Raw genomic sequence first — 72,089 nt, forward strand, 5'->3', positions numbered from 1 at the left:
AACGAATCACAGATCTGATTACACGCGCGGCGGCATTTTAAATTACGGGTGACATTATAAACAAGCACTACAAAGCACACGTCGACAACAGTGATCTGAAAATAGCGTAAATGTCTTTTCTGTGATCGTAGCGCTGCCGCGTATAGAAACAGAAAGGGAACTTACTTTGTGGACGACCGTCATATTTCGTGTTACATTTGGGGAACGTGCTACATGCATGTTGGGACAGTGGCAGACTTTGGTGCTTCTTTCAGTTTTGTGTCTGGCGTTCCCCAAGATAGTGTTATAGGCCCTTTGATGTTCCTTATCTATATAAACGATTTGGAAGACAATCTGAGCAGCCGTCTTAGGTTGTTTCCAGATGACGCTGTCGTGTATCGACTAATAAAGTCATCAGAAGATCAAAACAAATTGCAAAACAATTTAGAAAAGATATCTGAGTGGTGCGAAAATTAGCAGTTGACGCTAAATAACGAAAAGTGTGAGGTAATCCACATGAGTGATAAAAGGAGTTCGTTAAACTTCGGTTACACGATAAATCAGTCTAATCTAAAAGCCGTAAATTCAACTGAATACCTAGGTATTACAATTATGAACAACTTAGAACACATAGAAAATGTTGTGGGGAAGGCTTACCAAAGACTGCGTTTTATTGGCAGGACACTTAGAAAATGTAACAGATCTACTAAGGAGACTGACTACTCTATGCTTGTCCGTCCCCTTTTAGAATACTGGTGCGCGGTGTGGGATCCTTACCAGATAGGACTGACGGAGTACATGGAAAAAGTTCAAAGAAGGGCAGCACGTTTTGTATTATCGCGAAATGTCGGAGAGAGTCACAGAAATGATACAGGATTTGGGCTGGACATCATTAAAAGAAAGGCGTTTTTCGTTGCGACGGAATCTTCTCACGAAATTCCAATCACCAACTTTGTCCTCCGAATGCGAAAATATTTTGTTGACAGCGACCTACATAGGGAAAAACGATCACGACTATAAAATAAGGGAAATCAGAGCTCGTACGGAAAGATATAGGTGTTCGTTCTTTCCCCGCGCTATACGAGATTGGAATAATAGAGAATTGTGAAGGTGGTTCGATGAACCCTCTGCCAGACACTTAAATGTGATTTGAAGAGTATCCATGTAGAGGTAGGCAATATGGTCAGTTATGAAGCAGTGCCTGTACCTTGCCATGCAAGATCACTATGTTGAATCCTTGTCACTTTTGAGTCGATCCCGGTAAGAGAAAATCAGTTGATACGGTTTGAAACGAGACAGCCAGTTGTATAATTTCGTCGAGATTTGCGAGGTGATCTTGGTTGTTTGAAAAGAATTCGTAACTCAGTGCAGAGGGAATATAATACTGCATCCACATGTGAAGACGACAAGTGTAACACGGTAAATGCTGACATGTTACGTGCTTACGTACTCGTAGTACCACATTTCTTGTTAACATAGGCCGCGGGTGAAATTTTAGGGCAGTTATATTGGGGCTTCGTTGAAAAGTGTGTGTGTGTGATTAGTGGTTCAAAAATGGCTCTGAGCACTATGGGACTCAACTGTTGTGGTTATCAGTCCCCTAGAACTTAGAACTACTTAAACCTAACTAACCTAAGGACATCACACACATCCATGCCCGAGGCAGGATTCGAACCTGCGACCGTAGCAGTCGCACGGTTTCGGACTGCGCGCCTAGAACCGCGAGACCACCGCGGCCGGCTGTGATTAGTGTTTTTATGAACAGTGCAGTGACCTCTTTCTTATCTATCTCATTCCCTAATGAGTAGTTTAAGGAGGGCTGTTGTAAATCTTATTTTTTTCAGCCCAATACCCCAGTAGTATGATGGTGAGCTGGGGATTACAGTTCTGGTTCAAATGGTTCAAATGGCTCTGAGCACTATGGGACTTAACATCTGAGGTCATCAGTCCCCTAGAACTTAGAACTACTTAAACCTAACTAACCTAAGGACATCACACACATCCATGCCCGAGGCAGGATTCGAACCTGCGACCGTAGCGGTCACGCGGTTCCAGACTATAGCGCCTAGAACCGCTCGGCCACTGCGGTTGGCTACAGTTCTGGCATTCTTTTGTTAACCAATGCAAAGCTCACGAAAATCTTGGTCGGAAATGGTAGAATGGAAGTATTTTTATTTTGTGCGACTGATTTTAGGAGAGAACGATGCTCATATTGTCGTGTAGTTAGCTCACGGTAGCCACCCATTCTGTTAAAGCCTTATCGAAACTAACTGTGGGCGCCTGAAATTACTAACAAGTTTCAGAGACGATATCTAAGTAATCTGTGTGATTTTCTGCGATTAAATGGCTGATGACTGATGCCAGTTACAGCCGCAATGTTTTCCAGTACATTTCAGGGATATTAGTGGCAGTTATGAAGCAGCTTGATACCCAGCTACGTGTCGCAGTGCTTAAGGACTAGATTTCGCTGTTTACTTTGTGCAGCTTCAGCTGCCGAGAGTTTAAGCGTAGTCCTTCGTAGCAGCAATCGCTAGCCACTGAATCACGAACGCGATCGGGAAAGACTCCCGTGGTCCTGTGCCCTCGGGCTGTGTTGCGGCTCACCCGCTCGCAAGCCGAGTAAGCCAGGGCGGAGCGCGCCTGATTAAGCGGCCGCATGAATATTCAAGCGGCTCTGATCAACGCCGACCCTTCCTGGCTTTTTTAATTTGTGGAACACCACGCGTAGCTCTTTATCTCAAGCACCGCCCGTGTATTACACGCAACACTCCTGCCGTGTCTTCTCGCTCGTCACCTCACAATGCGCTCCAGACCTCTTAATGCTGCTCTGGGTCGTTTCTTCCAGTGCTTCCAGTAGCACACGTCTGATCTACCACATTAGGTCAATGATAAAACATTACTTTCTCGCATTTGGGGACCCTGTTGAAATGTATACAATTAATCCATGTTCCAGTTGCCGCTAGAATACTGGTAAAACCTTATGAGTATAATGTGAAAATGTGGTCTATTTTGAAACGATATAAAATCACAGGTTTCGATCATCAACGGCTTTCTTCGCATGTCGAAGCTGATGAAACTGCTCATTGACCAGTTTCGATGTCCGGAAGAAGGCTGTTGATAGTCGGTCCACAACGGCAATTTAGTTATTTTTTCATTGCTTCATGTGATATGTTACACCCAGATGGAATCCAGTAAACTCAGTTAAAATGGGACCTGAAAAGTCACGAAGAATACCAGCACTCCGAAGCGAATGGTGTCTCAAGATTATGGAAGGAAGGAAGGAAGCAAGGAAGCAAAGAAAGAAATAAGGAAAATTAGGGTTTTGCGTCTCCTTGACGACCAGATAATTGGTGACGAAGCACATGCTCGGATTTGGACAGGGTGGGGAAGGAAATCCGCCGTGTTCTGTCAATGGAACCATCCAGGCATTCGCCTTAGCCTGTTTCGGGAACTCACGAGAAACCTAAATGTGGATGATCGGTCGGCAATTTTAACCGCCGTCCTACCGAAGGCGAGTTCAGTGCTCCACCTCGCTCGGCAATAGTAGGGAAGAAGACTCATTGTAACGGGAAAGTATGAGGAAGAATTGGAAAATAGGTCTTTGTGAAATTAGCTGGCTAAGGCAGAGGTTGATTCACTCTTTCAACACCATTTGCATTTGAATGCGTGTCTTCTTCAGACTTTCGTTTGCTTCCAGCTCGACCTCTTTCTCCACATGTCTTCTGCTCTCCTCTACATACTCAGTACATCCAGTATCAGTTTACAGTTATATACTTTTACCAGCCTCCGCAATTTTTACCCGTATGCTGTTCGTCCGCCGCGCGAGGTAGCCGCGCGGTCTGAGGCGTCTCGTCACGGTCCGGGTGGCTCCTCCCGTCGGAGGTTCGAGTCCTGCCTCGGGCATGGGTGAGTGTGCGGTCCTTAGCGTAAGTTAAAGTTAGATTAAGTAGTGTGTAAGCTTAGGGATTGATGACCTCACTAGTTTGGTCCTATAAGACCTTACCACAAATTTCCAAAATTTGCTGATCGTTCTAGGGGCAAATTATGTATTTCTGCGTTCTGTAACTGATATTCGACTAACCTTTCCCTTCTTCTTATCAAGGTTTTCAGTAAATCTGGCCCTGCCCTTGGGTACCCATGTGTTCACTGTAGTGACAGTGCGTAGTAGCTGTTGTGAAGATATGAGTGTTCGAATTGGTCACCATCGCACCGTTGTTGTCACCAGGAACTCTTCTGTCTCTTTCACATGAATGTATTATATAAGGGAAAAATTCAAGATTCTTACATAAAGGTTCTCGAATGGTTGAAATGGCTCTAAGCACTATGGGACTTACCATCTGAGGTCATCAGTCCCCTACACTTTTAACTAATTAAACCTAACTGAACGAAGGACAGCACACACATCCATGCCCGGGGCAGGATTCGAACCTGCGACCGTAGCAGCAGCGCGGTTCCGGACTGAAGCGTCGAGAACCGCTCCGCCACAGCGGGTGGCAAGGTTATCGAGCTTCTACGAATATTTTCGAATGTTAAACGGATGTTTCGCAGTGTTCTAGAATATTCACGATCGTTAACGGATGTTTTGCAACATTCTAGAATATTCTCGAACGTTCTAGAACGCAGCTTAGAAGATGCTCATGTCACATTGTATTGCACTACGCCAAAATCGTATGCTCAGAGGAGCTGAGCAACGCAGTAAAAATAAAACAACAACTCATCGACAAAGTTTATCCGCTTATAGAGCAACTACGTAAACAAGAAATGGTTTTGTCAGCGAAAAAATTTACAAACAAAATTACGTAACTCAGCAAACAAATCGCCGCAAACAGAGTATAATTTCAGGGGGAGAAAAAATATTTAAATCCATGGTTACCATGCTCACCCAAAACAAAAGCGTAAACTTCCCAACAGAATTCTTAAATCTGCTCAGTGTTCTCGGTATGCTCTCGCAAGTAAGCTTCTGTGCAACATCACAAAAGAGAAAATATTAACCGGAAAAGAGGAAAGCCAGTATTAATAAAACGAATTCCATAATTACAACTAACTTACCATTCTTCTTTAAAGGGCTCTGATTTATGACAAGATCAGGGTACAATATGACTGCCAATAAAGCACGTGGGCAAACATTCCAGTGTTGCGCAATGAATGTAAAATGACTCGTGTTTCATGCAAGGTCAACTATACGTAGCGTGTTCGCTTACTGAAAAACAAACCTTATTCGTCTTTGCACCCGAAAGCAAACCAGCAAATGTTTTTAACAACTGGGAGCTGCAAGGGACGGATAAAACTATCGAATCATCGGAAACACGAAATATTGGTAATAGTCAATACAGTGTAGGAAAACCGTTGGCATTCAAAACAGCTTCCAGTCGCCTTGGACCATTCCAAGACGAGAGGTCTTGTAGGGTTTTCAGGGCAACCTTACACCATTCTTCCTCCAGGTAACGATGATGGATGGTAGCGATCACGTACCATTCTCTCCAAAAAGTAGACAACAAATGCTTAATAATATTCAGATCTATGATATTGCAGTGCCTGTGTTATTCCGAATTACGGTGCAAGGGAATATACATAATGGATTTACGAGTACAGGTAGTAGACACATGGTTGACGACATATGCAAATTAAGGCCTCGACGTGAGTCGTGGTTGGATAGCCAAATGGTAAGACGACCGCTCACAATAAGCGGGATACCCGGGTTCGAGTCGGTGCGCCACAAATTTTCGTTGCCGCCATTCCATTATATACAGATGATGGTCGTCCATATTCGCAACTGCGAATACATTTAAAACATTGAGATCTGCAGATTGCTGGACGGGAGATATGCGTCAGTTCGTTGTTGTGGTCGCAACACCAACCCTGGACGGCGCGAGCCGAGTGAACAGAAGCTGCGTCGTCTCGGAACGCAGCATCACCGTTCAGAGTTAACATTGCACCGTGGGATGATCTGATCAGCCAGAATAGACACTTGATCCTTGGTAGTAACGTGGCCTTGCAGAGTGACCAAAGCGCCCATGGAATATCACGACATGGCTGCCCAAATCATCGCCGAAACCATGCCATGTTTCGCTCTTGGGACGTATATCTGCCACAAGTTGGAAAAACTGAAAAATAAGACTCATTCCACCAAACGACTTTCTTCCGTCGCTTCAGAGTCCAGGTTTGATGGATTCAGCATCAAGTTTTGCTATTACGGGCGTTGGTATCATTGATGAGCTGTTTTGGAATTCCACCTCGCCCTGCGTTCCTTGGTTATGCAGCTCTCTTTGTGTTGTGGTTCTGACAGGGTCCGCGAGTGCCGCATTCATTTCTAAAGTGACTTTTTCAGCTGTCATCCTCTCGTTACTCGTCAGAATCCTCTTCCATGACAGTCTGTCACGATCATTCAACATACACTACCATCCACTTGTGACTTAGGAGACTTTTTTCCCTGCTTTCCCTGTATGTGGTATAAATCTTCGATATGGTGTTAAAACGCCAATCACTTCGGCTACCTTGGTTACGGATGTGTTCACCAAACGAGCACCAACAATTTGCCCACGTTCGAAGTCACTTAGCTCCAACATGACACACCCACAGACTACACATAACACTGTTCTGACCATGACTGACTTACAATTTATTAAGGACGTTGCACAGGTGTCATTCGTGATCAGATACAACAGTTCAACGAGCAGGCTCGACTAGCATCTGCATTTATGTTGACGGATGCATTTCTCGCGATGTTCGCATGTTTTTGTCCAACCCCTGTAGCTACTACACGTTAGACTTCAACCTCAGTGTATAGGAGTTACGACTCCGGTACTAAAGTCGCGAAAATATTCGTCGTCTTGTACAAAATGCTCACCCATGGGGGAACAACAACGCGATCTGTCTACTGCCAAAAAAATATTACGCAGCATAGCGCAACGCAATGTATGATGGGATCTTTAACATGTGTTAAAGTAACTCAGAATTTTAAGGAAGACGTCCAACCATTGTAACACAAGCATAAGAGCGCATTCCTTTGTAGAGAATACGCATGCAATGCAGATGTTAACAGCACTTCGTGAAGCGTAACACCTAACAGCAGGAAGCATGAATCACAAAAGAACCAACCTTCTATGTATTCACGACTGCAAAATGTTTCGAAGTTCTCTGCAGCTCAGATGTACCGTATATTGGGTGAAAATTGCATCCAAAGAAGAAGAAATGGTTTCTGCTCCCAGTAGTCCATAATATTATGAATTCTACTGCAGGCAGCCTCTTTTCAATAAGCAGTGTTCGTATCGGTTATTGGAACAAATAAAGGATAACGTGCATTTACAGATACAAGCTGTAAAACTCAGAAATGATTCCAGGAGGGAAATAATTAAGGAAAAACTTGAGACTGATTCCAATTGCTATTCACTGAATAAGCATGATGGTTCACATACAGCAGATAAATATGTCCTCAAAGACATCACGTGAAAGTACAATTCCACATATTCTCAATAACATAATATTTACGCCATACGCCTTCATATCAAATGGCTCTGAGCACTATGGGACTCAACATCTGAGATCATCAGTCCCTAGAACTTAGAACTACTTAAACCTAACTAACCTAAGGACATCACATACATCCATGCCCGAGGCAGGATTCGACCGTAGCGGTCGCGCGGTTCCAGACTGCAGCGCCTAGAACCGCTCGGCCACTCCGGCCGGCGCCTTCATATCCCCGTAATACTATGTAGTGAGTGGCAAATAAAAATGGAAATCGAATAATATCTGCTGAAGGCTCGAACATAAATAGATACTAATCCTCGGTAAATAGGACAAAGGCGCGTTCCGGACAAACGTCTAACCTCAGTCACAGTGACAACAAAGCTGCAAAGCTGGAAAGTCGTGTACGTAAGATAAAATGGTGTCAATGCAACGTCAGCAAACAATGTTCTCAGCATGATTGCTGAATATTGAACCTTAGGAAGGGCCATCTCAGCAATACACAAGTCAACAACGTGTGGAGTAGAACCATGCTGGCTGCAAAAGGCGGCGACCACGGGCGACGAGCAAGTGCTTGCCACATGACTGCCGGCCGCTGTGGCCGAGCGGTTCTAGGCGCTTCAGTATGGAACCGCGCTGCTGCTGCAGTCGCAGGTTCCAATCCTGCTTCGGGCGTGGATGTTTGTGATGTCCTTAGGTTAGTTAGGTTTAAGTAGTTCTAAGTTCTAGGGGACTGATGACCTCAGATGTTAAGTCCCATAGTGCTTAGAGCCATTTGAGCCAGCCACATAACCCTATTAGAACTGAAAACTAACCGCCGAGCCCCCAGATTGGTTGTGCGCGCGGAGTACAACTTGCAGGTAATCATTATCATGCAACCAAAGATGTTATTTCTCTAGCAGACGAGAGCTTTAAGTAGATAGTCTTTGACCCAGGCGACAGAGTCTTTGAACCACGCGACTGATTCGGAAATAGGATACTACTACATAATAAAAAGGTGCTTCTAACTGACAACTTCCACAATACATTATGAGTAAGTTTCATACTACACAGAAGAGCTAAAAAAAAACTGGTATACATGCCTAATATGGTGTAGAGCCTCCGCGAGCACGCAGAAGTGCCGCAACACGACGTGACACGGACTCGACTAGTGTCTGAAGTAGTGCTGGAGGGAATTGACTCCAAGAATCCTGCAGGGCTGTTCATAAATCCGTAAGAATACGAAGGGGTGGAGATCTTTTCTGAATATCGTGTTGCAAGGCATTCCAGATATTCTCGGTGTTCATGCCTGGGGAGCTTGGTGGCTAGCGGAAGTGTTTTAACTCAAAAGAGTGTTCCTGGAGCCACTCTCTAGCAATTCTTTAGTTGTGGGGTTTCGCATTGTCCTGCTGGAATTGCCCAAGTCCTTTGGAATGCACAGTGGACATGAATGGATGCAGGTGATGAGACAGGATGCTTATGTGCATGTCACCTGTCAGAGTCGTATCTAGTCGTATCATGGCCTCCATATCACTCCAGCTGCACTCGCGGCACGCCATTACAGTGCCGCTCGATACAATTTCAAACGAGACTCGACCGACAAGGCAACATGTTTCCAGTCATCAACAGTCCAGTGTCGGTGTTGACGATTCAAGACGAGGTGAAAAGCTTCGTGTCGTGTACTGGTCAAGTGTGTACGAGTCGGCCTTCGGCTCCGAAAGCCCATATCGATGATGTTTCGTTGAATGGTTCGCACGCTGACACTTATTGATGGCCCAGCATTGAAATCCGCAGCAATTGCGAAAGGGTTGCATTTGTGTCACGTTGAACGGTTTCTTCAGTCGTTGTTGGTCCCGTTCTTGCAGGATCTTTCTCCGGCCGCAGCGATGTCGGAGATTTGATGTTTTACCGGATTCCTGATGTGCACGGTACAGTCGTGAAACGGTCGTACGGGAAAATCCCACTTCATCACTACCTCGGAGATGCCGTGTCCCATCGCTCGTGCTCCGACTAGAACACCGTGTTCAGACTCACTTACATCATGATAACCTGCCACTGTAGCAGCAGCAACCGATCTAACAACTGCGCTAGATACTTGTCTTATATAGGCGTTGCCGACCGCAGCGCCGGATCCTGCCTGCTTACATGTCTCTGTACTTGAATCCGCATGCCTACACCAGTTTCTCTGGTGCTTCAGTGTGTATACCTGAGATGATTAATCAAATGAAAAAAAAAAGAAAGAAGGCCAAGCTAAACAGCTGTTCTTCAGATGGTATGAGCCTAACAGTTTATCTTGTCATTTCTTTGTGTTCATTATTATGCCTTTTCTCTGGGTGATTGCAGGATGTCTTAATTCCTTACTCGTCCAATACACCAATGTTCAGCCATCTCCTGTGATGACACACTGCAATTGCTACTAAAGTTTTCTTTTTTTTCTTCCCCTTTGTTTACGTTTCGCAACAATACACCAAACATGGCTCTCCAGTTATCATTGGCTTGTCTCCAGTGTCTTTGGATGTTTGTGGGGAATCTTTTTGCACTGTTCAAACGGTGATACTATGTCTTTGTTGCCTTTTATTTATCTGTTTTACTTTACTTACAGCATAATTCGTCCACCTCTTAAATACGGGGTCTTATACAAGTTTAAACTTCTACATCTACATTTATACTCCGCAAGCCACCCAACGGTGTGTGGCGGAGGGCACTTTACGTGCCACTGTCATTTCCTCCCTTTTATGTTCCAGTCGCGTATGGTTCGCGGGAAGAACGACTGTCTGAAAGCCTCCGTGCGCGCTCGAATCTCTCTAATTTTACATTCGTGATCTCCTCGGGAGGTATAAGTAGGGGGAAGCAATATATTCGATACCTCATCCAGAAACGCACCCACTCGAAACCTGGCGAGCAAGCTACACCGCGATGCAGAGCGCCTCTCTTGCAGAGTCTGCCACCTGAGTTTGCTAAACATCTCCGTAACGCTATCACGGTTACCAAATAACCCTGTGACGAAACGCGCCGCTCTTCTTTGGATCTTCTCTATCTCTTCCGTCAACCCGATCTGGTACGGATCCCACACTGATGAGCAATACTCAAGTATAGGTCGAACGGGTGTTTTGTAAGCCACCTCCTTTGTTGATGGACTACATTTTCTAAGGACTCTCCCAATGGATCTCAACCTGGTACCCGCCTTACCAACAATTAATTTTATATGATCATTCCACTTCAAATCGTTCCGCACGCATACTCCCAGATATTTTACAGAAGTAACTGCTACCAGTGTTTGTTCCGCTATCATGTAATCATACAATAAAGGATCCTTCTTTCTATGTATTCGCAATACATTACATTTGTCTATGTTAAGGGTCAGTTGCCACTCCCTGCACCAAGTGCCTATCCGCTGCAGATCTTCCTGCATTTCGCTACAATTTTCTAATGCTGCAACTTCTCTGTATACTACAGCATCATCCGCGAAAAGCCGCATGGAACTTCCGACACTATCTACTAGGTCATTTATATATATTGTGAAAAGCAATGGTCCCATAACACTCCCCTGTGGCACGCCAGAGGTTACTTTAACGTCTGTAGACGTCTCTCCATTGATGACAACATGCTGTGTTCTGTTTGCTAAAAATTCTTCAATCCAGCCACACAGCTGGTCTGATATTCCGTAGGCTCTTACTTTGTTTATCAGGCGACAGTGCGGAACTGTATCGAACGCCTTCCGGAAGTCAAGGAAAATAGTATCTACCTGGGAGCCTGTATCTAATATTTTCTGGGTCTCATGAACAAATAAAGCGAGTTGGATTTCACACAATTGCTGTTTCCGGAATCCATGTTGATTCCTACAGAGTAGATTCTGGGTTTCCAAAAACATGATACCCGAGCAAAAAACATGTTCTAAAATTCTACAACAGATCGATGTCAGATATATAGGTCTATAGTTTTGCGCATCTGCTCGACGACCCTTCTTGAAGACTGGGACTACCTGTGCTCTTTTCCAATCATTTGGAACCTTCCGCTCCTCTAGAGACTTGCGGTACACGGCTGTTAGAAGGGGGGCAAGTTCTTTCGCGTACTCTGTGTAGAATCGAATTGGTATCCCGTCAGGTCCAGTGGACTTTCCTCTGTTGAGTGATTCCAGTTGCTTTTCTATTCCTTGGACACTTATTTCGATGTCAGCCATTTTTTCGTTTGTGCGAGGATTTAGAGAAGGAACTGCAGTGCGGTCTTCCTCTGTGAAACAGGTTTGGAAAAAAGTGTTTAGTATTTCAGCTTTACGCGTGTCATCCTCTGTTTCAATGCCATCATCATCCCGGAGTGTCTGGATATGCTGTTTCGAGCCACTTACTGATTTAACGTAAGACCAGAACTTCCTAGGATTTTCTGTCAAGTCGGTACATAGAATTTTGCTTTCGAATTCACTGAACGCTTCACGCATAGCCCTCCTTACGCTAACTTTGACATCGTTTAACTTCTGTTTGTCTGAGAGGTTTTGGCTGCGTTTAAACTTGCAGTGAAGCTCTCTTCGCTTTCGCAGTAGTTTCCTAAATTTGTTGTTGAACCCGGGGGGTTTTTCCCGTCCCTCACAGTTTTACTCGGCACGTACCTGTCTAAAACTCATTTTAGCCTTGAACTTTTCCCATAAACACTCAACATTGTCAGTGTCGGAACAGAAATTTTCGTTTTGATCTGTTAGGTAGTCTGAAATCTGCCTTCTATTACTCTTGCTGAGCAGATGAACCTTCCTCCCTTTTTTTATATTCCTATTAATTTCCATATTCAGAGATGCTGCAACGGCCTTATGATCACTGATTCCCTGTTCTGCACTTAAAGAGTCGAAAAGTTCGGGTCTGTTTGTTATCAGTAGCTCCAAGATGTTATCTCCACGAGTCGGTTCTCTGTTTAATTGCTCGAGGTAATTTTCGGATAGTGCACTCAGTATAATGACACTCGATACTCTGTCCCTACCACCCGTCCTAAACATCTGAGTGTCCCAGTCTGTATCTGGTAAATTGAAATCTGCACCTAAGACTATAACATGCTGAGAAAATTTATGTGAAATGTATTCCAAATTTTATCTCAGTTGTTCTGCCACTAATGCTGCTGAGTCGGGAGGTCGGTAAAAGGAGCCATCGAGCACGTCAAAATAGTGCGCACCCTACACCTCAGATTTGACATTATGTCTATTTTCAACCACCAGCTAGCTCTTGTTCCGTTTAATGGGGTATCCTATTCGATTCCTATTAACTTTCAGCGATACTGCTCGTACGTAAGCATCCTGTCTGATCACCTCCATCCATTCATGTCCATTGTGCATTCCGACGGACGTGGGTAATTCCAGCAGGACAATGCTACACCCTACAAGTAGAGAATTGCTGCAGAGCGGTTCCAGGAACACTCTTTTGTGTTTAAACATTTCCGCTGGCCACCAAACTCCCCAGACATGAACATTATTGAGCATATCTGGGATGCCTTGCAACGTGCTGTTCAGAAAATATCTCCACCCCCTCGTACTCTTTCGAATTTATGGACAGTCGCAGGATTCATGATGTCAGTTCCCTCCAGCACAACTTCAGACATTAGTCGAGTCCATGTCACGTCGTGTTGCGGCACTTCTGCGTGCTCGCGGAGGTCCTACACGATATTATGCAAGTGAACCAGTTTGTTTGGCTCTTTAGTGTAGGTACTCACCAACAACGCAGCCTTCGTCCTTCACTGGAGCATGAACGTAGACAAAAATGAAGGCGAAATGTTGGTACTCAACAAGAAATTACATTTCGATACTGTGGAACAACTTACTAGCCTTACATATCTAGGCACCATAATAACTGAATATAAAATTGAAACAAATGAGTCCTCGGTCAAAACTTTCTTAGTCTTATTGATTAGGTTCCAATACTTCTAAGAGTGCCTCCATCAGAATTAAAACAATTAAAATGGCCTACAACATAGTTACAAATGTATAGGGAAAGACATTTTTTGTATAAAAAGTGTAAGTACCTACTAACAATAAAAGACAGAGGCAGTACTTACATTTCACATATAAAATAATTTATATGTGACATTAAGTACTGCCTCTGTCTTTTATTGTTAGTCAGTACTTATACTTTTTATACAAAAAATGTCTTTTTCTACAAATTTGTAACTTCGTTATAGGCCATTTTAATTGTTTTGATTCTGGGCCGGCCGAAGTGGCCGTGCGGTTAAAGGCGCTGCAGTCTGGAACCGCAAGACCGCTACGGTCGCAGGTTCGAATCCTGCCTCGGGCATGGATGTTTGTGATGTCCTTAGGTTAGCTAGGTTTAACTAGTTCTAAGTTCTAGAGGACTAATGACCTCAGCAGTTGAGTCCCATAGTGCTCAGAGCCATTTGAACCATTTTTTTTGATTCTGGTGAAGGTACTCCTAGAGGTGTTGAAACCTGGTCAGTAAGGCTAAAAGTAATTGTGACCAAGGGCTCATTTGTTTCAATTTTAATTTAGAAACGGTCACTGAACCAAGCAGCATGTATAAAACATTGTGACAACTGAATATGTTGGCAGAATTGTACCATTTAAGACAACATTAAGTAAAAACTTGATGAATTTACTGGCCTTGAAAAATTTAACCAAAACTTTAGACGAACGGTGTGCAAACCCTCGGTCTTTGTCCGTAATGGCTAAAATTGAAGGAAGGTATGACACCCAGAAAGGAATGCATTGCAGACATTCCCGACATAGTCTGGCGAGAAGAACGCTTAAGAACTTACAGGAGGAATGAATTACGAATGAAAAAATAGAAAAAGTGTACAGTTACTTGTGTGACCTCCACCTACTTTCGTTTCCACATTAACGTCCAATAACCACTCTCAGACGGCAAGTGGCAGCACTAGCATTGCCAGGGAGGAGGGGGGGGGGGACGCGGGAAACAGTGCAGTCGTTGTCGTAATATGTAAATGGAGCCATTCATCTGACGTCCAAAAAGTATGATCGTTGGCATTCGGGTATTTCTGAAACGGCTGCATGCCGCCGTCATTACAGTATGTAGAGCACAACAAACCGGTCTTGAGACAACTGTGGTATGCCACACGTCATAGAAATCAGCAGCGGAGATGTGTCCGGGCGAATAGACGTGCAACTGTTGAGCAACTGATCGCCCAGATGGACCAAGGCGCTACCACCTGTGTCTCCTCAACGAAAGATCAGCGAACACAGCTGCGTGTAGGTCTCCGCTGCAGACGCCCTGAACGCGTACCTGCTGTTCATTGGCAACGAAGCCTAGAATTTGAACCCAAATCCGCACCAGCAAGTCCCATGAGTGGTGGTAGGTGGCCTTATACTAGACAAATGGCAGCCATCCTGCAACAATCGTCGGAAGGATGCTGACGAAGGAGCATTACAGTTCTGGGGAATATTTTAATGGCATTGCCTGCGTTATCTAGTCATTCTGGAAGGCAGAATAGATCACTACAAAAATGCTCGTATCCTTGACGACCATGTCCACCTCTAAATGCAGTATGTTTCTCCTGGGCACGATGACGTCTATCGACTGTACAACGCAACGTGCCCCACAGCTAGCAATGTATGTTCGTGATTTGAAGACATTATGATGAGTTAACAGTGCTCCCCTGGCCTCCAAACTTTCGGGAGTTGAAACCCAATTGAGTATCTGAGGGGCCACCTCGATCGCGCTGTTCGCCCCATGAGACCGGTAATTAAACAAATATCTCTTACAGATATGGTTCAAATGGCTCTGAGCACTATGGGACTTATCTTCTGAGGTCATCAGTCCCCTAGAACTACTTAAACCTAACTAACCTAAGGACATCGCACACATCCATGCCCGAGGCAGGATTCGAACCTGCGACCGTAGCGGTCGCGCGGTTCCAGACTGTAGCGCCTAGAACCGCTCGGCCACCTTTACCTTTCCTCCCAGCGTTGATTCTCTTCTGTCGAATCTGGGGCCAGAGTCGGGACGTGTGGAGCGTGGCCACGTAAAGGACACGAAACTGGATGTAACATTGTTAGCTAATGCGGGAGAAAACAATGAAAGAATCACGTGTCATATTTGCCTAAGACATCCCATCTTATGTTGTTCGGTCGCCTGGTGCAAGTCTTTCTGTCTGACGCCACTTCGATGACTTGCCCGACTTTGTGATGAAGATGAGACGAAATGATTAGGACTATAGAAACACCCAGTCCCCAAAGGAAAGAAATTTCCGACTCGGCTGATAATCGAACCAGAGACCGTGCGATCTAGAGGCAACGATGCTACTCGCTTTTTCCTTCTTTTAATGTTTCATAGGTTTTTTTTTTGCTTTTTTTTAGTTGACTCGTGCCCATTCAGCCATCTCGATAGTATAATGTCAGTTATGACCATACGAACACATAATTCCCGAGTGGAGAAAATCCCCGGCTCTGTCGGTGCTAGACCACGACCTACGGGCAACAGGCAAGAAACAAAACTCTATTGCAAGCGATTTAAGCAGAATGTTTCTCACTGATTTTCATATAACTGGAAGAATTACCTATGTAGTGGGCTTAACGCACGAAAGGCAGAATTGTGATTTTAACAGTGTATGTGTAAGAATCAGCGTCTGTTATTTGATGGTAAATTCCGAAAGTGCTGTGAAAATTAACCTAGAGTGCTATTATTCAGTACTTTCACAGTTATTAAGAGTACCCGTTCGTTATAACGTCTTTAACCGGGATCGTTTTGGTTAGAGCACGCGGTCATTGTTTGAAGCGAGTATGGTAAACGGCGGAGACTTCTGCTACCAATTAAACAGCCCGATTGCCTAAACCTGATCAAATTTTGATAACAGTTTGCCAGTTAAGAGATTACGAAGTCGAAGGCTGCAGTGGGTTACACTGAGGTAACAAAACACATGGGGTAGTGATAAGCACCTATACAGATGGCGGTAGTATCGCGTACACAAGGTATAAAAGGGCAGTGCACCGGCGATGTCATTTGTACTCAGGTGATTGAAGTGGAAAGGTTTCCGACGTGACTATGACCGCACGACAGTAATTAACACACTTTGAGAGCGGAATGGTAGGTGGAGCTGGACACATGGGATGCTCCATTTCGGAAAGCGCTAGCGAATTCTATATTCCGAGATCCACAGTGTCGAGAGTGTGCCGAGAATACTAAATTTCAGGCCATACCACCCATCACGGGGCCGGCCGCGGTGGTCTAGCGGTTCTGGCGCTGCAGTCCGGAACCGCGGGACTGCTACGGTCGCAGGTTCGAATCCTGCCTCGGGCATGGGTGTGTGTGATGTCCTTAGGTTAGTTAGGTTTAAGTAGTTCTAAGTTCTAGGGGACTTATGACCTAAGATGTTGAGTCCCGTAGTGCTCCGAGCCATTTGAACCACCCATCACGGACAGCGGAGTGGCCAACAGTCTTCACTTAACGACGGCCGGCATCAACATTTGCGTAGAGTTGTCAGTACTAACAGACAAGCAACACTGCATGAAATAAGCGCAGAAATCAATATGAGGCATACGACGAACGTATCTGTCAGCACAGTGTGGCGAGATTCGTTGTGGATGGGCTATGGCAGCAGACGACCAACGCGAGTGCCTTCGCAGCATCGAACGTGGTGGCGTAGTGGGGAAGCCATCTTGATTTATGTTTTCCGTAATTTCCCTAAGTCAATTAAGGCTAAAGCCAGGTTGGTTCCTCCGAAAGGGCAGGGCCGCTTTGCTTCTCATGCCTTCCCTAATTCGCCGGCCAGGGTGGCCGAGCGGTTCTAGGCGCTACAGTCTGGAACCACGCGACCAGTACGGTCGCAGGTTCCAATCCTGCCTCGGGAATGGATGTGTGTGATGTCCTTAGGTTAGTTAGGTTTAAGTAGTTCTAAGTTCTAGGGCACTGATGACCTCAGAAGTTAAGTGCCATAGTGCTCAGAGCCATTTGAACCATTTGAACCTTCCCTAATCCGAGCTTGTGCCTTGTCTCTAATGACCTCGTTGTCGACGGGACGTTTAGCACTAATATCCTCCCTTCTTCTCCTTTGCTAACAGCACGGCATCGCCTGCAGTGCCTCTGCTGGCCTCGTGACCATATCGGTTGGAACCTAGACGACAGGAAAACCGTGGCCTGGTCAGATGAGTCCCGACTTCAGTTGCTAAGAGCTGATGGTAGCCATGGACCCAAGTTGTCAACAAGGCACTGTGCAAGCTGTTGGTGGCTTCATAATGGTGTGGGCTGTGTTTACATACAACGGACTGGGTCGCCTGGTCCAACTGAACCTACTAATGAGTATAAATTGTTTCGTTCAGCTACTTGAAGATCATTTGGAGGCATTCATGGATTTCACGCTCTCAAAAAGTTATGGGATTTTTATGGATGACAATGCGCATGTCACTGGGCCACAGTATTTCGCGACTGGTTTCAAGAACATTCTGAACAATTCGAGCGAGTTATTTGACCACCGATCTAACATTTATGGGACATAACTGGGGGTGGGTTCGTGCGTGAAATCCTTCGCCGGCAACACGTTCGCAAATGATGGGCGGCTATGGAGGCGGCGTGGCTCAGTGTTTTTGCAGGGGACTTCCAACGACTTGTTGAGTTAACCTGGAAAAAGGAGGTCCGACACGATTTTAGGAAGTATCCCCTGACTTTTGTCACCTCAACGTATTACGCATGTAATCTTCAAATTAAAATTGACAACGTGTTCGAAACTGAAGATTGTGGTCAAAATTACTACTAGGACATTTGAAGAGAGGATGCTAGAATTTCTGGATATTATTTATCAACAGTCAGTACTTGAAATGACGACTTCTCAGTTGTCCACTGGACGATTGAGTTCCGCTGAGATGAAGATCAGCCTGAAGTGGAGTTTCTTGCGAGCCTTTCTTCCCGTAACGCTGGTGACGGCGTACGGCGTTTGTTAGACCCACTGAATAATGGATCACGACGCACGCCGCCACCTGAGCCATTGCGGTTCTGGGGGTGGAGTACGGGGAGCGGGCAACATTTTCCTGGCGGCCTATGGGAGGCTCTCAGCTTCTGCCCTCCTCTGTAGAGCCCTTGCTTCCACAACGCGCTCTGTGACGCAAGACCGAAGTTAGGGGAGCCGGGGAGTGGGCTGTTGAAGGAACCTCTGCGAGGACGTTACCCCTTAGCGTGACGAGAAACCGAGACAACCCGACGCTCGCAGAGCGCGCTCTGTTGTATAAATGCGTAGACTGCCTCCCCCTCGCCATCTGCTGGGAACACCAATGTGTACAAGGTTTATAAAAAAAGTAACGCAACTCCTTGGTAGGAATATTTTTATCTCACTTAGAGATATTTAATTCTACTCTTCTTCCAGGCGCTAGCCTCCGCCACTCACAATCACACACTTGTGGAGTGTTTCACCTTCGCCATTCAATCCTGGGAAGCTTCTTTCGGAACATCCTTCAGGTCTCGAAGAAATTCTTCTTAATGTCGTGATATTGATAGGAATGGCGTTGTTTCAACATTGATTTTAATTTCGGAAACAAGGGAAAGTCATACGGGGTCGATGTGTGGGGACCAGGGTAAAACGGATGGATCTTCAAAGTGTAGCGAACCGTCGACTCCGAAGTCATTAAAAGACTGAGGACTAACTGTGATCGAACAAAGGTTACGGATAAAAAACATGTAAATGATCTGCATGCGCTTGTAGTGTTAAACACACTATTTTTGAAGGTAAAATTAACTTTTGTAAAGATCATTTTCACAGAAGAGTACTTAACTTCACAGTCTATGAGGATTCGGTTCATTCAGTGTCCACCACCTACAGCGAAAACATCATATGAATTCGCAATTGCGAATGTTCAAATGTTTGTGAATTCCTAAGGGACCAAACTGCTTAGGTCATCGGTCCCTACACTTACACACTACTTAAACTCACTTATGCTAAGAACAACACACACACACACACACACACACACACACACACACACGCACACACACACACACACACCCATGCCCGAGGGAGGACGCGAACCTCTTGCCGGAGGGGCCGCGCGAATAATGACCACCATCAGCTGTAGAATGTAATGACGACAGTGAAAATTTGTGCCGGACCGAGACACAGGGCGTGAGTCGTGCACGGATAGCCAAACAATAAGGAGACCCCTCGCGATAAGCGGGAATTCCATTTTACAGCTGATGGTAGTCATTATTCGCAACTGCGAATTCATCTGATGTGTTTAGTAACGGCTGTGGTTGCTGGAGTACATCGTCATCAGAAGAGTACCGGCACTGCAATATAGTACTTACAATTACTCTCCGAGTCTCGATGATAAATAGGCACGGAGTACTCAAATGATTCTTCTTTTCATTATTAATTAATTTTTCATCAAAATTATACAAACATCTACATTCACCAAACCTGTATCCAAAGCGCTTAATAATAAAAAAAATCACAATGAAACAACTGAAATGAAATAAACTCCGAACTCGTGACTGCCAAACTACCGAAATACAAACTACTTTCTGGCGCGCTTCTTACTACTACTAGGTATTTGTATGAGCGCCAGACCAATCAGGATACCTCTAGTTTACTTACAGTTATTTTAATTATTTCTGACTTTCGTATAAGTATAAATTTTAACAAATCTTATCATTGGTTAAAAGCTACAAGACTGGAAGCGGGTGGCTTAATGAACTGCTAGAGGACTTGGATTCGGCTGGAATCTCTGATCTTGAGGTAGAAGATGGTTCCAAATTTTGAGCTATGGTAAAGTTTCTGTCCTCACCACCTAGAGTCCTTAAACGTCGGAAGCTCCTTTCACAGGAGAGGAAGGAGAAATTATCAGCAGGGCTCAAAAGATATTGGGAACGGAAGAGAGTACCGAAAAAAACTAGTCATAAGCGCTCCTTAGTGGGCTTAAATCAATAATAGTAAATTGTAGCAAAAATATATATTTTCATATATGAAAAATCAAAGAAAAAAGTAGTGAGTATATATACGTAAATTATCCACGATTTAAAGATGGAAGATTCCAGAATGGAATGGCTATAAAACATTGCTTGCATCTTGCAACTAAGTGATTTTCCTTAAATAGTTTTTCGAAAAACTAACTACATTTTTCGTAATCAAAGGTAGTTACTTAAATAATGAATGAAAATTTTAGTCTGGAACAGCTTAAATAAAATTTCATGTGAGTAATCTGTGTGACATTTCTTGCGATTTTAACAACTTAATAATAGAAACTTCTAATTTTTTCAAGAAACATTTGTCTTTAAAATATTGTTTGCACTAATATTCTCTGTTTTATAATAAGATTAATAGGTTGGAAAGCTTTGAGAAACATTATGATAACGTGTTGTGACTGACAAAAATTACGTACGTTAGAATAGACGAGTAAGAAAGATATTATTTTTACGATGGTTAAAACGTATCATTTACCACTTTAGAAAAAAAATTTATCAAGTATTCCGAATCTAAAACAGTACTAAAGGCGTGGAAAGTAAAAGTGGTACAGATAAATTCATACGAGAAGTTAGCCTACTTCTCGGTATGTTTCAGTAGGGAGAGAAATCGGAGGTTCCTTTTGGAAGGAAACATACCGACATTCATCTTTAGGAAGACCATGGAAAACCAATATCTGGATGGACCGACGGGGTTTTAGACGACCGTTCTCCCGGGTGCGAGTGCAGTGGTGTTCGTAAGGTGGCTGGTGGAGTACAAACATCTGATGTTTCTTTTTGAGAATTTTCTTTTATATTCTTTTTAAAACGGAAGAATGGAATTTCCATCATCGTCTGCACATACTCTGGTGGTTGCACGATATTCGGCACGCTCCGAATTATTGATTTCCTGAGGGTAACCGTCACCAGCTGAGTTCGGAGATATTCCTGGTCGAGTGCCATCATCATTGACAACCACTCTGTAACCAGGGCAATCATTCGCAACCGTATCAAGTCTGCAGGCTTGATTCAAAAGTGCATTCGTTTCTGTAAATTTTACTCTACTTTCGTGCAGCATTTCAAGTTGTGTCGTCCTTCTTGTGAGATAGCGAGCAAAAAGAACAAAAGACGAAGAAAAAGGGAAGCTACGGATTCTTGTGTCACTTTTCATTCAGATAAGAATTTGGGAAACAATACGATATATCTGTAATATGAACAAATATGGCTACGCGAGACGTTGTCACGAATACAGTACTGTCAGTGGCTCAACGTTGGGACACTTCGTTTACGTAAACAAAGAAAATTTCATTTGATTATCTGATGCCTCACATCCACGGAGAACCAGTGGAACACCTATGACGTTATGTGATAAGTGTGCGTCACCGGACTACTACCGCGATCTCATACTCAAGGAAAGCTCAAGCGATGAGTGGCTTCATTTCTGTGAAAAAAATGTTGTCGTGTGCAGAACGAAACTTCAGTGAATCTTTTTGACTTTGTCTAATGGTATCTCACATATAAATTACTGTTGAACTCTGTGACTTAGCTATCGGGCTTCTGAAGCACTCAGAGAGGTACCGCGCTGAATACCGGGTGCAAAAGAAATTGCCTCGGCCTTGGAATGGAACTGTGTTCACTCAGACTAGTGACTACTATTGAGGAGCTGCTAGTAAAACAGTGTCATACAGTCGGGTCTCTTGTTGGCTTAGTCTAAATGAAATGATCTGACTATAAGCAAGACAAGAACGCTATGTTTTACAGTCTGTAGCATCCGTGTGTTTCTCATTTCATAATAATTACTACAGGATACTGAAGTATTTATTCAACTACCTGATTTCCTACTTCCGCCCCCACCCCCAAATTCTCTTCTAATTCTCTCCCCCCCCCCCTCTCTCTCTCTCTCTCTCTCTCTCTCTCTCTCTCTCTCTCTCTCCCTCCCCCTCTCCCTCTTCTTCCCTCCCCACCCCCTCTCTCTCCCGGTCCTCATCTCCTTCAGTCTCACTCTCACTCAGTTTCACAGTCCGTTATCTTAGACCACTGTATCACCACGAATCCAGTGATGGGGCGAAATCATCGCCAGTAATAGACAAAGAATTATAAGAGCCGAAATCTCACTGTTCATAAAAAACGGTATTACGTAAACTAGGGCATAATTGACGCTGATATCACACCACACAACCACCACCACCACCACCACCATCACCACCATCATTATCATCATCTCCAACATTAGTTCTTCGTAATTCTTGTGCTTTCAACTCCGTCACCTTTTCGTTTTACATGTCCGGTTTAGTTTTATACACATAGTTTCAGTTACTTCATAAAATACCTTGCAAAACAAGAGGACGAAAAATATTCTGGGGGATACGGCTCGTTCTGTATTGACTTTTGCTGGAGATGGAGATGACTCATTTGGGGATCTACCCACGCACGAGAACTCTGAAAAATATAAAAAAATATAGTATTTCCTTTAGTGGGAAAAGGAATTCTGGAGGCGCCGGGTATCGATCCCGGTACCTCTCACATGCTAAGCGAGCGCTCTACCATCTGAGCTACGCCCCCAGCTCTGGACAGAACTGTCCTGCTAGCAGACACTTCGTACCGAACTTTCTCTGCTCCGTTTGGGAGACGGCCAGTCGATGGGTGTGGCCTTCGCAGTGGGCAGCGTTACTTCGGATGCCAGAAGGCGGACTCCAGTATTGTGTCTCAACTGGTGGAAAGTGACTCTGTGATATCTGGGGGCGTAGCTCAGATGGTAGAGCGCTCGCTTAGCATGTGAGAGGTACCGGGATCGATACCCGGCGCCTCCAGAAAAGTTTTTACCAAGCGTTTCTCATTATTTACTAATCCTTTAATGGAAAGGTCTGATGTACCAGTAAGAAAAGGAGTTAGTGCGATTACTGTGTCTTCACCTTACGAACGAACCTCCTGTTTAGAACACAACTGAGTTTAGAATGAAAACAAACCGAAAGCGACAGTAGGGGGAGGGTGGTTCAAATGGCTCTAAGCACTATGGGACTTAACAACTGTGGTAATCAGTCCCCTAGACTTAGAACTACCTAAACCTAACTAACTTAAGGACATCACACACATCCATGCCCGAGGCAGGATTCGAACCTGCGACCGTACCAGGAGCGCGGTTCCGGACTGAAGCGCCTAGAACCTCTAGGCCTCAGCGACCAGCTAGGGGGAGGAGTCGGAAGCTATGTGTGCATGAGAGACAGTAGAAGTGAAGCTGTTTCCTAGTTAGGGAGGAAAACTACACGAGCTTGCTGGATTTAGTAAAATTTAACAATGGCTTATTTCAATATGACTTTCTAATAAACCTCGGCACGTGATACAAACCAGTCACATCTCATCAGAACAGACAGCACTGTTGATGTTGCTGAATGTTAGTGTAACATCCACTGGTCCGTTGACAACCATCAGAAACTTTTGATCCGTCTCGAGGTAACCTGGTTGACAGGCCTCGCTTACTTATACTCTCAAGGATTACGAATCTGATCTCTCATGTAGAATTTTGCCCTCGAACATTGTATTAACACTAGTTCTTGCGAAATATGATGCTGAAGTTCTTGTAAGATGGACTGCAAGTATAACTAGGCGAAATGTTGCAAGAGTTTAAGACACTGCACCCATATCTGGAACCAGCGAAGGTACAGATCGCCGCCCAGATGTCCAGGGTAATCATGAAGTCTCGATTCATTTCTACGAAATAATGAATATAATTACATAATACGCGCGTTTCCGGTGTCAGTCCTTGTACACACTTTCATTGCACTTAGACATAGCCCCCGTCCATGTCGAAGCATTCCTACCACCGTTGAAGAGCAGACTTGAACACGTTCGAATACCTATGTTCTGAAGTAGCCGACGCTGCATCCAAGACTTGAGCTCTTATCCTGGACATCTCTTACCTTTATGGATTACCTGCACGCATGGTTAATAACAGGACACCAACTTGTATTAATCTGTGTACTGTAGGAAACAAGGTGTCAAATCAGATGAACGCGATGGTCATAGTCTTGCTGAAGCTCTGCCTGTCCATCTGTTAGTGAACGTTCGATTTAGGCTATTCTCGTACTGTTAGAGCAAAATAATGGGGTGCTCAATCCTTTTGGAACACAGCAGTGTCAGTAATGCCTTCTTGCTGGAACTGTGGTTTCAGGAATTGCTCCAACATATCAACGTAGATGTTTCCCGTAATTTTCTCTTATGCAAAAATGATGGGTCAATAAACAGCAGTCTTTGTGAATCCAAGCCTCACATTCACCTTTGGTGTGTCTCTTTGCCACTTAGTGGCAGCATCAGGTAGCTTCTTGCCCCATAAGCGCAGCTGTGTTTGTTAACGTACCTAAAGATGTGGAATCACTAACACAAAATGTGTTACTTGAAGGCCGGCCGGTGTGGCCGTGCGGTTATAGGCGCTTCAGTTCGGAACCGCGTGACCGATACGGTCGCAGGTTCATCCTGCCTCGGGCATGGATGTGTGTGATGCCCTTAGGTTAGTTAGGTTTAAGTAGTTCTAAGTTCTAGGGGACTCATGACAACAGATATTAAGTCCCATAGTGCTCAGAGCCATTTGAACCATTTTTTTGTTACTTGAAGTGTTCGATGTATGCAACTCCTCTCAAATTGCAACACGCAGCTTACGAACTGCTTAATCCTCTTGGTCTAATTTATGAAACATCCGAATGTGGTACGCTTTATTTCTTTAGCGCTAGATGTAGAACTTTGCAAATAGTTAATTTTTAAGCATCTAACCCGTTTCTTCGTCGTCTAGCTTACGCATTAGAATTTCTTTCGGTTCCTTCTATGATTCACTAAACATTATCTAGTGGTACAGAAAGTTCTGCGATGCGTGATTCATCGGCAGCGTTCCTAGTTCTTGGGAACCTATTATCAAATAAAGAATGTTTGGTCATGTTGGTGCTGGCTTGTATGATTTCAAGGTGAACTCCTGTTGCTGTTACAGATAAGATAAACCGCGCAATCGCGCTCTAACAACAGCCACGCGTCCTTCTGTGCTAAGCAGACTTCTTGATAATCACGAAAAAAGACAACAGGCCCACGTCAGCACAGATTTTCATTATGATTATTGGACATACATGCAGCCATTATTTCTTAGAAATGGTCCAAGACGTTATGACCACCCTACGTTAGTTAATCTACATCTACATCTACATGGATACTCTGCAAATCACATTTAAGTGCCTGGCAGAGGGTTCATCGAACCACCTTCACAATTCTCTATTATTCAAATCTCGTATTGCGCGCGGAAGGAACGAACACACATATCTTTCCGTACGAGCTCTGATTTCCCTAATTTTAACGTGTTGATCGTTTCTCCCTATGTAGGTCGGTGTCAACAAAATATTTTCGCATTCGGAGGAGAAAGTTGGTGATTGGAATTTCGTGAGAATATTCCGTCGCAACGAAGAAAGCCTTTCTTTTAATGATGTCCAGCCCAAATCCTGTATCATTTCTGTGGCACTTTCTCCCATATTTCGCGATAATACAAAACGTGCTGCCCTTCTTTGAACTTTTTCGATGTACTTCGTTAGTCCTATCTGGTAAGGATCCCACACCGCGCAGCAGTATTCTAAAAGGGGACGGACAAGTGTAGGGCAGGCAGTCTCCTTAGTAGGTCTGTTACATTTTCTAAGTGTCCTGCCAATAAAACGCAGTCTTTGGTTAGCCTTCCCCACAACATTTTCTATGTGTTCCATCCAATTTAAGTTGTCCGTAATTGTAATACCTAGGAATTTAGTTGAATTTACGGTTTTTAGATTAGACTGATTTATCGTGGAACGAAGTTTAACGAATTCCTTTTAGCACTCATGTGGATGACCTCACACTTCAGTTCAGGTTTGAGGCGAACGCCGGGACGTTCCCGTCTACTACCACATATCAGCCAATTTACCCTCACCGTGTCCGACGAATCTGGACTCCTTCCCTCATGACGGCCTCCTTCAAGGAGCTGGAGCTCTGAACCATCTCTGCTGTACCAAGTATAGGACGAACGCGAACTTCACTGACAAAATTTAGGTGTTTGTGTAGGTATATCTTCTGAGCATTTTGGTACAATGAACTCCTGGTCTACGATGGTTGACTACAGAGTTCTTGCATTTCATTTGATTTCTTACCGTCATTTATTTTTTCATCTGCACTGCTGTGAAAAATGTGCAGATGTGGACGGCATGCGCTGTGTGTCTTCTTTGCAATATTTGTCACGTTCGCGCACGGTAATTACTGTTGACTGGAATCGCCCGCTTTACCATGTTTGTTTTTCAGGCAGTGTCATTTTTACGTGAACAGTCGCCGCACTCTGCCTTGATCATGGTGGTCGACATTTTGGGCAGCACTAGTAAGGGAATAATTCTTCGTTTGTTGCCAATTGAACTGCACTCTGACAGAATGGAATGAACATACTTAGATAAAACTAAACGTGTTTCGTCCAAGCGTTGTTACATTACACTGTGTTTTGTGTTGTATATTTTAGTGAGGCTTCTCACGGTTGTGAAGGTGTTTACACAGAAACCAAGGTTAATTGCGGCAGCAAATCGAATAAATCGTAATTACGTAACTACTCTGTAACGAATCACAGGACACCACGAATCTCTTATAATGAAATCAAGACAGCCTACAAAATTTTGTAGGTGCAATTAGGATTCACCCTGCATAACAAATTAGCAACAGAACAGTAAGAGTTTTACTGCTTTCTGAGTAATTAGCTGTATAGCTGCAGACGATGTTAGCTGCGTTCCCAAAAACTGCGGTTAAACAAAGTACTATAACGTGAGTCCTGCTCGCATTCGTAGCCGTGGAGGCTATGGCCCCTCCATCGTCGCGGAGAAGCCGCTCCCAGCACCATGAACGAAAGAAATTCATACAAACAAAATGTGGACGGCAAAAGTACGAAGGTCCGTCGCCTAAAGTTTCTGGCAATCACACTGCCCTAGTTGAAATTCTGTCTAGTACGCAGTGTCTGAGTGAGTGTAATGAGGTACGAGACGCTGTTACAGCGATTTGTCTTTCGAGTGAGAACATGGAGCTCTGCGATGCCTGGTTATTCCAGAGGAGGGCGCTGTGTGCCAGTACTGAGTTATATCCTCTTTATTTCCATACCGATTTTCAGAAACATAGCAACAGGCAGCAAAATATACAGACGAATCATAGTTAATAGCGAAAACTGATATTAGTGAAAATACTCGACAATAGAAGTAAGAACGTTTCACTGGACATCGGTCTGGAGATGATTGTTATCAACATAATTGCGAACGGGTGATTACAAATCCCCACAGACTTCAGTATGAAATACTGCCGTATTTAGTACAAACGTAGTTTACACTTAAACTTTTCGATTAAGTTCCCATCTAATCGAGCTCAAATTTCAGCCATGACCTAACAGAAATACAATGCAACTTCAGTACGATTCACCATTTACTGCACATTCTGAGGTGTAATACGAGTAGAAGATGTTTCACTTGTCGTCCTCCAGTTTGGATGCAATAGTGAAATCCTCTCAGCAGTGAGTTACAAAGTCTTTCAAACATCGCTGGATAACCTCGTAACGCTTGTCAATACTGTACAGTTCGCTGATCCAGTTCTTCTACCGTATCAGTGGCACTGGTTTTACACTTCACTTTTGAGGTAACCCGCAGATACATATAACCAGAGGTTTGCGGTCTGGTGAAAGGTGCAGGCCCTGCTCGAACAATCCGTCTTGGCCCATTTTCGTTCTTAGATATCGTGCTCCATCATGTGTGTGACACATTCCTCAATGGTTGCAAGGGAACATCGTGAAGCAATCCTGGGAGTATAAGCTGAAGGTATCCATCAGGTTTTCATGGAAGACTGTATAGTACTTATCAGTGTACGTGTTCACGTCAAAGTGAAATTAGTAAGCATTAAAGATTTCTTATGGCATCCGACTGCAAGAGAAATTGCGGTGCCTATATGCATAGTTTCAAAGTTTATGCACAGCGACTTTAACTTCCATTACCTCATTACTTACTGTAAATTAATGTCTTAATGTTTCATTAATTTATCTCTCTAAACTGATTTAGTAATGATCGCGCCGTTCGGTGCAGTCATAAAATAGGTCTTGTTACTGCAGATTAGCCTGCCTCCAGTTGCAAAGTCGCCGGTAGCAGGATCAAATGGCTCTGAGCACTATGGGACTTCACTTCTGAGGTCATCAGTCCCCTACAACTTAGAAGTAAAACCTAACTAACCTAAGGACATTACACACATCCATGTCCGAGGCAGGATTCGAACCTGCGACCGTAGCGGTCGCGCGGTTCCAGACTGTAGCGCCTAGAACCGCTCGGCCACTCAGGACGGCCCGGTAGCAGGAACCTGTGCGATGTTTCCCTAGACCGCTTGCGTAAGTGATTAGAGATGGATGTAAATCGCTGCGCCTCCTGCTCCATACTTAATAAATCATCTGAAAATTATTTTCTACGAAATAAAACTCCAGGAAATCACTCTACAGGGAATAATGCTAGCCATTCCAGGGGAAATTTCAGGGTAGAATTCAGACAATGTGTCCCGGTAAAAACGCAAATGTTCATAACTAGAATGAAGACCCGCACTATTATATGTATTTGGTAGGCAGGGCATGCGCTTATTCAAAACTTCATCCTCCGTAAATCAGGCACTATACCCTCACACATAATTAAACACTTCTAAACAGTCTGTTGCATGCGAAATTCAAGGCGATAGTGACTGATTCAGATAAACGCCGTTCGTTTAGTTACTGTGTACTATATACGCCTTTCCCTTCACTGACGAATAAAATAATTTGCAACTTATCAAGCTAATATTTCCTTGTGGGACCTGAGTTTCTCCTGGTGTATACAACTTTCAAATAACTTCCGGGAATTCAGCCAGGTAACACTTTCAGCGACCGCCGATATTTCGGCGGGAGAACACCCCGCCATTTTCAAGGCAAACTGCAACGGACAGGCGGCGTACATGCGGCGTACTGAAGCAGGAAAGATAACACACACACTGAACACTAGTGCCACCAAAGATGACAAAAGTCTGAGCTATCGATAGTGACACTATGAATTCGCAGGTGAGGTAGCATTGACTCTGGCCCTCTGTTTTTTGACAAGGGAGAGAGCCGGATTCCAAACAGAGTTTAAACAAAAATCTCCGTCCTTGTTAACGATGTTGCTCGCTAATTTAATCTCAACTGCCTCTCTAATAACACTATCGCAATAGCTGGACGTGCATGACAATATCTCGGTGTTATTATATAACATGGGGTGACCAGTATCCAAGCAATGTTCGGCAATAGCATATCTACTTGGCTGCTGTAATCGTGTGTGCCGTTTATGCTCAGTACATCGGTCCTCCACGGTCCTGATAGTTTGACCAATATATGCCATGCCGCAGGTACAAGGAGTACGATATACACCAGCCTTACGCAGTCAAAGATCATCCGTAACAGAACTCCAAAGTGCTCTAATTTTAGATGGAGGTCGGAAAACACATTTCACATCGTATTTCCGTAAAATACGACCGATCTTGTTGGACGTGTTTCCTATATAAGGCAAAAAAACAGTAGACTTAGGTGTTGACTCAGAATTATCATCAATCACCCGATATACAGTTGGTCGATAGCGCAATGCACTTTTCACAGTAACATGTTTTCCATCTTCATCTAAGTCATTTTCTGTTTCTATAATATTGTCTGCAAGTTCATCTCCCTTGTACAGATCTTCTACATACTCCTCCCACCTTTCAGCTTTCAGTTCTTTGCTTAGGACTATTTTTCATTTGAGCGCCTGATGTTCATACAGCTGTTTCTCTTTTCTCCAAAGGCCTCTTTAATTTTTCTGTAGGAGTATAGGAGCTGTCAAACTTTCCCCTGGTGCTATATGCTTCTAAATCCTTACATTTGTCCTCTAGCCATTTCTGCTCAGCCATTGTGGACTTCCTATCAGTCTCATATTTAGACGTTTGTATTCACTTTTTCCTGCTTCATTTACCGCATTTTTGAAAATTTTGTCCTTTCATCCATTAAATTCAATATTTCCCATGTTATCCAAGGATTTCTACTTGGCCTTGTCTTTGAACCTATTTGATCCTCTGCTGCCTTCACTATTTCGTCTCTCAAAGTTACCCATTCGTCTTCTACTGCATCCCTTTCCTCTGTTCGCGTCAATCGTTGCCTAAGGCTCCCTCTGTTTCTTTGAACTTACCCATATCCTATCTCTTTAATTTACTACCTTTTTGCAACGTATTCAGTTTCAGTCTACAGTTCATAACCAATAAAGTTTGGTCAGAGCCTACATCTGCCCCTGGAAATATCTTACTATTTAAAATCTAGTTCCTAATTCTCTGTCTTACCCTTACATTATCAATCTGAAACCTTCCGTCCATGTCTCTTCCACGTGCACAACCTTCTTTCATGGTTCTTAAATATGCGTTAGCGATAATTAAATTGTGCTCTCTGCAAAATTCTATCAGGCAGCTCCTCTTTCGTTCTTTTACTGCAGTCAGTATTCACCTATAATTTTTCCTTCTCTTCCTTCTCCTACTATCGAATTACAGTCCCAAATCACAGTTAAATTTTCGTCTCCCTTAACTATCTGAATAATTTCTTTTGTCTCATCATACATTTCTCCAATCTCTTCATGATGTGCAGGGCTATTCGGCCTTAAACTTGTGCTACTATGGTGGATGTGAGCTCCGTGTCTATCTTGGCTACCATAATGCGTTCAGAATGCTGTTCGTGGTAGCTTACCCCCATTCCTATTTTGTTATTCGTTATTAAACCTACGCCTGCATTACCCCTCTTTCATATTGTACACATAGCCCTGTATTCACTTCACCAAAAGTCCTGTTGCACCTGCCATCGAGCTTCACTATTTTTTACAATATCTAAATGTGACCTATCCATTCTCCTTTTTAAATGTTCTAACTTGCATTCCGGATTAAGGGATCTAACATCCTACGTTCCGATCCGTATAGCGCCACTTTCTTTTTTTCTTTTTTTTTTTCTCCTGATGAAATTGTCCAGAGTAGTCCCCGCCGGGAGATCCGAATGGGGCTCTATTTTACCTCTGGAATACTTTACTCAAAAGGATTCCATCATCATATCACTATACAGTAGAGCCGTATTCCCTCGGGAAAAATTACGACTGCAGTTTCCCCCCTCGCTTTCAGCCGTTCACACTACCAGCACAGCAAGGCCGTTTTGATTGATGTTACAAGGCCAGATCAGTCTATATAGACTGTTGCTCCTGCAACTACTGAAAAGGTTGCTACCCCTCTTCAGGAACTACAAGTTTGTCTGGCCTCTCAACAGATAACCCTGCGTTGTGGTTGCACCTACGGTACGGCTATCTGTGTCTCAGAGGCACGCAAGCCTCCCCATCAATGACAAGGTCTATGGTTCATGTATCGCACACACTTACATTTGGCTCATTACGCTGGTAAAATAAACCTCTCTCACTGTTTTGGCACACGACGCGAACGCTCATGAAAATGGTCGCTTTGGAACGCTAACCAGTGACTATATCTGGGTCGGCTGGACTTTAAATAGAGTCTTTAGTGGTAAACGGCAGAAACACTGAAGCTGATACACCACTTGTTTTCGGTGCACGATGATTTTCGTTCTGTTGCGTAACTGCGTCACGTGATCTTAGCTGCGCTCGTGTAGGAAGCTAAGCGTGGAAAGTCAGTGCCAGAGAGTGAGCTCACAGTTACCGCAGTTCTAAATTCCGGCGCGTCCCGCCGGGGCGTGCAGCTGGCAGCAAGTTGGATAATCTGCGAGCGCAGAGCGCAGCGCAGTTTGGCTCGGATACTTTTGAGACAATTACGTATAAGCGTGCGGTGGGCTGGGAGCAAGTTGTGCCGTAACCGGGCCACGGTTGCCGGAGGGCGTCGTCTGCTGCGCGGGTTGCAGCTAATTAGGGGTCGCCGCGGCGCGGAGTAGCACCTCGCGGAGCCGACACGCTTTATTCCGCGGCTGTGCGTGCGCCTCCGCAGCTTCCAAAAGAACATCCACTATGAAGGACCTCCCGTTCCGCTTGATGCATTTCTGACGGTCCTGAAGTAACTTAACGTGTGCGAAACTCTACAGATGTAGTACATTTCGCCTTCAGCCCCGCTGGAAAATTTGTTTCTTTGGTCTTAGGAGGATTGCGTTCCTCATTAGGGTTAGAAACTTCTCTTACGGTTAACATTCTGAACGCCAGCGTAACACGATGCATCATAAGCGGTCGGGGAGTCCGCAAATTGTTTCAGAAATTTCGGCAGTGGAAATCATAAAATCTTGATCAAAGAAATTGTTGGTTACTAAAATTGCAGTACTAGGAAGAGTCATAAATGAAGAAATTTCACGTATTGTGAATACACATTGTACTAGAAAGGATTCACGACAACATTTTTCAACACTTTGGGGATGTACTCGGGTGGACTGTATTAAACAGACCATCCACCACTTTCAGCAGTAAAGTCTCTGGCTGGATATCGAGTAGAACTGGGCTGGCATGACAATTTGGGTACAGCTTTTCGTTTTACTCTCACGCTGTGACACAGTGCATTAAACGCGGTGATTGGTTATGTACCAGTTTCTTGATAGCCCGTGGTCAGATGTTTTCAGTGGGTAATGTTCCAAATGATTGGAAAAGAGCACAAGTAGTCCCAGTCGTCAAGAAGGGTCGTCGAGCAGATGCGCAAAACTATAGACCTATATCTCTGACGTCGATCTGCTGTAGAATTTTAGAACATGTTTTTTGCTCGAGTATCATGTCGTTTTTGGAAACCCAGAATCTACTATGTAGGAATCAACATGGATTCCGGAAACAGCGATCGTGTGAGACCCAACTCGCTTTATTTGTTCATGAGACCCAGAAAATATTAGATACAGGCTCCCAGGTAGATGCTATTTTTCTTGACTTCCGGAAGGCGTTCGCCGGCCGGAGTGGCCGAGCGGTTCTAGGCGCTACAGTCTGGGACCGCGCGACCGCTACGGTCGCAGGTTCGAATCCTGCCTCGGGCATGGATGTGTGTGATGTCCTTAGGTTAGTTAGGTTTAAGTAGTTCTAAGTTCTGGGGGACTAATGACCTCAGCAGTTAAGTCCCATAGTGCTCAGAGCCATTTGAACCGGAAGGCGTTCGATACAATTCCGCACTGTCGCCTGATAAACAAAGTAAGAGCCTACGGAATATCAGACCAGCTGTGTGGCTGGATTGAAGAGATTTTAGCAAACGGAACACAGCATGTTGTTATCAATGGAGAGACGTCTACAGACGTTAAAGTAACCTCTGGCGTGCCACAGGGGAGTGTTATGGGACCATTGCTTTTCACAATATACAGGGTGTCCCAGCTATCTTGTCCACCCAAAATATCTCTGGAACAATAACAGCTATTGGAAAACGACTTTCACCGGTATCAATGTAGGGCTGGGGCCCATGAATTTACATATTTGGAAACATTCGAAAACGAAAGCATATGTGTTTTTTAACACAAACTTATGTTTTTTTAAATGGACCTCCTATATTTTTTCTTCAGCAATCCATAGCATGACAAAGCACATACACAATGGCGTCGATTGCATCGCAATATTCCCATTACATCCCGAGATATTAAGACGCGAAGTTGACGCTTGAAACACCCGACATGCGCTGCTAGCGCACGTCCTGAGGCTCAGGCGTGAACCCCATGCTGCCCGTAATCGCGATGTGATTGACATGCGTAATCACACTTCCATACTTATCAAGAGGTCCGAAACGAATAATACGGTCTGCTGCCATCCTGCAGCATGGGGTTCACGCCTGAGCCTCAGGACGTGCGCTAGCAGCGCATGTTGGGTGTTTCAAGCGTCAACTTCCCGTCTCAGTATCTCGGGATGTAATGGGAATATTGCGATGCAATCAACGCCATTGTGTATCTGCTTTGTCATGCTATGGATTTCTGAAGAAAAAATATAGGAGGTCCATTTAAAAAAAACATAAGTTTGTGTTAAAAAACACATATGCTTTCGGTTTAGAATGTTTCCAAATATGTACATTCATGGGCCCCAGCCCTACATTGATAACGGTGAAAGTCGTTTTCCAATAGCTGTTATTGTTCCAGAGATATTTTTGGTGGACAAGATAGCTGGGACACCCTGTATATAAATGACCTAGTAGATAGTGTCGGAAGTTCCATGCGGCTTTTCGCGGATGATGCTGTAGTATAGAGAGAAGTTGCAGCATTAGAAAATTGTAGCGAAATGCAGGAAGATCTGCAGTGGATAGGCACTTGGTGCAGGGAGTGGCAACTGACCCTTAACATAGACAAATGTAATGTACTGCGAATACATAGAAAGAAGGATCCTTTATTGTATGATTATATGATAGCAGAACAAAAACTGGTAGCAGTTACTTCTGTAAAATATCTGGGAGTATGCGTGCGGAACGATTTGAAGTGGAATGATCATAAATAATTAATTGTTGGTAAGGCGGGTACCAGGTTGCGATTCATTGGGAGAGTCCTTAGAAAATGTAGTCCATCAACAAAGGAGGTGGCTTACAAAACACTCGTTCGACCTATACTTGAGTATTGCTCATCAGTGTGGGATCCGTACCAGATCGGGTTGACGGAGGAGATAGAGAAGATCCAAAGAAGAGCAGCTCGTTTCGTCACAGGGTTATTTGGTAACCGTGATAGCGTTACGGAGATGTTTAACAAACTCAAGTGGCAGACTCTGCAAGAGAGGCGCTCTGCATCGCGGTGTAGCTTGCTCGCCAGGTTTCGAGAGGGTGCGTTTCTGAATGAAGTATCGAATATATTGCTTCCCCCTACTTATACCTCCCGAGGAGATCACGAATGTAAAATTAGAGAGATTCGAGCGCGCACGGAGGCTTTCAGACAGTCGTTCTTCCCGCGAACCATGCGCGACTGGAACAGGAAAGGGAGGTAATGGCAGTGGCACGTAAAGTGCCCTCCGCCACACACCGTTGGGTGGCTTGCGGAGTATAAATGTAGATGTAGATGTAGAACAGATCTGGAGAACATGCTGGCGAGGGTAATAGCTGATACCCTCTGTATAGAGGTTGGTCGAATACAACAGGAAAACGCGTTATTGCATTATGATGTTGAAAGATAGTCACGCAGAGGTTGTAATGATACGCTAGCAAGGAACTGATACTATTTAAATGACTCATTCTTTCGCTTTTTGGGATGCAACTCGTATTTAATCTAACAGAACACGAGAAACTGTAAATTACAATTATTTGATAATTCACAAGTCATGAATAATTTCACAAGTTTTATAATAACATGTAAGCTTTCACGGCCGGCGTCTTCATTAATTAAAGCTTCCGGGCTGAATTGCCGTGGCCCATATATAAAACTTCTCCTTCTTGACGTTTCGTTGCCTACTGCGGGCAACATCTTCTGAGGTTAGTCGCCGACTTGCTTCCAGCAACATCCAGGTCAGTAGACGTACATGTTACACTGTTGTATTTGATACGAAAAGCAATGGAAGAAATTTGGTGCCTTGTAAAACGCCGCAAAAGATAAAACTGAACAAGGAAGAAATCGTATTACTGGCCTCAGTGATAGACTTTTCATCTAACGAAGCACTTGCTTCGCTCTGACGTTCTTCCGGGCCAGTGTTAATAAAGACCGCCGACACCTGAGGGCGGTGCGAAATTCCTGCGCCGAGTGAAAGAGGGGAGAAAAGGAGGAAAAAGGACGACGCGGGGAGAACAGGCCGGCGCTGACTTTGTTACGACCCCGGTTCGAAATTCCTGGGGCGGAATTAATATCGCGGCGCCTGCTGAATGGAGGTGTTAAAGCGCAATTTGCCTGCTAGCTGCGTCGGCGTCGGTTTTGGCTCGGTCGCTGGCGGCGCTCAATTTTCAGCGACAAGGACAGGGCATCGCCAGCGCAGCACTGCGACTTGATTAGCCCGCCCCCGCGACGCGTCATCCCTCTGGCGCCGACTGCCGCGCTGGTCTTGTCTTCCACTTCTTGTGCCTGGCAAATCTGCCGCCTTATCCAGCGCCAGGCAGAGAAGTTCCAAGCCTGTCACGGAACTTGAAGAAAATCCTGGCAATAACGCTGTGTATTAGCACACGCTGTGTATTAGCACACGCTGTGTTTATTCCACTGTACTGGCGCACAAAAGCCGCGATTATCGGACTTAGCCCCTGAGGCAAAAGAAGTACACTACTGGCCATTACAATTGCTACACTACGAAGATGACGTGCTACAGATGCGAAATTTAACCGACAGGAAGAAGATGCTGTGATATTCAAATGATTAGCTTTTCAGAGCATTCACACAAGGTTGGCGCCGGTGGCAACACCTACAACGTGCTGACATGACGGAAGTTTCCAACCGATTTCTCATACACAAACAGCAGTTGACCGGCGTTGCCTGGTGAAACGTTCTTGTGATGCCTCGTCTAAGGAGGAGAAATGCGTACCATCACGTTTCCGACTTTGATAAAGGTCGGATTTTAGCCTATCGCGATTGCGGTTTATCGTATCGCGACATTGCTGCTCGCGTTGGTCGAGATCCAATGACTATTAGCAGAATATGGAATCGGTGGGTTCAGGAGGGTAATACGGAACGCCGTGCTGGATCCCAACGGCCTCGTATCACTAGCAGTCGAGATGACAGGCATCTTACCCAAATGGCTGTAACGGATAGTGCAGCCACGTCTCGATCACTGAGTCAACAGATGGGGACGTTTGCAAGACAACAACCATCTGCACGAGCAGTTCGACGACGTTTACAGCAGCATGGACTATCAGCTCGGAGACCATGGCTGCGGTTACCCTAGTCGCTGCATCACAGACAGGAGCGCCGGCGATGGTGTATTCAACGAGGAAACTGGGAGCACGAATGGCAAAACTTCATTTTTTCGGATGAATCCGGGTTCTGTTTACAGCATCATGATGGTCGCATCCGCGTTTGGCGACATCGCGGTGAACGCGCATTGGAAGCGCGTATTCGTTCAAATGGTTCAAATGGCTCTGAGCACTATGGGACTTAACTTCTGAGGTCATCAGTCCCCTAGACCTTAGAACTACTTGAACCTAACTAACCTAAGGTCATCACACACATCCATGCCCGAGGCAGGATTCTAACCAGTGACCGTAGCGGTCGCGCGGTTCCAGACTGTAGCGCCTAGAACCGCTCGGCCACCCTGGCCGGCCGTGTATTCGTTATCGCCATACTGGCGTATCACCCGGCATGGTGGTATGGGGTGCCATTGGTTACACGTCTCGGTCACCTCCTGTTCGCATTGACGGCACGTTGAACAGTGGACGTTACATTTCAGATGTGTTACGACCTATGACTCTACCCTTCATTCGATCCCTGCGAAACCCTACATTTCAGCAGGATAATGCACGACCGCATGTTGCAGGTCCTGTACGGGCCTTTCTGGATACAGAAAATGGTCGACTGCTACCCTGGCCAGCACATTCTCCAGATCTCTCACCAATTGAAAACGTCTGGTAAATGGTGGCCGAGCAACTGGCTCGTCACAATACGCCAGTCACTACTCTTGCTGAACTGTGGTATCGTGTTGAAGCTGCATGGGCAGCTGTACCTGTACACGCCGTCAAAGCTCTGTTTGACTCAATGCCCAGGAGTATCAAGGCTATTATTACGGCCAGAGGTGGTTGTTCTGGGTACTGATTTCTCAAGGATCTTTGGACCCAAATTGCGTGAAAATGTAATCAAATGTCAGTTCTAGTATAATATATTTGTCCAATTAATACCCGTTTATCACCTGCATTTCTTCTAGGTGTAGCAATTTTAATGGCCAGTAGTGTATTTTTGCGTGTAATATTTAAAAGTATCAGTCGTCAGGATACAGCCTGTATCCGAAGGTCAAAGCGAATTAGCTCTTTAGTGATGTAATGAGCAGTAAAATTCAGAGACGCGCTCTCGAGAGACGTACTTTTTTCCTTTTAAAATTTTCAGTGGCGGCTTTATAGAGGAACAGACTGCAGTCGTAGACTGCAATAGAAGTATGTTTCCATTTTATTTAGTTTTTAAGAATGTTTTGCGCTTGCCGCATTATACATTGGGACGCTACAATTAGCACGTGTGGATTACCACTGCCTCAGTGTAGGTCATACTCATGTCAACTAGTCTCGTGAATTTGATATTTTAACTCCTCTTTCTGGAATAAAAAGCGCCGAACTACGCAAGCTTCTGAAAAATCGTAATCAGTCCACATTAAGTGTAATGTGGTCCGATATCAGATTCGTGTTTTCCTCCGTCACAGCAATAGCCACCTCCACAAACATTACTCGCTGAAGCACTAATTAAAATCGTTAAAACTCTACAATGGGAATAAATGAAAGAATAGAAATACTGCTACTTACTTACATTGCATTACGATGAGGTGGCAAAAGACATGGGATATCTCCTAATATCGTGTCGGACCCCTTTTGCCCGGCGTAGTGGAGCAACTCGACCTAGCATGGATGCAAGAAGTCGCTGCAAGTCACCTCCAGAAATACGGAACCATGCTGCCTTTATAGCGATTAATAATTGCGAGAGCCGGCCTCTGTGACCGAGCGGTTCTAGGCGCTTCAGTCTGGAACCGCGCGCCTCTGCGGTCGCAGGTTTGAATCCTGCCTCGGGCATGGATGTGTGTGATGTCCTTAGGTTAGTTAGGTTTAAGTAGTTCTAAGTTCTGGGGGACTGATGACCTCAGATGTTAAGTCCCATAGTACTCAGAGCCATTTGAACCACTAATTGCGAGAGTGTTGCCGGTGTAGAATTTTGTGCACGAACTGACGTCTCGATTATGTCCCATAAATGTTGGGCTTCATGTCGGGCGATCAGGGTGGCCAAATCATTTATTCGAGTTGTCCAGAATGTTCTTAAAACTAACTGCAAACGATTGGGACCCGGTAACATCGTTGATTTGGAACCTGAACTCCATTAATGGCTGAAAGTGGTCTACATCTACATGAACGTAACCATTTCCATTTCCATGATTGTTTCACTTGGACAAGAGGACCCAGTCCATTCCACTAAAACACAGCCGAAACCATTATGAAGCCACCACCAACTTGCACAGTGTCTTGTTGACAACCTGAGTCTATGGTTTCGTGGGATCTGTGCCACACTCGTACCTTGCTATGAGTTGTTACCAACTGAAATCGAGGCTCATCTGACCAAGCCACAGTCTCCACGCTGTCCAGGGTCCAAATGATGATGTCACGAGCCCAGGAGAGGCACTGTAGGCGATATCGTGTTGTTAGTAACGGCTATCGCGTCGGTCGTCTGCTGCCACAGCCCATTAACGCCACATTTCGCCGCATTGTCCTAATGCATACGTTCGTAGTACCTCCCACATTGATTTCTGCAGTTATTTCACGCAGCGTTGCTTGTCTGTAAGCATTGACTACTCTACAAAAACGCCGCTGCCGTAGGTCGTTAAGTGAAGGCCGTCGGCCGCTGCGTTGTCCGTGGCAAGAGGTAATACCTGAAATTTGGTATTCTCGGCACATTCTCGACACTGTTGATCACGGAATCTTGAATTTCCTAACGATTTCCGAAATGAAATGAGCCATGGCTCCAGCTACAACTGTCATTCGCGTTCAAGGTCTGTTAACTCCCTCATTGCAGCCACAAACACGTAGGAAACCTTTCCACTTGAATCACGTTATTAAAAATAACAGGTCCACCGATGCACTGTCCTTTTATATCTTGTGTACGCGACAGTGCTGCCATCTGTATACCTGGATATCGCTATCCCATAACTTTTGTGTATATGAACCATTCGATTTGTAGTGGTTCAGAAATGCAAATCGTCATTCTCTCTTTATAACCCAAGACAATCATTCTTGTGCTACACATGTTTTTAATATCTCATTCTTATTCCAGAATCATTTTAAAGTCCATAAACTGACTCTGTAGTATATCATCTAGCACAATCCTGTGACTCTCAAAAGCATCGAAAAATAGTTATATCTGTTGTTATATCCCTAAAGCCACTAGCAAATGTAATTTTTATAATTACTTTTACGTCGATTCACATTTAAACCTCCCTGGTCCAGTACTACATTGTTTCTGGCATGAAAACTAAGTAAAACTGATATTAACTACTTCTCCCTCTCTTCCTACATAGTTTAAAGCATTTTACTTAAATTGCATTTCATTGGTGTGTGGAAAAGAAATTATCTGCAATTTCAGCGGACACAGGAAACACGCAGCTTCAGAACGGAATTCGCGTGAAAAATTTATGCGAAAAGTGTTACCTTACGACTGTGTCGTCAACAGCGTGGATGCCGTACGTCTGCCATTAATTCAACACTTCAGCATTAGCAGCACTCGTGATACGCTGGAGCCTTACCATGGAAATTAGTGTCATTTCCCCTATAATGGGCTTCATCGTGATAATCAGTTTTCTGTTACCTTATCAGGTCTTTGGCGTCTTCATTTGTGGCGAGCGGTCGCTTTCTTTTTAATGGTGCTGTTGCATGTGCTGCCGTCCAGTAAATTACCCAGAATTTCAAATCTCTTCCTCTCTCGCTTCTTCTTCTTCTATTTCGCATAACTTTCAGAGACTATTTTAAGCCCCTTCTCCTTTATTCACAAACGTCAGCCTTGATCGAAAATCTATTCTACATGTTGCTGTTGTTGTAGTAGTCTTCAGTCCTGAGACTGGTTTGATGCAGCTCTTCATGCTGCTCTATCCTGTGCAAGTTTTTTCATCTCCCAGTACCTGCTGCAGCCTACATCCTTCTGAATCTACTTAGTGTATTCATCTCTTGGTCTCCCTCTACAATTTTTACCCTCCATGCTGCACTCCAGTGCTAAATTGGTGATCCCTTGATGCCTCAGAATATGCCCTACCAACCGATCCCTTCTTCTAGTCAAGTTGTGCCACAAACTCCTCTTCTCCCCAATTCTATTCAATACCTCCTCATTAGTTGTGTGATCTACCCATCTAATCTTCAGCATTTTTCTGTAGCACCACATTTTGAAAGCTTCTGTACTCTTCTTGTCCAAGCTATTTGTAGTCCGTGTTTCACTTCCGTTCATGGCTACAATCCATACAAATAGTATCAGAAACGACTTCCTGACACATCTATACTCGATGTTAACAAATTTCTCTTCTTCAGAAACGCTTTCCTTGCCATTGCTAGTCTACATTTTATATCCTCTCTATTTCGACCATCATCAGTTATGTAACTCCCCAAACAGCAAAACTCATTTACTACTTTAAGTGCCTCATTTCCTAATCCAATTCGCTCAGCATCACCCGACTTAATTCGACTACATTCCATTATCCTCGTTTTGCTTTTGTTGATGTTCATCTTATACCCTCCTTTCAAGACACTGTCCATTCCGTTCAACTGCTCTTCCAAGTTCTTTGCTGTCTCTGACAGAATTACAATGTCATCGGCGAACCTCGAAGTTTTTATTTCTTCTCCATGGATTTTAATACCTACTCCGAATTTTTCTTTCTTTTCCCTTTACTGCTTGCTCAATATACAGATTAACATCGTGGAGAGGCTACAACCCTGTCTCACACCCTTCCCAACCACTGCTTCCCTCTCGTGCCCCTCGACTCTTATAACTACCATCTGGTTTCTGTACAAATTGTAAATAACCTTTCGCTCCCTGTATTTTACCCATGCCACCTTCAGAATTTGAAAGAGAGTATTCCAGTCAATATTGTCAAAAGCTTTCTCTAAGTCTACAAATGCTAGAAACGTAGGTTTGCCTTTCCTTAATCTTTCCTCTAAGATAAGTCGTAAGGTCAGTATCGCCTCACGTGTTCCAACATTTCTACGGAATCCAAACTGATCTTCCCCGAGGTCGGCTTCTACCAGTTTTTCCTTTCGTCTGTAAAGAAATCCCGTTAGTATTTTGCAGCTGTGACTTATTAAACTGATAGTTTGGTAATTTCCACATCAGTCAACACCTGCTTTCTTTGGGATTGGAATTATTATATTCTTCTTGAAGTCTGAGGGTATTTCGCCTGTCTCATACATCTTGCTCACCAGATGGTAGAGTTTTGTCAGGACTGGCTCTCCCAAGGCCGTCAGTAGTTCTAATGGAATGTTGTCTACTTCCAGGGCCTTGTTTCGACTCAGGTCTTTCAGTGCTCTGTCAAAATCTTCACGCAGTATCGTACCTCCCATTTCATCTTCATCTACATCCTCGTCCATTTCCATAATATTGTCCTCAAGTACATCGCCCTTGTATAGACCCTCTACATACTCCTTCCACCTTTCTGCTTTCCCTTTTTTGCTTAGAACTGGGTTTCCATCTGAGCTCTTGATATTCATACAATGGTTCTCTTTACTCCAAAGGTCTCTTTAATTTTCCTGTAGGCAGTATCTATCTTACCCCTAGTGAGATAAGCCTCTACATCCTTACATTTGTCCTCTAGCCATCCCTGCCTAACCATTTTGCGCTTCCTGTCGATCTCATTTTTGAGACGTTTGTATTCCTTTTGGCCTGCTTCATTTACTGCATTTTTATATTTTCTCCTTTCATCAATTAAATTCAATATTTCTTCTGTTAGCCAAGGATTTCTGCTAGCCCTCGTCTTTTTACCTACTTGATCCTCTGCTACCTTTACTACTTTATCCCTCAGAGCTACCCATTCTTCTTCTACTGTATTTTGTTCCCCCATTCTTGTCAGTCGTTTCCTAATGCTCTCCCTGAAACTCTGTACAACTTCTGGTTCTTTCAGTTTATCCAGGTCCCATCTCCTTAAATTACCACCTTTATGCAGATTCTTCAGTTTTAATCTACAGTTCATAATCAATAGATTGTGGTCAGAGTCCACATCTGCCCCTGGAAATGTCTTACAATTTAGAACCTGGTTCCTAAATCTCTATTTTACCAATATATAATCATCTGATACCATCTAGTACCTCCAGGATTCTTCCATGTATGCAACCTTCTTTTATGATTCTTGAACCAAGTGTTAACTATGATTAAGTTACGCTCTGTGCAAAATTCTACCAGGCGGCTTCCTCTTTCATTTCTTACCCCCAATTCATATTCACCTACTATGTTTCCTTCTCTTCCTTTTCAGAAAAATGGTTCAAATGGCTCTGAGTACTATGGGACTCAACTGCTGAGGTCATTAGTCCCCTAGAACTTAGAACTAGTTAAACCTAACTAACCTAAGGACATCACAAACAACCATGCCCGAGGCAGGATTCGAACCTGCGACCGTAGCGGTCTTGCGGTTCCAGATTGCAGCGCCTTTAACCGCACGGCCACAACGGCCGGCTCTCTTCCTTTTCCTACTCTCGAATTCCAGTCACCCATGACTATTAAATTTTCGTCTCCCTTCACTACCTGAATAATTTCTTTTATCTCATCATACATTTCATCAATTTCTTCATCATCTGCAGTGCTAGTTGACATGTAAACTTGTACTAGTGTGGTAGGCATGGGCTTCGTGTCTATCTTGGCCACAATAATGCGTTCACTATGCAGTTTGTAGTAGCTTACCCGCACTCCTATTTTTTTTTATTCATTATTAAACCGACTCCTGCATTACCACTATTTGATTTTGTATTTATAACCCTGTATTCACCTGACCAAAAGTCTTGTTCCTCCTGCCACCGACGATCACGAATTCCCACTATATCTAACTTTAACCTATCCATTTCCCTTTTTAAATTTTGTAACTTACCTGCCCGATTCAGCGATATGACATTCCACGCTCCGATCTGTAGAACGCCAGTTTTCTTTCTCCTGATAACGACGTCCTCCTGAGTAGCCCCACCCGGAGATCCGAATGGGGGACTATTTTACCTCCGGAATATTTTACCCAAAAGGACGCCATCATCATTTAATCATACAGTAAAGCTGCATGCCCTCAGGAAAAATTAGGGCTGTAGTTCCCCCTGGCTTTCAGCCGTTCGCAGTACCAGCACAGCAAGGTCGTTTTGGTTAGTGTTACAAGGCCAGATCAGTCAATCATCCAGACTTTGCCCGTGCAACTATTGAAATACTGCTGCCCCTCTTCAGGAACCACAGGTTTATTCTACATAGTGACCCAAAAATGCTTTGTTGTTGTTATTGTTTTGGTCTTCAGTCCAGAGACTGGTTTGATGCAGCTCTCCATGGTGCTCTATCCTGCGCAAGCTTCTTCATCTCTAAGTAACTACTGCCACCTACACCCTTTTGAATCTGCTTAGTGCATTCATCTCTTGGTCTCCCTCTACGATTTTTACCCTCCCCGACCCTCAATACTAAATCGATGATCCCTTGATGCCTCAGAACACGTCCTACCAACCGATCCCTTCTTATAGTCAAGTTGTGCCACAAATTACTCTTTTCCCCAATTCTACTGAGTACCTCCTCATTAGTACGTGATGTACCCATCTAATCTTCAGCATTCTTCTGTAGCACCACATTTAGAAAGCTTCTACTCTATTCTTGTCCAGACTATTCATCTTCCATGTCTCACATCCATACTTGGCTGCACTCCATACAAATACTTTTAGAAAAGACTTCCTGACACCTAAATCTATACTCGACGTTAATAAATTTCTCTTCTTCAGAAATCTGTTAACAATTGAAAAAATTCAGTACTTCACATAATAATGTAAGTAGAGAGGTAAGAACAGACACAGGTGCTTGAATGACATGCGATTTTACTGAAAAAAAAACTGCACAAAATGACCAATAGATAGAGCCTTATGTGATACAAAAGCAATAATTTGTATAGCCACTGATTTTTAGCAAAGACGATGTCCTTTATAACAAATGCTCAACATGTGGGCCGACATTCATCAACAATACCTGTAGTCGAGGGACAATGTTGTGAACAGCCCTATACAGTATATCAGTAGGTATGGTGAGAAATTGCCGTCGGATGTTATCTTTTAGCGTCCCTAATGTGGCCGGACTACGCCGATAGTCTTGGGAGTTAAAATAATTCCATAACCAGTAATCACATGAATTGAGGTCTGGGGACCTTGGAGGCCTAGTAATACGGAATTATCGGCTCAGTAAGTGACCTCACCAAACGATTGCGCAAGAGATCTTTCACATGTGTAGCAATATGAGGCCAGCACCATCCTGCATAGAAGTGGTACAATCGAGCACGTGTTCATCTGTCAGGCTATGGATGATGCAAATCTGTAACATATCGGCATACCTCGCACCAGTCTCACTGACGGTTTGAAAAGCAGCACCCCGCATTTCCTCGAAGAAAAAGGGTCCGATCACGATTGATGTGTTAAATCCTAACCACACCGTCACTTTTTTGTCGTGCAATGGGGTTTCCACGACAGTTCTAGGATGTTTGATGGCCCAGTGTGTGCAGTTTTGAATGCTGACAGACCTTCGGAGTGTGAAATGGGCTTTGTCGGTCCATAACACGTTAGACAACCAGTCGTCATCTTCCACCATTTTTTGAAATGCTCACACCGCTAATGCAGTCCGCGTTACAAAGTCGGTGGCTAACAGTTCATGATGACGCTGTACTTTGCATGGATGGCATTGGTGGGCACACCTTGTGCTCCTCAACAGTAGTGTGTGGAATGTCTGTGCGACCTGCGACTTCACGAACGCTGACTTCACCATGAGAAGATGAACCCGATAAAGTCACCATTTCTTCCTGAACAGTCTGAGCAAAAGTAGCATTTTTCTGATCGCCCACAAGGGGGCGATCGTCTAAAGAAACCGTGCTTCGAACTTAGTGATCATTTTCTTCACGTATGCACTTGTCAAAAGACTTTTACCGGCTCAAATGTCCTTCTCAGAGCGATAGTATCGTTAAACTACAATAGTGGAATCTCCACTCTGATAGTGCAACTTCACTAACAGTGCCGTTTCTGGTAAAGTCAACAGGCCGCTATTGCTGAATCCCTCTCTCACTACAGCTCAGATTACGAGTATACACGATTCTCATGCGGTGCCAACGACGTTTTGCTATCCATCGCCATCTGTTGACCGGTTTTTACATTTATTTCAAGCATGTATGTCAAGTTTTACCTCTCTACCTGCACTATTCTGTGAATTGGAGCATTGTCAAATGTTAACAGACTTACGGGTCACCCTGTACTATATTAGGCAAAGTCGTTGATTAACGTTATTACTAAAAGTCTCGAAAAGTTCTTGAAGGAATTATTTTATATTTTTACATGATACTCTAGTAAACGTTCTGACGGACACAGGCTATATTTTTTTATCTGTATGTAATGTATAATAGGGGAAACATTATTAGCAAAAAATCTCGGAAAGTGCCTGACCGATTTACATCAAATTTTACACGATACTCTGATAACCATTTGTAAGGGAATACTCTACAAATTTTTAACATATATATATGAATCATAACTATGTATGCAACATATCGTAGGGAGACATTCTTAACAAACATCATGAAAAGGTCTTGATTTACTTCATATTTTTACAAGGTACTCTAAGAAACATGGAGAAGGACATAGTCTACATATTTTTATATATGAAGGAGAAACGTTATTACCAAGAATCGCGTAATGTTCTTAACCGATTTGCATCAAATCTTTTCGTGATACACTAATAAACAATCAGAAGGACATGGGGTATATGTTTGTTAAACAACAATGTACAGGTTTTCTGTTAAAACAAACTGTGAGAAAGAACTACAGTGCTGTGCTGTGAAAACGAGTGGTTTCGTTTTCTTTCTAATCGTCAGTTAAACTACGATAATAGGGCATTTGAAGCATTAAACCGTTGTTTCTCCCAAATACACTGGTGTCCAAAATTAAAGCAACAATCGGAAATTTTGCAAGGTTTCGTTTGTTTTGCCACAAAATAATGTAAGCAGGTGATAGTAAAATAGAAACAATGTAAAGAATACAGAACGTAATCAACTGCAACATGCATAACTGTAGGCAAGAATGTTCTTCGGTTTTTTATAACTTAACTGGTTTGCACACATATTCTGACAATTGGTTAATGTGCTCAGTATGGGTCGTGACCACTTCTGGCACCAATGCAGGCCTGACAACGACTGGACATCCCGTGAATGATGTTATCAACCTCATGTTGGGGCAATAATGCCTATTCTTCCTGCAGAGCTGCTCACCAATCTTGGAGAGTGGCTGCTGGATGCTGAAGTGATGCAACCCGTCTACCCTACTGCATCCCAGACATGCTCTATGGGATTCAAATGCGTTCAGTATCTTTCGTTTCCAAAACAATATCAACCATCCTTGCTCTGTGAGGTCGAGTATTTTCGTCAATCAATACGAATCGCTTCCCACGCCCGGGTTCCCGGGTTCGATTCCCGGCGGGGTCAGGGATTTTCTCTGCCTCGTGATGGCTGGGTGTTGTGTGCTGTCCTTAGGTTAGTTAGGTTTAAGTAGTTCTAAGTTCTAGGGGACTGATGACCATAGATGTTAAGTCCCATAGTGCTCAGAGCCATTTGAACCATTTTTCAATACGAAGCCTGGGCCCACAGCACCTCGCAACAAGCGCCCATGAGAGCCCAAGACCTTCCCACGGTACCTGACGGCAGTTATTGCTGATCGACCAATACAACTTCATGAAGAGGTGTCCGAGTGGTCAACATAATCCCTGCCCACACCATTACGGATCCTCTTCAATACTGATCTCTTTCCACAATGATTGCGTCCCGAAATCGTGTTCCACTTGCCCTCCAGATGCGAATCCGTCAAGAATCCTCTCCATACCAAACCGGGACTCATCTGTGAAAAGAACATTGGTACATTGGTCCTCCGTTCGACCGTCCAGAAGGCACGTTGAAGGCTCCACGCTAGACGTTCCCTTCTGTGAAGACGCGCCAGAGGTAAACAGACAGCAGGTGTGCATCAATAAAGGCCACTCTGGTGATGCCTTCTGTATATGGCTTGCCTCAGTACAAGACCTTCAGAGGGGTGCTGCGAGGTCGGATGCCAATTGCAGTGCAGTACTAAGGTAGTACCGTCGTCCCTTTACAGCCAAATAACTGTCCGCTCTTTCTGATGTCACACGTGATCGGCGCTGTCCTGGTCTCCGAGATACAATTTCGGTCTCTGTAAACAGTCGTCTCATCCGTGAAACAATAGAACGGTTCACAAATGGCTCTAGGCACTATGGGACTTTTAACATCCCCTAGACTCAGAACTACTTATACCTAACTAACCTAAGGACATCACACAGGATTCGAACCTGCGACCGTATCAGCAGCACGGTTCTGGACTGAAGCGCCTAGTACCTCTCGGCCACAACGGCCGGCAACGGTTCACATTAAGCTCTAGTGCGTACATCCATTCCCTTCACGTGTTTAGGCCAAGTATTACGCGCATTTATGCGATCAGGAATGCTCAGTAGCAGCGATGATACACGTACATGTGACAATTATGCGTCAGCAAGGAGCATTAACAATAATATCATAGGAGGTAATATTGCGCAACCTTAGTAGGGACAAGTTCCGACTATTCGGGAGTACGATCTTACAATCTGAGACAGTGTTCCGAGACAAATTTCCATCACAATGTCCGCAAACGTGACGTCAGATCCACCTGGCAAAAGCGACCTAAACGCCCATGGATTATATATATATATATATATATATATATATATATATATATATATATATATTATTGGCTGAGGGAAAAAGGTGGGGTCTCTCTTATTCGTCGGGAAGGCGGGGCGAGTTAGTAGCCAGGCGCAACTCAAAACACACGGTCGAGTAACTACTGTGCGACGAGGGACTACCGAAGCAGCAAGACACCAGGTTATGATACAGAAACCAGAGAAGTAAGGCAAAGTCGCTTCCTTCTCGCTACAATGCCACAGAGAGCATTGTAAAGCTATCGGGCCACATCAGTTTTTGACTCTCCCGCTTCCATTTTTCCTATGGCCCTCCACAGCAGAGAGTCTGTAGGCATATTTACTGTGCCATACTGCACGGTTTGTGACTGTCTACACAGCGATGGTGGATGTGCGAATAGGCGGCAAACACTACCCCGCTTGATAGGTGCGCTGACGTCGTTACTGGCGTGGTTGTCCGTTGATCGGAATGCCATCTTCCGTGCAGAACACAATCGTAACAACATCTGTTGACAGTTTGTGTGATCATACCGTGAAATACGCACAGGACTGAAAAATAGCAGCTAGTTGCTTTAATTTTGGACGCCAGTGTATGTTGTATATAATTTTAAACAAAAACAGTGTACATAAGAATGTGCAGTTCTGTTTTATTCCTTGCCTTTACCGAAAGCAGGAAAGTTATGTTTATGTCTTTCCGCCTGATTAGAATAGTACTACAGAGACTGAATCCTACCCATTCGCAGGTTAAAACTATGTGAAATACTGTCACTGAAGGTACTATCCACACAGATGCAGCAGTTAGAGAGGTCCCTCTTCTACCCCGTGTACCATTATCCCACGATATTTACCTTTATTTGAAGCAACTTCTATACGCAGTTTCGGATTATTGCCGTCACAAGACCAGTTAGAAAACGGAGAAATACCGCTGATGTGACAATAATGAGTTCATTTGGCTGAAGACCAAATACTGTGTACAGAAAATCTAAGAATATATGAAGAATATAACATGGCTGACAACAAAAGTATGCTGATACAAGTATGAATGTCAAATATTCTGCAGACGCAGGGACGTAAGAAGTGCTAGTGATGGCCTGAGGGGTCCTGTACTTACACAAACACAAGCCATAGCCGCTAGAAAGCGCTCGTACTCAGATACATACATAATCAGCATCGTAGTTTGAATAGATTAAAACAGAATATTCGTAGTCATTAATTAAATTGGTTTCAAGTAGCTAAAGTGTGTCTAACGGTGCAACATAAAGTACTGTATGTAGAGATAAAATCCATACCTGAAAATCAGAGTAATAGGTGTAAAAGGTTGTGAGGAAGGGAGATTGTCATCCCCTAGGGAACGACGTCGTTAGAGACGGAGCACGAACTCGGATTAAGGAAGGATGTGTGCTGTTTCAAAGCAACCATCCCAGCATTTGCCTGTAGCGATTTACGGAAATCACCTAAAACCGAAATGTGAACGACCGGACGCGGATTTGAATTGCCGTCCTGCCGAATGCGAGGTCACTGTGCTAAACGCAGTGCTACCTCACTCGGTATGTAAAAAGTGTAGTCTACTAATCAAGAATCCTTTAGCATGACAAAGCGAGTAAAACACGACATTATGTAAAAAGTGAACACCTGAAAGAGTAACTATTTAATTAAAAGTCTCAGTGGCCGTTAGGGAATCAGAGAGCAGTGCAGCCGGCGCCTCTCTGTGGATTGTTTTAGTTTTCCTGTGGCGGAGTTCGCGGGAGTGGAAACGGTCGACTCGTGTCGCCACTGGTGGTCAGGGGAAGCGCCGTGGCCCCGTAACGAGTAGCAGCGGCGGCCAATGCTTGTTACATCAGCAAGTTCCTAAATAATTACAAACTGGCATTTAAGTTAAACTCACTCTGTACACTAAGCAATGACTCAGGTTGTTTTCTTAGCAGACTTACGTAGAATGCTTCTCCTTTCTTAACCCTAGAGCACTTAAGTGTGGAAATGTTACATTGCTACTAAACCATCGTAAATGTTACGACTCCTAACTTCATTCAAGGGAATCCATAATTTGTGGGTAACGTACTAGTTAATTACAAGTATTAGATCGCCAATGGTATGTTACATACAAAATAAGTGCAAAAAAGTCTTGTTTCATGACAATTTTAATGCTCAAAATGTCACTGGCAAAGAAGGCGTACTTTGCGTTACGCACTGGGTGCAGGTTATTATAGTTATTATAACTCCAAGAGTACGAAATTCTTCATTCAAAACGAGCAGATTCTTATGCTTTAGGTGTTGTAATTATGATATAAGCAAGACCCAGCCCAGTGTTTTGCACAAATCGCTCTTGAGCAGTGGCCAAAAAATGTTACAATTCCTCTTTCCTCCCTTGAGGTGGTTGTATGTTCTGCTGTTGCTGCGCAGGTGAAGTTCCCCAAGTAGATCATTCAGTATGTTAGCGTCAAAACCACTGAGAACTCTCTATAACGTGCAAATTTCAGTAGCAAAAGACGAGAATAGCACGGGAGAGGGTCTGTGTGATACGAACTAACACTATTCTAACTCTGACTGCTTGATATTTCACCTAAGATGCCACAGTAAGACAAATTATAAGCAATAAGCCGACTCTTAGAAGACAGGCACACCGTTATTGAACACTGGTAATATTTACATCATCGCCAGTGCCGGCAAACCGCTAGTCAGGCAAGTAATTCCGCTGTTGTTAACAATAATGATTGTCATGGAGGTACTCGAGAGCACGATTCGCTCATGTGTTGGCGGAAACCGTGAAGAGATACCAACTGCAATCTTTTTATTAATCTAGGGTTAATATGAGTGCAGTCCAGTTGCTTGTTTGTCTTACATTCACTATCTATCTCTGTTGTCGCACTGTTCTCTTTAGCTCCTCATTTTTCACCCTATCAATTCAACTTACGTTTTCTGGCTTTTGCCATGTTCAGATCTACCTATAGTTGATTTGAAATGACATTTGAAACCTTCCCGTCTCCTCTAAATCTGTTTTGTTACGCAACCTTCCCTTTTATAATAACCTATGTAACCTTCCCTTAGGATTTCTATCTCTTGCTTAATAATAACAAATGAAATCTTCCCTTTGAAATTTATTCTCTTTCTCAGTCTTCGCATACAAATTTAATTGCTGCTTATTAAAAGTGATTTTCTGATTATTTCAACGAAACATAGAATGTGTTGTCGTCGTGGCCCTCAGTCGTTATCTGCAATAACCCAAAACTGTTGCTTACCTTTTTTGCTGTTACTGGATCGCCATCTGACTGCTACATCGATCTGCGACATGAATATACTTACTCTGGTTTACTATACTGTATTAACTGCTGGTGGGCTGTTATAACTGGCTGCATTTATTACCAAAGCTGACGCTATTCTTTAATAGCAAAGCTGACGTTATTCTTTAATTAATTTGACTGAAATTACGTAATTCATAGTTACACTTTTTCTTGACAACAATAAAATTTTTGCAAAGTTTTATGTTGATGGTTTTTGGGATGGATTATAATCAGTATTGCAACATTGCTGGCAAAAATTAATTATATTCTGAAAACGCTTCAAATATTTACTGTTGGTAATGAAATGATTTTACAAACGTTCAAATGGGATTTACTTTTTACAATAATCTTACAACTAGCATTGCGCAAACATACCTTCAATAGTCTTGAGTTTCGCAAAGAAAATAATTTAATAATATTAGTTCCTCTTATGATAATAGTTAGTTGATGTCTCTGTACATCCGTTTATAATCTCTTGTAAATCATAGCTGGTGGCTGGCAGGCACACTATTTCTCTCAACCTCTCGCTTCAGACCTGCTACCAACTCGCTTCACATCTCGCTTGCTACTGACTTCCTACGAACGCTAAAGTGCGGTCTCTCCTGCCAACAATGCTTTCTGGTGCAGACAATCCCTGCTACCATTACAAAATGTATCAATGCGCGGTCTTCGCCGCTCTTTTCTTAAAATGTATCCGTACGCGGTTTCTCCCGCCCTTTTTAAAATTATATCAACAATACTTTGGTGCAGATATTCCCTGCTACCACAATTATTTCCAACATGTCAAATATTAATTATTCCTACGTAATCCTATTAATAAAATATAAACATCTTTCATAAATTGTGGTTTGACAATAGACAATAGAAATATACACGTCTTACACATTAATATGAGCCTTCAAGAATAACGTAGATGCTTAAATGCACAATACCCTTGGTTTCATATTTGCGTAATGTTTGTTTGTTTCTTTGACTTCCAAAATAAAAATACTAGTGAGATGCCCTCAACTCTTTCGCTGCATCAGTATTGTCAGCTCCACTCCAGGTAAAAAAAAAAAAAAAAAAAACACAGCACCGTTTCGAGAAATACGTACGTATTTTGTTGTCAAAGCGTTTGCATGCTACAGCTGTCGGTACCGCGCCATGAGTCTCACCGTAGCTATTCACCTACGGCTGAATGTTGCGTCTCTTATGCTAGTGGCTTGTGACGTCATTCCCATGTCGTCAAACAAGCCCTACATGAGAATTACGACGGGTCTTGTGAATCAAATTAAGTTTCAGGTAATGTTAAATTACGTTGACGGCCAGTTATATTGATGATTCAGTGCATCCAAATGACGCTGGGAGTCCCACACAAACTGCCGCTTCTGGTCGCATGCAATTGGTGTTGATAATACAGTGACTGAACCGAGATGAAATGCGGGTGGGAGGGAGGAAGCTGGAATGACTAAAAATATACAATCTGCAAAAATCGCATGGAAAACGCCAAAGTAAAAATGAAACAGGTTGTTATTGTGATGTATCTTAAATGCTTGGTTGATCAGAGGATTACGAAACGGAAATTATAATTTGTTTACGCAAAGTATTACAAGAGTCATCGATGCATCCTTATCGCTGTTTTAAAAAAGATAGTAGTAATTAAAATATCGTCTTCTGACTAAAGTTGGTTATCACAATTCAGGTATTTTGACGTTGTGATTCAACTGAAACACATCAATTGCTCCAAAAGGCCTTTCTTAAGAAGTGTCAGTAGTTAGACGAGCAGTGTTTTCATATCAGTCTTTGCAAGAGTAATTGATGGAAGACAATGCCCACAAAACCTGTTATGTCATTCGGAGTAAGGGATAGTTCTATATTCCAGTACATGTTACTAAAGCCGGGGACAATTTCTAAAACATAAACCAATTATGAAAACGTGAACCACACGACAAAAGTTAACAAAGCAAGTCCAACTAAAAACATCGATACAAAAAGTGACGGATAATTTAAAGCTAGTGTACGTCGTTGCCGAAAGCGTCTCTTATCTTACTCGAGAAGCAACTTCCGTTGCGTAGAATTTATGATTATAGATTACTGAGCCATTTTCATCTCAACTAATTGCAATTTAGAATAGATTGAGTAGTCGCAGTCGATTTTAGATTTACTAAAAGAGCGTAGAGATCAACAAAATAACACTGTCCTGTCACATTAATGTGACCACCTGTAAGAACCCTGAGTAACTCTCTTTTACAGAGCAGACAGACCGCTGCGAGGCGTGCAGGAAGAGAGTCAGTGAGGCTGCGGAAGGCACCAACAGGGATGTGGAACTACGCTGATCCAGTGCCGTGGCAGACACTTCACGCCGTAGACACCAACGGGCATCTGTCCGATGGAGCATAAAACGTGATTCATTTGAAAAGGCCACCCGTCGCCACTTAGTGAGCTTTCAGTTGCGACACTGGCTTTGCAAATTCCAGTCTTCGTCGCCCGGGAGCAGCAGTCAGCAAGGAGGCATGAGTCATGGCGCCCGCTACGGAGGCCCGTGGGCAACAACGTTCGCTGAGAGGTCGTTGAGAATACACTGGCTTCATCTGGGCGGTCAGTTGCTGAACAGCTCCCCGTCTATTTTCTCGTGCACATCTCTTCTGCCGTCGTTCACCCCTGTGGTGCACCACAACTGCCTCTGCGCCGGTTTTGGATAGTGCCATTTTGACTTGCACAGCACACTTTAACAAGGCCGACATGAGAACAATTTGCAAACTTGGCCGTTTCGGAAATGCTTCCGCCACCAATGATCATGCCGTTTTGGACGTCAAATAAATCGTTCCATTTCCACATTACGTCAAAGACTGCACTGTTTTCCGGGTCCCCCCCCCCCCCCCTCGCCGCCCTCCTCACCCCCCCCCCCCAATACTTTTTATGCACGCTCCACTGCTCATGTTGCCACGTGCTGTCTGTGAGTAGTTACTGCACGTTTAAGTCCAACATAGAGGTTGATCACTTTAATCCGACTGGATCTTGTATATCACAATGACCACAAGTCAAACGCCTCCAGCCTTGCTCTATTTTCCTTACTAATTTTCCACATTTCAGTATCATACAGAAGAACAACCCATAGAAAACGGTTTATGAGTGTTTGCCTCATTTCTTTGGCCACATTGCTCCTTTTCTGACGAATGGCTCTTTGGCGTTTTACACTAGTTAGACTTTCTGTACTGAACTTCCAGTCACTGTCTATTTTGCTTATTACATGTTAGGCTTTGCGCATGTTCTGATGTTTCTGTCATTATCATTACCTTTTTATTTTCTCCTTGCGCAATTTTCTTTTCTTTTTCTAGTGATTTTCGCTCCATAGTTCTTTCCTTTAACTTCAGTAACATCCACTAATTCCTGCATTTCTTTTTTATTCGGTGCGAGGAAGGCCCTGTCGTCCACAAACCCCAAACACCACATTGTACTTCGTTCAGTATGTAACCGTAGTGGGCAGTGATCAGACATATTCTCTAAGCACAGAGTGAGAAGGGTGGGAGATAGATAGCAACCTTGTTTCACTCCTTTTCCTTAGTTAGTCCTGTTGGTTATTTCTGATCTCGCTATCAATGACACTTTTTGATTTAAATAAAATGATCATATGGTACTCTAGAATAAAAGCTGATGCAGAGCCGTTTAATGAAATCCTGTCACAGCAGTCGTGGTGTATGATACAACAGCTCAAATAGTATCATTAAAGGCTTGGTCTTCTTTTAAAACCTTATGCACAACGTGAATCAGCTTGTCTAAACTGTCCATAAAATACTGTGCGTCTCCACTGAAGCAGTGGCATTGTAGAAACAAATGTGCATTGTAATTCCGACGCAATGGTACGTCTATTCAGTTAACCTAATGGCAATGCACAAAAATCTACGTGAATAGTTGCAAAACGACGTGGAATTCAACGAGGCCATAATGTCAGTTGCTGGAAAGGCGATTTATGGAGAGAGCGCTGCGAAAATGTTGTGCACCTAAAAAAACGCAATTGCGACTAATTGTTGAGTACTGGACGAGTGTTTGTGTTCCAGACATGCCCAGAACATTCATTCCCCGCAAGCCACCCTTCGATGTGTGGCGGAGGATACCTTGTACCGCTGTTAGTCATACCACGTCCTGTTCCACTCGCAGATGGAGCAGACGAAAAACGACTGTATACTTCCATATGAGCCCCAATTTCTCTTATTTTCGTGATCGTTACGTGAAATGTACATGGCAATAGCATTGTTCTGCCGTTGTTTCAAATGCTGGTCCTCTAAATTTTCTAAATAGTGTTCTCGCGAAAAGAACACCCCTTCAGGGATTTCCATTTGAGTTTACGGAGCATTCCCGTAATACTGACGAGTTGATCGAATCTGACGGTAACAAATACAGCATCACGCCTCTGAACTGCTTCAATGACAAACTTTAACTTGACATGGCGGGGATCCCAAACACTCCAGCACTACTCCAGAGTGGGTCGTACAAGTGGTCTGTACGCGGTGTCCTTTATGGTTGAATCACACATTCCTGGAATTCTCCCAATAAAATGAAGTCGATCACACGCCCTTCCCACCCCCGACCTCAGGCGCTCGATCCAGTTCACGTTGCTTTGCTACGTTACGCGTACTTACTTAAACAACGCGACTGTTCCAAGCAGTACAACACTAATAATGTATTAGAAAATTACAAAATTGTTTTTCCTACTCACATGACTGAACTTCCATTTAGAGTTAGCTGCCTTTCATCACCAGAAATAGAATTTCTGCCCAAGTCGTCTTGTAATATCCTACAGCCACTCAAGGTTAACATCTTGTTTGGTTGATTTTGGGGGATGGGACCAAACAGCGGGGTTATCGGTCCCATTGGTTTAGGGAAGGATGAGGAATAAAGTCGGCCGTGCCCTTTCAAAGGAACCATCGCATCATTTCCCTGAAGCGATTTAGGGAAATCAGGGAAAACCTAAATCAGGGTGGCCCGAAGCGGGTTTGAACCATCGTCTTCCCGAATGCAAGTCCAGTGTGCTAGATAAAACCTTCCCGTATACCACAGCGTCACCAGCAAACAGTCGCAGGTTGCTGCTCACTCTGTCCCTCAGATGTTTTATGTGTATGGAGAGCAGGAGCGATACTGTCACACTTCCCTGGACTACTTCTGACGATACCTTTGTCTCCGATAAACACTCGTCGTCCAAGACAATGTCCTCCAGTTCTGTTACTTAAGAAGTCGTCCAGCCACTCACTTATATGGGAAACTATTCCATATCGTCCGAGCGAGAAACTTCTGCACAAGTCCTTATTTCTCTGCAACATATCTCAGGTCTTCGTTTCATTTCGACTCATTTGTGTTGTTATTTCATGCACGGCCTTTCAGTTTCAGTACAGCGTAGCTTTGAGCTTCTGACGTGTTGCCATTGGGCCATGTTTTTTTGGTAGAGTGAAACTAGCAGTAACGCGAGTAATAAAGGAATTGTGGCGTTCTGTGTTCAAATTAATTCAGAAAATTATTATTCTCTCGCTCCATCCTCAAGGGGAATTGGAAAAGTAATAACTAACATTAATACAAAGCACCTGGCACCAGGCACTACACATTGGCTCACAGATACTACACTTAGCACGACTCACGATTACGCTATGGAAATGCTAACCCCCCCCCCCCCTCCCTCCCCACCCCACACACACATATTTAACAAAGCTCAACATAAGTCACTTACAATAGAAATATAGTATCCAATAATTAAGCCCCACAAAAGACAACGCAGAAGAGCATTAAGATCAACATGGATTCAGCACGACGCATATTAATCAGTGGCACGAATGCAACGTTGAATGTGGCACACTCACCCCTACATTTCTATTAACATACACACTGTACGCATGTAATCAATAACAACGCGTTGTTATTGTTAACGTAGAATTAATTAGAACAGCGTTTTCAATAAACACTAATGACCTGGCCACACGTGTACTGTGTGCGTGTCAAGAAAAGGCAAATCTTTGTAAAAGCTGTGTTTGTACAATGCAGTAATTGTACTTGTTGTTTTAAGTATTTTATAGGATGAAGTGGTGCATGCGTGAACTGACGTTATTTCAGCCATTGTCGTTAATGACGTCTGTCATTAAAATATCAGTCAAGCCACAAAGGGAACAGCTAGATAAAACAGGGGAAAAGAAAACTGAATACACAAGACTATAATTCGTCTCGATATGTTCTGCATGTAAAGTGAGCCTGACCGTTCAAATACCGTAAAACGGGGTACTTAGAAGCAGTTTTCAACTTTAAAAGAACAAATTAATAATTTTAAAAGTATATATAAAAGTCAAAACTCCATAGGATTGCAAGTCTTGTGCCTAACTTTATCTTATAATTACAACTCAAAAAACTTGGTCTTTCTGTTCACTCCATAGAGAGGGATGAATAGAAACAACAGTGTTATCCTTATTATTTTTTCTGATTATTGGTTTTCGGGGTGAATAGGGACATATCACAATGTGTTCTGAATCTAGGAGAATAAGAAACAAAATTTATCTTGTTCAAAAAAAGTTTTGTTCAATACAAAACCTAATAACGTTGTATGACTTGCGTTTTTAATTAGATTTCCAAAAAGCCTTATATCTCTAACGGCTATTTATTGTAACATTACATTGATAAACTTTGTTTGTTAAAACATTAAGTCACTGTCATAATGTTTAAAAATGATGTCTTTGAATCTACTAGTCGTATCCCCAGAAGCAATGAAGAGTTTTTCAACATCATCTCCTTCACTAGAAAACGTCATCTGTTACATCGTCTTTTTTTAATTTAAAAAAACCATCAACGAAACCTTTTCCTTTTAATAATAAATTTTACATACATACAATTTAAAGGGGGTAAACAAGAAATTTGCGGCACAACTTGACTACCAAAAGGGATAGGTTGATGGGACATATTCTAAGATATCAAGGGATCATCAGTTTAGTACTGGGTGCAATTGTTATGTGGGGAAAGAGGAGGTAAAAACCGAAGAAGGAGACCAAGATATAAATACAGTAAGCAGTTTCAGAAGAATGTAGGTTGCATAGTTAATCGGAGCTGAAGAGGGTTGCACGGAACAGAATAGCATGGAGTGCTAAATCAAACCAGTCTTCGGACAGAAGGCAACAACAACAACAGCAATTGAAATGATTGCTTCCTTTTTCCGTATACTTTAATCACTGCACAGTTTCCTTGGTTGAGAACAGTATCAGTATCAGTATTGAGAACAGTATCTTTCCGTCGAATTCTTGGTCGTCTTCTGAAAAAACACTGATGCTTCTATTCATCCCACAATTTACGAAAGCACAACCCTACATTTTTAATTAGTCGAGACACATGTCAGATTATAGTGTACTTTAAAAATGAAGGTCTGGTTAATGAAATGAAATTGCAAAATTGGTTACTAAGTACTTAAATTAAAACAACACGATTAAATTGATAGTTACAGATAAAGTTCAAGGGAAGCAAATTCAGTACCAGATCCGATGTTTGTCATAGAGTGGACAGAAGAGCAACTGACAGTGCCACCAACTTACAAATTCATGATTTCCCTGTTAGATTGGATCGCTACCAATGTAGACAAACAGATCTTTGAATGATATTCCCATTTATCTTCCAACAAGCAGAATAGAACTTTTTGGTAGTTTCGTTTCATTTCATCCCGTTTTATGGTAAGTAACCTGTGTCTGTCTATGGTAGCATGTCCTCCAGAAGGGCTGAGATGTTACTCATATCACTTGTCTTGCTCACTTGAGTTGTTGATTCGCGTACATCCCTTCGTTCCCAGCACAAACCGTTAGGTCAGTCAGATCCATCGAAGCTTCTTCACTCTACGGTAGTTGTTAACACGTATGTACGATTTGTTTCAGTAACTGGCGAAATCCCACATAGTCTATATTGGGAACTGTGAAAGTAATTTTACTTTCAGATGTTACTGTTACGTAGCACGTAAAACATGATAATAATCAATTACACAGTACACCCACGCATTCCGAAATCTAACATTGATTAGCCTTGTATCTCTAACGGCTATTTATTGTAACATTACATTGATAAACTTTGTTTGTTAAAACATTAAGTCACTGTCATAATGTTTAAAAATGATGTCTTTGAACCTACTAGTCGTATCCCCAGAAGCAATGAAGAGTTTTCCAACATCATCTCAGCATACAATGCAGGCCTTCGCCGCCAGTGTTTGTGAGATTGTTGGTATTTGATATATGGGTATGGTCCAAGGCATAATTCTGTGCCTAGCGTTTCATCTTTCGCTGCTGGAAACTTCATAAGAGGATTTAAAAGTCAGAAAAATGTTAAAATTCAAGCTCAGCGAGCCGGGCTCTTTGTATGTATGCACCTAACAGCTGATTCATAGCGTCATGAAACCGCTGACAACTGATTTGCGGCGATGTATGCTATGGAGCTTGAAGAGGCGAAGAGTTGGCGCTATTTGTTTTACTTAGCACTAGGGCCCACAGCTTGTCTAATTTCAATCCTTCTTCTTTTCTGTTACAGCTGCCTTTGTACTTCTGAATTTCTTTGGCCTTTCTCTACATCCTAGCTTAGTAACTATTAGAACTTGCTAAAACCACAGAGTCAGACAAACGAATTGGATGATTTCGCGGTCCTACTGCGTGGTGTGCTACTGCTGATTTATCCGTCTTGTACAGGCATCAGTTGCTTTTGTGTTCCTTTAGGCGAGTGTTAAGACTTCTTTTTGCATTTCCTTTATACACTGACTGCAAGTGTAAGGAATTTTATATACTCCTGCTGTGGCAAGCGGCGGGTGTAGATCCCTGGTTATGTTCAAATATTCGCACACCTTTCTTGTTAGTTTAAACATGGTATCAAAAACGTGTTTTCTATATACTTTGTTAATGCGATATGCTATAGTTTTTAAAAATGGAAGTAAAACTTTCCCCGTAATTGATGCTTTTCCATTAGAAACTCCAGACATTTTAGGATGTAGCGCTCTATTTATCTTCCTGTTTCTTGTGAAGATCGTTCTTAAATCGTCGAGCTCGTCCTGCAAGTACTGTGCTTCACAGATCCTTTTAGTCCGGTCTAGTAATATTTTGATTACTCGTCTTTTCTCTTTGGTATGGTTATTAGATCTATCCTGAGTGGGATTTCTGTAGATTTGATGCCCTAAAGGACTGAAATTAGAGAAGCTGTGGATCCTGGTGCTAAATAAAACAAACAGCGCAATGTGTTCCCCACTAAGAGCTCAACAGCATACGTCGGTGCGACCGCTTGATCTTACGCAGCGGTCTGATGACTTCACGAACCCACAGTTGCTTGGATACATACAGCAGTCGAAACTGATATATAGGCACTCACTATCCTGTTGTGTTGTCGCACTCTAAGTACTTTCCCCAAACTCCGTTCTTCCTAATTACCTTAAAATTTCTAAAAATGGCTCTGAGCACTATGGGACTCAACTTCTCAGGTCATTAGTCCCCTAGAACTTAGAACGAGTTAAAGCTAACTAACCTAATGACATCACACACATCCATTCCCGAGGCAGGATTCGAACCTGCGAGCGTAGCGGTCGCGCGGTTCCAGACTGTAGCGCCTATAACCGCTCGGCCACTTCGCCCGGCCTTAAAAATTCTCTTCGGCATTGATTTTGTTGGGATTAGTAGTTCTTGTAGGGAAATTGTCGCCCACTCTTTTAGTGTCGCTCATTTCAGCTCACATACGGTCTCAAATTAACTTCTATTCCGATGAACCGTCTCACAAGTCTTCCCCAAAGGCTTTCCTCGTGGTTCGATGTCTTTATCTACAAACCACTTTTTGTTTGTAACAGCAACATACATACACTACCTTGTTGAAACATCAGAAATGTTCCCATAAGTCCTCATACACTATTCATATACAGTGATATGTAAATAGGCAGAATACGGCGCTGCGGTCGACAAGGCCGTTATAAGACAACAAGTGTCTGGCGCAGTTGTCACACGGGCTACTGATGCTACAATGGCAAGTTATCAAAATTTAAGTGAGTTTGAACATGATGTAATAACCGGCGCACGAGCAATGGAACACAGCATCTCCGAGGTAACGATGAAGTGGGGATTTTCCCGTACGACCATTTCACGAATGTACCGTGAATATCAGGAATCCGGTAAAACATTAAATCTCAGACACCACTGCGACCGGAAAAAGATCCTGCAAGAACGAGACCAACATGACAGAAGTGCAATCTTCCCACAAACTGCTGCAGATTTCGATGCTGGGGCAACAAAAGATGCCAGCGTGCAAAACATTCAACGAAACATCTTCGATATGGGCTTTTGGAACCGAAGGCTCCTCGTGTACCCTTGGTGACTGCACGACACAAAACTTTACGCCTCGCCTGGGCCCGTCAACAGCGACATTGGACTGTTGATGAATGGAAACGTGTTGCCTGGTTGGTCGAGTCTCGTTTCAAATTGTATCGAGCTGATGGATGTGTACGGGCATAGAGACAACCTCATGAACTCATGGACCCTGCATGTCAGCAGGGGACTGTTCAAGCTTGTGGAGGCTGTGTAATGGTGTGGGGCGTGTCCAGTTGGAGTGATATGGGATTCCTGCTACGTCCATATAGGACTCTTGACAGGTGGCACGTACGTAAGCACCCTGTCTGACCACCTGCATCCATTCATGTCCATTGTGCATTCCGACGGACTTGGGCAATTCCAGCAGGACAATGTGACACCCCACACTTCCAGAAATGCTACAGAGTGGCTCCAGGAACACTCTTCTGAATTTAAACACTTCAGTTGGCCACCAGACTCTCCAGGCATGAACATCATTGAGCATATATTGGGAGCCTTGCAACGTGCCGTTCAGAGGAGATCTTCACCCCCTCGTACTCTTACGGCTTTATGGACAGCCTTGCAGGATTCATGGTATCAATTGCCTCCAGAACAACATCAGACATTTGTCGAGTCCATGCCACGTCGTGTTGCGGCACTCCTGTGTACAAGCGGGAGCCCTAAACGATTTTAGGCACGTGTACCAGTTTCTTTCGCTATTTAGTGTACTTTCTAATCATTTCTGTCTCTAGCATCTCAGGGTATATATTATAGTGCATTCTAGTGTTCATCCCAGCAATGCCTGACTTACCTCCAGCACAGAAGGCTGCCAAAATCATAACAGTTCCACCATCAAAATTGCTGCTTATTCTTACTGGCTGCTCTGGTATCAGATCATGCCAACAGTATTGAAATCCATCCTGCCAATCTAAATTAAACATCTCATCATCACTGAACATCACTTTATCTCATTATGAAGTCAATGACACATGTTTTTCATCCAACTCCAATCTAGCATGTTATGTTTGAAAGTTAGAGCGAATTTCATCAGTCGTTTCTTGAATGTCTGTCATGGGATAAAATTTGTCATACACGACTGGTAATTACTGGCAACTGTAAATCAGCAACAAGCTGAGGTGAATGAAATCTGTGGCCCTTGCTTTGTGCAAAAGTAACCCTTTCTATGCCTCAGATAATGCTCTAGTTTGCGCATATTTTCCGTTCTGTACATATTGTACCACTCATCTCACGAAATTGTCAGTCACTGTACCTGAACTGTTAAACTTCTTGGCAATTTGACGATTAGAGATTCTCATTTCGCTGTTCATGCCAATTTTTGATTTTTCCTCACATGATAATTATTTTTCATGTGGCACTGTCACAGTCGTGGTTTATGTACACAACACACACTGTCACTAATGGTGTCTATTCCTATCTGCAGTAAAGACACGTACGAACACATTAACACCGCGCAAATCCGACTGCCTTTATGCCTTGTTCCACCTACCAGCAGTATCGTTGATTTCCTGTTCTGTAGCGTACCGCTCACATCAAATACCGTATCATTTGACTGAGTTTGGCTTTCAATCTATGGCATGTACTTTGTGCACAACGATTCCAACCGGCAATGTTAGTTTTCCTGCAGATATACCGTACTTCCGTCCTGATTTCCATTTCTGTATAAACAATTCGATTTGCTAAGCTTGTCTAAGTTTTCAACGGCTTTCTGACTCGTTAAAGCTTCTGATGAAGTGTCCAGGAGTTCAAAACGAAATATTTGTCAGAGAATTATGCCTTGGACCACGGGATTATGTCCACAAATAAAATATCGGCAAAATCACAAACAGATATATGTTATAGTAAGTTAGCAAAGCGTAAATGTTACCTTCTTAATGTAGGAAACATGTTTTAGTAAAATAACAATAATTGCGTTCGCGTAAAATAACTAGAAGTATACTTTTTTGTAAACGCTATAGTTTTAATTTTGTTGTGTTTAAGAATGCGGTCGAAACAGTTATAGACCTTCACTGACAATGAGTCAGTTATGAATTTTTCATTTAGTACATTGTGTACACATTTTCCATGATATCATTACGTCTACAGCTCGTCTAATTAGCCAACTTTACGACCTGACAGATTAAAACTGTGTGTCGAAACGGGACTCGAACCCGAAACTTTGTGTTCCACGGAAAAACTCTCAACAACTGATCTATGCTCGCGTAACATTTTATTCTATTTTCGTAAATGATTACATTGTCCTGTGTTAAGTGTATGTGTCGGTATTCCTGATCTTTAGTGTGTTAAGTGCGAAAGTGTATCTTGTGTAGAAGTCCTGGTGAGTTCTTCTGAAATGGATCATGTAAAATTTCCTGGGATATTCCAGAAAGTTCTTTCACACTGCAGCGAAATTTGATGTAATGTATAGATAGAGCTCCGTAAGCAAATTGAAACACAAAATTATGCACACGATTACGAATCTGGCTGATAACATTTGGAAATGAAGATCTCGGCAACTCATAACTTAAATTTGGATGCCGGTGGCTTTCAAATACTCTGTGAGCAAGTTATACTTACATTGATCAAAGCGGTGGAGTAAAACAGGAACCCTGGTAGGGAATGGGTAACCTCTCGCAACCAATTTCTTACACAAGTCTGATTGTGCAGTCGCGCACTCGGAACATGCCAATATGATGTGATCTTGGAAACTTTTTAAGACACCAACTTACAATTTTCCATAAATTATTAAATGCATCTTTCTAGATACACGGAACTAGAGTTATTACTAAAACTGTATTGTGAGGCATGTTATCATTTTTTTCCAACATTCAATTTTTGATAGAATTTTGTAAATAAATAAACATAAAAACAAAACAAATCAGGATATTTTAATTACTCTTGTTCAATATGTGTTGAATCTCACACTTGGCATGCTGTGAAAATTTCATGTCTCTACCATGAGTACTTTTTGAGAAAACGGATCATTTATTGCAAAAAATGTAGTTCAGAGATATTGAGGTTTAAAACTTTTTTTACTACAAATTCTTACACAGACTTACATTTCTGCGTCTTGTATGCACTATAACTGCCCTGACCCATAGTATGTGTCTTTTTCAGTGTCACAACAGCCCAGTGCTTCCTTTCTCCTTTTCTTTCTTGCTTCTTTTGTCATTTGCAGAGTGTTAACTCTGCTTCACATACACGAAGCTCATCCAGTTCCCGCAGTCCTTTAGCTTTGTTCTGTCCAAATCTTACCTCTAACTTCTCCAGAACCGTACGTCTTTCACAGTGCCCACCATTAAAAGTTATTACAGCATCAGACACTGCTGACTTTAGAGTCATAAGGCCAACAAATACATTTTTAAACTCACGGCACCACACAACATTACTGAAGGACTCATTCACCTTCTGGGCCTTCCCATATAAACACTTCCGGAGTAGCTCAGGATTTGCCAAATCTCTGTAAATAGGTTTGATTGCCTCCTTTACTGACAAAGGAAGATAATGTTTATGTGTAAATTCATGCAGGGTGCCAGAAAATTCAGCTTGCCTGTGTTTACACCAAGTGTTTGGTGGAGGTGGACACAAAGCATGACACGGCTTTTCATCGGTTGATATTCGATGAAGGAAAGTATTCCACACAGCTCTTTTCAGGTTCTCTAAATTGTCACAGTTATCACTAATGGCCTTACCATAATATTCCTGTAAGTTAGCTTACTGCAAAAATAGCCGATAATCACACTACTTTCAAAGAAAACTAGTATCAGAAACAAAAGACTGATTTGTTTATTCGTAATGCCAACTTCTGAGACGTAGCAGTAGGCACAAAACAAAGCAATTCACAGCCTTCTAGACTGTGTAGTCCCCTAGATATAACTGCTGAACTGTGGCGGTATATGCGTAGCCGCGAAATTTGACAGTCACACGTCAACATTCAAAATATTATTTGAAGGTCTCACAATTGTCTGATTTTAATGTATTATACACGAAAATGTTCAGGAAAGTTCAAAGTACATTACGGAGTAGAAAACAGAAAATGTCAAATTTCAACAAAATTTCACGTACGATGTCCCCCTAAGTTTTGCTACTGCCGTTGTGTCCTTATCCGCAGTGTTCAGAAGTGGTAATCATTAACCGATATAGGTGCGCGGGGTAACACCCTGTCCCAGCCTTATGCGAATGATAGAAGTCACATGACGTCTACGAAGCTGCACCAAGATGAACCGTAGTCGAAGATCTTCGGTTGTGGGGCCGCCAGGTGGCCGCCCATAGACTGCTGAGGGACATGCCGTTCAGAATTCCAAGCGTGATAAGCTGCCTTCCGTATCGCCGATGTGAGATCCGTATAAGGGATCGGCGTTGGGCGTAACAGGCCTTCTGTAATACTCCTCTTTGCAATGCGGTCAACAGTTTCATTATGAAGAATGCCATGATGTCCTTTAATCCAGAGTAATTGAACGACAATGCCCAAGGTCAGCGCGTCTCTTACGGCCGCCAAGACGTCCAGAACATACCTTTAGGTGTGTTTATCAATTGCAATGTTGCAATTTCTGCAGCACACTTTGAGAGTCGGTAAGCATCAGGATGAAGTTGAATGTCCTGGTACCATAATGAATAGCTTCCTTGATAACTAGCAGCTCCGCCGTGTAGATAGAAGATTCAGGTGGAAGCGCAAACATCTGGTAGGCGCCACTAAAATAGTAAAAGAAGGCGTATTCCACAACCGCCCCAGGTTTAGAACTGTTCGTGTAGATGTGAGCGTACTGCAGTCATTGTATGCTGAGAAAATGCTTCAGTTCGCGAGTGATGTTGGTCTCCGTTCGAAAATCTTACGGTAGCTATGCCACTGGGGCTGGAGTTAAGAAGAAACTAAATGAAAAACGAAAACAGGGGAACGAATGGAAAGAGATGGTGCCATTTCTCGTAGCTGCGAACTAGTAAAGGAGTTCTGGTGAGTCGTCGTCCATGAGGTGTCTGTGTGAGTTTCCAGAATCGACCCACCGCCTTAAGAGAGGCACAACCAGATACTGAAGATCGACTGAGGAGAAAAATGTCGGACAACATCTCCGAGGACAAGACGAATCACTCTGTAACCAATGACGTCGAGCTTGCGCAAAGTTAGTTGCGTTGCAGTGCCGTAGACAATGCTGTCGTAATCAAAGACGGAACGGATTAAAACCTTATACAGAGTCAAGAGCATAATCGGTTCCGCTCCCCACCATACTCGGGCAAGTATGCGCAAGATATTCCCAGTGTTATCCACCTTGACGGTGAGGTACGCAATATGTAGCGCCCATGTGAGTTTGCTGTTGGCCGGCCGATGTGGCCGTGCGGTTCTAGGCGCTTCAGTCTGGAACCGCGTGACCGCTACGGTCGCAGGTTCGAGTCCTGCCTCGGGCATGGATGTGTGTGATGTCCCTGGGTTAGTTAGGTTTAAGTAGTTCTAAGTTCTAGGGGACTGATGACTACAGATGTTAAGTCCCACAGAGCTCAGAGCCATTTTAGTTTGCTGTTGACATAGGCTCCAAGGAACTTAGCATGTGCACGAACGGGAAATGTGTACGGGCCGAGATGAAGTTCGGATGAGAAGTCATTACGCCATTTCCTCGTGAATATAACGAGGTGACAAAGTGAGCCCATTTTTGAACTCCCTTGTGACTAACATTTCACATGCGTCGTTAAGCCACAGGCGTGTAACCCAAAAGTACGAAGAGTGAGCATATATACAGACGTCGTCCGCGTACTGAAGGCCTTTGACGGTGGGGCTGAATGAAATCTCTAGGTCGGGAACATACAGGGAATATAGTAAGGGACTCAGAATCGCGCCCTGCCGGAGGCCACGAGACACTACACGGGGTCCATGCAACATACTGTCCTGATCGCGGATACATACGGTACGGCTACCAAGCAAACTGTATATAATACGTAAAATCACCACCGGGAGATTCAGCAGTTGCAATTTGTTGATAAGTTCAGGTATCAGGACATTGTCGTACTCTCTCGAAAAGTCAAGAGATCAGGCCGTTAGTGAAGAATGTGTTTCCAACATCCATCGCAAGCGAGGTAATCTTATCATAAGTAGGTCTGCCTCCTTACGAAAGCCGTTTTGCGTCTACGAGAGCAAGTTCTCATGTTCCAACAACCATTCTAAGCGAAACTTGAGGAGACGTTCGAATGTCTTACACACGCTGGACGACAGTACAATCGAGTGATGCGATGTCGCTTGACCAGGGTCTTCCCCAACAAATTAAGAATTGTGGAGTGGTGGATCTGGTCATAGCCACCTGATGAGGACGTCAGGCCCCTGTGGAGTTCGGCGAGAAAGGAGCCGTGGTTAAATCGTCTCGTAAATCGGCAGTGGCACCTATCGCCACGCTTAGGCATGGCAGATGGAGGTGCGACAATAGTGGCAAACTCGTCTGTCCGGATCTGCAACCGCTTGGGATGTGTCGGCTTCCGTTTGAGCGAGTTCACCGTCAAATACGTCCTTTAGGTGTGTGCACAGATAGTTGTACGCATAAGTTCCTCCAGTGTTCTTTCTTGCGGACCTTAGTGGACGCATCCATCCGTTTGTAAGTAACATAGTTCTCCCACGTGGTATCTGTTTCAGAGGACTGCAAGTGATTCTCCGTTGCACTATCCGACGCGAACGTTCTGGCTCCCAACAGGAAACCGAGGGTCAACTGGTGCCAGTCATCATCATCTTCTGTGGGACTGAACGCGATGCCGCTATATTGATGTAATTCCTAAACGTAATGTACCTTGTTTGCGGGGACGCCACGGTAGGGAATGACGATAGTTGGGCATCCATTAGTGCGCCATACTGGACCAATGACTAGCGTAGTGGTTAGACCCCATAGGATAGGGAAGAGTAGTCCATGTAAAAAGCGAAGAAAATGACGCCGAACACAGAGTCAAATCGGCGGCTGAGGGTCTCTGTCCAGGTAATGGTTCAAATGGCTCTAAGCATTGTGGGACTTAACATCTTAGGTCATCAGTCCCCTAGTCTTAGAACTACGTAAACCTAACTAACCAAAGAACATCACACACATCCATGCCCGAGGGAGGATTCGAACCTGCGACCGCAGCAGCAGCGCGTTCCGGGCTGAAGAGCCTAGAACCGCTCGGTCACAGCGGCCGGCCCAGGTAATGGAAGTAACGTAGGAGGTCCATCATTGACGAGGATAAGTTTGAACTCACCAATCATTATAGGGACCCCCCCCCCCCCCCCACAGTCTGTGAGAGCGTTAAAATCCCCACAAAATAGGAATGGAGGTTCCAACTGCCGAACTAGTGCGTACAACTCTTAAAGGGGAATATACGACCTTGGCGGGCTGTAAAGAGGGTTAGGCGACCGATATAAGTAGAGAGCCTGGCTGCTACCGCTTGAAAGCTTTCGGTAGCCTCGTGGGATATCTGTACTGTGATGTGATACAATCCATTATTAATGAAGAAGGCGACACCTCCTCGACCATCTTGTCTGTTTTGGCAATAAACCTGGTATCCTCGAAAGCAGACAACAGGAACTGTGTATGACATGGCAGTCACAGCTGTCTTCCGCGTCCAGAGTTCATGTTGGAGGAAACCTTTATTGTCAATCGCAGATCGTGCATTCAATTGGGGGTCGCTGGAAAATGCTCTCTTGGTTGAACTATCGGGACACGAATAGCGACCCGTCCTCGCATGTTTACTTCTGCCAATACGTGCTCCTTGTCTTCGAATGTCACAGAAGTTCTCTAGAATACCCTGCGGGACTAGCATTCCTGAGAGAAAGAATATTGCGGAGAAATGGTTTAGCCACGGATTGCGTTTTTTTTTTCCAGAATGAATTTTAATTCTGCAGCGCAGTGTGTTCAGATTTGAAACTAGAATGAGTTGTGATCGTTGTTTACACTTTGCCGTAGCTTCGGATGCAGTTTTTTCGTGTTTAAATGATTATGTATGTGTTGCAGAGGGTCACTTTCTGTGATATACAGCCTCTGTACGGGGTGATTAACTTTAAAAATCTGTTTGTTGATAAGAAAAAGCAAAATTTTCGTCTTCAAAATCGCTTATTTTTGGAAATATGTAATTTCTTATGTGCCGAATAAAATTAACGTAAAAATATGTCTAAAAGTAGTTTTATTCGTAGTTTATTCTCCTAAGAATAGCTGTGTGTCTTAGGATACTGAAATTTTCTGCTTCATTATTCACAATCGTACAATATTGCCAGAGAGCTGTACATTTATCATATTACTGTTTATGAAATAATATTTCATTTAGAATCAGCAAATACCATGTTGTCAACAGATTTTTTAGTTTCAGAAATATTTTTGTAATTTTTATTGACGTGCTACTCATCTTGAACCGTATACCGATAGTACACAGAATCGTCTTTGGCCATTCTTCTGGATTACTGAGTGCAATATGTTGTCTGCATCTTGTCTCTTGTGACTTGGGTATGGGAACTGCTACGTAATTTTAATTTCTGCTTTTTCTAGGTAAGCACTTTATTGTGGCAGTCCACCTCATGGACTCCACGTCCTGAGCATTTTATCGACACAAAGGTAAGTGAATCTTCTGTGTCCTAGTTACAGTCATGAGTATTTGTACTTAATTTGCTAAATTATGATACGTTACTAACTTGAAAATGAGTTATTTCATATACTTTTCTGATTTCTAGAGATACACGTTTACTTATGGAGCGTGGTCTCTTTTCCAATACACACAATGATGTAGTGGTCACAATAAAGGAACGCGAGCTAGAAGACGGCAATCTAGATTTCTGTGGCTTCTGTAGATGATGAGTTAAAGTAAGTGCCAAGATGTTTTTTTTAAGTAGTCCAACCGTTTTCCTTTCCTTACTCTCCCCTACTCCAAGCGTGTGCTTCGTCTCTAATCTTTCTTTCTTTCTTCATGAGGTGTTCTGTTACACGTTTCGGTACTAGAGCAAACTCCAGTAGTGAGTACAATAATGAAGTGTCGATTAAATGAATAGTAATATGTAAGGGAAGACTTGGCCTACTTTTAAATCCCTATATGGATTGAGCCTCTTTCTGTTGTGTCCTAACATTTTTATCTATGCATATCAAATGGCTGTGATTCTAGAACAGAGGTGGCAGAGATAGATTTAAATGATCTGACCGACGCAGTGAGCAGCAATCTGCGGCTGTTTGCTGATGACGCTATGGTGGGGTGGAACGTGTCATCATTGAGTGACCAAACAAAATTTCTGGTTGGCGTGATGAATGCCAACTTGCTCTTGATGCCGAAAAACCTAAGTTGAGACAGAAGAGTAGGAAAACAATCGAGTAATGTTCGAATACGGCATTATTAGTGTACTGCCTGACAAATTAAAGTCGGTTAAGTATCTAGGCGTAATGATATGACACATGATTTGACGATCAGCAGCTGTATGAAAGATTATTCCAAATTATTAGCTGCATGTCATCTGCGAGGGTAATCCCAAAAGTAAGGTCTCCTATTTTTTTATAAGTACATAGACCTGTTTATCTGTACAATGGATTACATCAGATTACAGCTTGAACATTTAGCTATTTTTCAACATAATCACCATTTCTGTCGATGCATTTTTGTAGACGCTGTGGCAGTTTTTGTATGCCCATGTCATACCAGCTCGCCGCCGTGCTGTTCAGAAAGTTATGGCCTCTTCTTTCACCTCGTAGTCGGAGCTGAATCGCTTTCTAACCAAATGTTCTTTTAACCTAGGAACAGGTGA

General features: G+C 43.4%; 2 non-coding genes across 2 annotated transcripts; one reads left to right on the top strand and one right to left on the bottom strand.

Moving 5' to 3' along the window:
• Positions 1 to 22,777: 22,777 nt before the first annotated feature.
• On the bottom strand, positions 22,778 to 22,850 carry Trnaa-agc (transfer RNA alanine (anticodon AGC)). Its single transcript has one exon. It is a non-coding gene; the product is annotated as a tRNA-Ala (tRNA).
• Positions 22,851 to 23,025: 175 nt separating this feature from the next.
• Trnaa-agc (transfer RNA alanine (anticodon AGC)) lies at positions 23,026 to 23,098 on the top strand. The gene has a single exon. It is a non-coding gene; the product is annotated as a tRNA-Ala (tRNA).
• The last annotated feature ends 48,991 nt before the right edge of the window (positions 23,099 to 72,089 follow it).

The sequence above is a fragment of the Schistocerca serialis genome, chromosome 1 (genome assembly GCF_023864345.2).
Source record: "Schistocerca serialis cubense isolate TAMUIC-IGC-003099 chromosome 1, iqSchSeri2.2, whole genome shotgun sequence".
In the NCBI taxonomy this organism is placed as follows: Eukaryota; Metazoa; Arthropoda; class Insecta; order Orthoptera; family Acrididae; genus Schistocerca; species Schistocerca serialis.